This window comes from Magnolia sinica, chromosome 18 (assembly GCF_029962835.1).
Source record: "Magnolia sinica isolate HGM2019 chromosome 18, MsV1, whole genome shotgun sequence".
NCBI lineage: Eukaryota > Viridiplantae > Streptophyta > Magnoliopsida > Magnoliales > Magnoliaceae > Magnolia > Magnolia sinica.
The window spans coordinates 29,069,533-29,141,621 of NC_080590.1; the positions used below are offsets into that span (position 1 = coordinate 29,069,533).

The following is a 72,089-nucleotide window of genomic DNA, read 5'->3' on the forward strand; positions in this document are numbered from 1 at the left end:
TACAAGCAACTCTTTCCTCTAGCTAGGAAAAAACTGCGGTTTACTCTTTTTCTTTTTCTTTTTTTCCCTAAGAATTCATTCTAAGAAACAGTATCCCAAATATATTGGCTAATGAATACCAGATGAAAGTGACCTTAAAAAAGAAAATACAAGATGAAGGGTGGAATCATGCAAAACAATTGCGGAGACAAATGGATGCCCTTTTTTCTTTTTTGAAGGGTGACAAATAAAAATCAATCAAAATATTGCAGCTAAATCCATATATTCACAGAATACGGAGTTAGAAAGCTACCAACTCCATTAAAACCGGGCTTTGATGATTTTATCCTCTTCAGACAACATGAAGTAAACAAAATCCTTATAACCCATCTTCCCTTCAACCTTACTAGTGAACTTTCTCGAGACCTGTGATAACAGTAAAACATCACAATATCAGAGGAATATGAAAATGAGGCTGTTTCTCAGGATCCGAACTCTAGCCACTCTACACTTGTGAAATCCGGTCATCAGAAGTTTGATCGGATCAATGGCTCGCTGTTTTTGAAGGGAGAGGGAGAGGGAGAGGGAGAGAGGGAAATAGAGAGAGTGAGAGAGAAAGAGAGAAGGGAGTGAAAGAGAGAGTGAGAGAGATAGAGACGGATGGAGATCATCCGTGAGGGAGCAGGAGACAGATGGGGAGAGGGATTGAGAGGGAGGGAGGGACGAAGTGAGGGAGTGGGAGAGAGATCGGGAGTGAGGAGTGGGGAGCGGGAGAGAGGGAGGTGAGATTGGGAGATTGGGAATGAGGGAGTGAGGGAGGGAGGTTAGGGTTGGATTAGGGAACTATTCGTGTTTGGTTCTGGAACAGTTTAAAACAATTCCATATTTAGAACGGTTTAAAACGGTTCCAGAACAAAAAACTTACCCGTTCCAAATAAGCAATTTTGGTGTAGTGTAGGTGATGCACTTAAGCTAACCAACTAGTATTGACTATTTTAGCTAAGGTTCTATTTTTTTCCTTTTATTTCACCATCCTGCTGAAGTGTATAATGAGAAGTAATTTGATGATTAATTCCTTCATTAAAAAAAAATAAAAATCTTTAATTCAGTTTCTGTATATTTTTCTCATTTGTTTGTTCCAAGGGTACTCTTAATTTTGGTTTTATGGATGTTTTCTACTTTAACCTTAAATGCCTTGAATTTCTCATAAGCTTCATCTTTAATTCTAAGTAAATAAATATAATTGTATCCATAAACATCACTTATAAAGGTGATGAAATGACATTTTTTCCTTCTAGACTAAGTATTAGTTATTGTACATATTCAAGAATCTTTTTAAGTTCTTGCTACTCTTTTACATGAGGTTCTTGTTATACGACATTTACTGCAAGCAATATATATATATATTTTTCAAAAAATTATATCTTTGATCATCACAAAAAACCTTTACAACTGGGAAGCTCCTTTACATAAAACAGGAGCCCCAACCTGAAATCAGACAAAATAATTACAAAAAAACACCCATTGTGGATCAGACCATTGTGATTGCACCTAAACCCACTTTGTCTAGAAAAATGTTACCTCGAACCTGATGAGGAAGATCTAAAAGATTCTCGAAAGAAACCTGAGACTGAGAAGCACTACCAAAATGAGCCAAAAAATCTGCGGCAAGTTCCCTTCTCGATGGACATGCACCACAGTAACCGAACCCCGCCGCCTCAACTGCCTTAATCTAAACATTTACTGCAAGCAATATATTTCTCAATGTGATCAGCGTTCTTGGTTGTGATCATTTGTAATATTGAGTTTAAACATTCCATTCATGGCATAAATTTTTTCTAATAGAACACCATTTCTATAAAGTATAAACTTGTTCAATTAAAAAATTAGTTTAAAAACATGCTTGCTCAATAGTGTGCCCAAAACGGGATTCTTCCTGATATCATGAACATGCAATATTTCTTGAAGAGATCAATTTTTTTTTTCCAAAGATGAATTTCAGCTCATCAAAGCCTTTTCCGACTACCTTTTTTTTCCAAAAAAGAATTTTATTACCATAGAAGAAAGGAAGCTAAACACGCTGGAATGAGGATGAATTACCCATAAATATGTTCATACCATCTCCCACTAACACGTAGAGGTGAACATATTTTTGTCACTACATATGTAATAGATGGCTCTTGTGTCGATCCATCATTCTACATCCCCTCCAACCATGTTGACTTCTATGATTACTATCACAATATTTTCATCCTTTTCATATTTCCAATTTTTAGTATTCTTTTTTAGCTTTTCGGTGTTAGCATTGGTGATCAAGGCAACTCCCTAGCATCCCAAGGCTCCTTCAATTTTATTGAAGCCACAGACAAAGCTAACCTCATTGATGTTGGTTTTTCAGGTAATATGTTCACTTGGTGCAACAACAGAAAAGGCCTAAACTGCAAATGGGCTATACTAGACAGAGCTCTACGCTCCCCTGATTGGCTGCATCTATTTCCGCGATTCTAAGTCCAGCATTTGCCTCGCATCAACTCAGACTAGTCCCCTATGATCCTCTCATTTCCCCCAGCTCCTCCTCCTTCTCCTCGCCCCTTCCGCTTCCAGAGAATATGGACTAGTCATGAGGATTTTCAGAAGGTTGTATCTCAAGCTTGGACTTTTGCTCAGTTCGTCAACCCGATGATCTCCCTCCTCTATAAGTTGAAGAACACCAAAAAGGCCCTCAAGAGTTGGAACATTGAGGTCTTTGGCAACATATTTTCCCAAATCAAGAATACAGAAGAAGCTGTTAATCACTTGGAAGAATTGGTTAGCCACAACCCAGATCCTTATCACTTGATTAACCTCAACAAGGTTAAGGATAATCTGGTTCGCCTGGAACACCTTGAAGAGATTTTTTGGAAGGAAAAATCTCGCAACACCTGGCTCCAAGATGGAGATAGAAACACCAAATTCTTCCACTTTGTGGTGAAGGATCGCATTAGAAAATCTCACATCAGCAACATTGAGCTGCAAGATGGCTTGTTAACAAACAATCATCTTCAGATGAAAGCTGAAGTAGACTGCTTCTTTGCCAAATTATATTCAGCTGAACCCACTGCAGAAATTGGCGAGTTCCTCAACCAGTTCCCTCCATCTGTCTCCTAAGAAGATAACGATCTTCTTTTAGTTGTCCCAACCCTGGAGGAAATCAAGAAAGCTGTCACAATATCCTCGCTGATGGAGCTCCTGGCCCTGACGGATTTTTGGACGCATTTTTTGCTTCTTGCTGGGATATAGTGGGCCATGACCTTCTCCAGGCTGCAAAATATCTCTTCCATGGTGGCAAGATCTCCCGAGCTTTCTCAGCCACCCTATTATGCCTCATCCCGAAAAAAATCCTCTCTTAGGAATTTCTCAAATTTTCGCCCCATTAGCCTTTGCAACTGTGTTTACAAGGTGCTCTCTAAGGTTATTGCAACCATGCTAAACACCATCATGCCCAAGCTGATCTCTAAAGAAAAGATGGCCTTCGTCCAAGGGAGATTTTGTAACGCCCTGGAAATTAGGGGTCGTGCATACACTTGACTCCCAAGTTCCCAGGTATTACTTATAACTAATTTTACTGTTTTGCGTTTAATCAGGTTAAATGAGCAATATGGAATTACTTGAAACATGAATCACAATCACAGCTAGTCTAATAAAATGGAAGTGGCTAAATGTATACAAGTCCAAAATAATATCAATGGGGTAGTACAAGGCGTCGCCCAGCAAAAATTCAAAAGAATGATATGTCCAAAAGAATAGTGTGCTGAGTCCACCACTCAGCGATCCAAAATAGGCTGCTAATCTATGACAAGCCGCCCATCAGATGGAAGTAGGACAGCTCATCCTCCTCGTCAATGCTAGCGCCGCTCGGCTCCTCGAACTCATCACCACCTGCAGCTACTGAAGAGTTTGGTTGGTGTTTTAAAACACCGTCCTAGAGTAGGAGTGAGTGATCAACTCAGTGAGTGCTATTAGTCTTAAGTTACAACAAGTATCATTTTCATGATGAATTTAATGAAAGACAAATATTTATAAATACCTAACTACTCTTGTTAACGCATGTGCATGAGAAATGATATGATGCATGACCTCACAACAACACTCCCTCGAGCGACTCCATCTAACGATCGCGTATGACCAACACTCCCTCATTGCGACCTCAACTGCCGAGTCGCCAACCTAACTAGTGCGATACAATTGTGATCGTGTGAGCCGGATTTTTAATTAAGTCTATTCAAACAGCAGATTGGAAAAACTAGTACACCCCACAATATTAATGCCCTCAATTGGTTATGAGGCTAAGACCCCTCAACGTATAAGGCCAAGATCCTGCGATCCTTGATCCCGTTGGGTTTTCCCATCCCCGACTTCAAGCACACGGGAAGTGCTAAGATGTGAGATCACTCGCGGTCACTATGGAGAGGCTTGTTACCCCAGTGTAGGCCGACAACTTGGACACAGTGTCCCATTCCGCCATGCCTGGCTCTCGAGTCAGTGGATTGGTTTCGACTGGTTATCAATGGGCTCCAATGGTTGAAGGGTGTTCCATGTTCCATACAAGTATGGGCAGACAGGGTTAACAAACATGGTTGGTCAGTACGTGGACTAGACCTTGTGAGTCCGGGCGTGTACAAGACATACGACATCGGGTACAAATGACCCATGTAGTCCAACTACTGTCGCCTATCCGCACTCGCCCAAATCCACCGGCCTAACCTTAAGGCAATCCTACCAATGGGACCACCTTCTCTCACCTCAATTTCCTGACCAACCTAGGGATTTGAGGGTATCCATTAGCTCTTCAACGAATCAGAATTTATCATCTAACATAAGAGATGTCATGCACTCACACATCGAACATATAAAATTAGATTTCTCTATGAATGCAACTATTAGCAATTTTTTGAAATAATGTGTATGTGTGTGGTGTGGGTTAGTGAGGAGGCCAAGAATTTCATATATCTCATGGCACAAATTTCACAAGGGTTAATGTATCATACTTGCTATACGGAAACATTGTACATGAACTAGATAATAAATGAACATGCAATCACCAAATTCGTCATACATGCTATAAGAAAACATTGTGCAAAAATCAAATAAGAAATTTACATGCAATCACCAAATCCATGCCCAATAATGTTGAGGAACAACAACCTTCCATAATCATTCCATGTTAATTGGGAGGATCTAAGATGTAAAGTCTTGCCTAGGTTTTCTCTAGATTATCCAAATATATCACCCAATCAAACATAATCATTAGCTTCATACTAAAATTAGTGCTAGGCCACCTAAGAATAATAGTCTGCACCTATGGAACGTTGAGATCTTAGGAAATGACCTAGGATTGCCAACTTGCAGGTGGATTCGTAGAGATTCAGAGTCAAAGGAACTTGCATGTTAGGATTACATATAACATCTAGCTCAAAACAAAGGATCACAAAAAGAGCGTTTTATTTCCTAGGTTTTGGCTAAATGGCCTTAAGTTCTGACATTATTCCTACAATGACCCTCTAGGACCCCTTTTTGTCTTTGGGGTTGATCTATCACCCTTCAAGCTATCAAATTGGATGTATAGGTGCCTAATGACCTGATGAGGAGCTGTGCAAAATTTGGGGACGAACGGGCGCAGGGTTTTGTTGCACGGTTTCGATCTTTAAGTGGCCTTGTGGGGTCCATTCTGACCATTGGGGCGGTTCTGATGGCCCCCTAGATATGAAATTTATAGGATAGGTGTTCCATGTCCCGATGAAGGGCCGTGCAAAATTTGAAGGCAAACGAATGCGGGATTTTACCGTACGGGTCTGATTTGCGATCAACGGTCACCGTTTCACGAACGGGTTCTAGATTTTGTGGACAAGCATAGAAAAATATTTTAGGCCTTTACCGTAAATATAGAAGAGATTCGACGACTGTAAGACTTATATCTCCATTTTATTTAAGAGTGCCAGATTTCAATTCTAGCCTTTGGGTCAAGGCTGGGGTGAGTTGCGTTTGGCAAGTGCCACTGGAACGGTGTAGATAATTAATTTCTAGGTGTCTACTGAGTTTGTGGTTTACGATGGACCACAAGCCCAGTGGGATCTGCGGTTTCCCCAATTTTTAAATTTTTGAGACCTTCCTTGGCCGTTGCACAGCCCGCATAGGCTGTTACCATGCATAAATAGGTTATCTGGCTTGACGGCCCGCACACGGTCCGATCATAACCAGACTGGTCCACCCTAATGGGTTAACCAGGGTTAATTTGTTGGTGGTACCCCATACATGAGCGGTTTAAGTGAACGGTCTTGCGGCAAATCCTACGTGGATGCCTCAGGACACTGTTCTGGTTGGACTGGGCATTACAGATCTATTGCAGATAGTATTGCTTTAGCCCAAGTGCTTATTCGTGATATTAACAAGAAGGTTCGAGGTAGAAATATCATATTGAAGATCGACCTTGAGAAAGCCTATGACAGGGTCAACCGGGACTTCCTCAAGGTTTTACTTCTCCATCTTGACTTCAGCCAACACCGGGCCCTTTTGGTAGAAAAATGCTAGTCGGGTACCTGGTTCTCGGTCCTCTTCAATGGACATGCGAGAGGGTTTTTTCCAAGTTAGGAGGGGCCTTCATTAAGGAGACCCTTTGTCGTTGAGTGTCATGGAGGCTCTCAACTGCGGCCTCAAATCCCTTTTCCAGTCTAACATTTGTATGCCCTTCAAAACTTCCAGGGGCAGCTCTTCATCAGCCACCTCCTCTTTGCCGACGACACCATAATCTTCTCTAATGGCAGCCGCAAATCCCTCTCTGCCCTGTTGATCTTCCTAAATAGATTCCTTGCAATCTTCGGCCTCAAAATCAACAAAAGGAAAAGTAATATCCTTTTCCCTTCCAACATGCTAGAAATTCGCATCCGCCAGGTGGAAAACATATCAGGTATATCGAGAGCTTCTACGCCCTTCACCTACCTCGGGGTTCCCATCGTAAAAGGAAAAATCAGATCGTCCTTTTTCCAGCCTATGGTTGATAAAATCCTAGCTCGGGTTACAGGCTAAAAGGGTTGTTTCCTCAATTAGGCGGGGAGAGCCACTCTTATCCAACATGTCCTTTCCAGCATGCCGATTCACACGCTTGCGGCAGCTAAGGTGCTGCATCAAACTCTCGCCAAGTTGGAGAAAATATTTGCTAATTTCTTTTGGAGTTGGTCTGAAGGTAAAAAGAACCTCCACTGGATCAGCTGGAAGCGCATTTCCCTTTGGAAAACTGAGGGTGGTTTGGGCATTAACCCACTGAGAGAAGTTCTGGAAGCAATGAGACTCAAGAGAACCTAAACTCTCTGCCACGATTACAAGGCTAGCCTATGGGCTTCCTTCATGCGTTCTAAGCACGACATCACAGACCAAATGCCTGATAATCTTCCCCTCCAAGCCTCCAGCTCTCTTGTCTGGAAGAAAGACTCTCGGCTATTCCACCTAGTTGAGGAAAACTCTCGGCTGCTTTTGGGAGATGTGATCAGGGTCAAATATTGCATATCAGACCCCAGTAATTGCCTAAATTGACGTACATGATGAGGCTTAATGGAGTGTTTTACTCGTGTTTTTATTACAGGATGAAATCAGGAGTGTGTATTGAAAATTGATGTTAAAGGCATGGATTTTATGATCCAAAGTCTCCAGAGCATGGGATGGACTCCAGAAAACCAATAGTGAAGATTTTATACGCCTGGGATCTGAGGAAAGCACGATAAAGAGGCTCGAAAAGGGTTCAGAATGCAAGATCACATGTTTCCCGCCATCCGATCAACTCGAAACTTCATACACGTGATAGGGACCATAAATTAACCGTACATATTAAATTTCAGCCATTGACGATCTCGGGAAGTGGTCTAACGGCCAGATAAGCCCCTTAATTCATTAAGTGGGGCCCGCTGGATATCTGGATATACATCAATTTTGGTCCTGACGGTGGAAATAATATGAGAAAAAGGATGGACGGTGCAGATTTCTCAAAAACATTACAGTGGGCCCTGTGTATGCAGAGTGTGCATCGTGCACACTTGCACCGGCTGCGCACCGCACCGCTGGGACGGTCAGCGAGAGCGCTGACCCGTCTCTCTCTCTCGCCGCTGCAGCGTCCGCGGAACCCGACCCACAGTCGTCGGTTGTGGGGCCCACCTAGTGTCCAAATGGACAATCCAAACCGTCCATCCACTTCCTGGGGCGGCCATTAGCATTGCCTAGGTGGCGAAAACTTCAAATGATAGCATAGATCGGTTTTAACCGTACAAACGCAGGATGGACGGCAAGACAGAAAGCCACGTGGGCAGCACCGAATCCACCCCAAAACCAGTCAATTCCTACTGATTTTTCAAGCTAAAACCAATGGACGGGGTAGATTTTCCAGAAAATGCCTCTGTGGGGCCCACCGATCACGGCTGTGAAAAATTACACTTCGAGTCCTTCTACGACTCTGCCACCGACCCCAGCCATCCAGCAGCTATAGAAGGGGAGTTTTGGACGTGGGAAAGTGATTGAGAACCAGGGGATTCCAGATCTGGAGCAAGGAAGAGAAGAAAGAGAAGAAAGAGAAGAAAGAAGAGAGAGATCGATTGGTTTGGTGTTTAATTTTTATGAATTTTATTTAATATTTTTCATGAATTTTATGGGTCACTAATCTTTCAGCTAGGGCTGAGATGAAGCCCCTAATTTGATTAGCTCTTGTATTGGTTGATTTACTTTGAATTTCAATTAATTTGTTTCTTTCTTCAAGTGGGCTTTATGGGTTTAAATTCTATACTTCTCCATCTATGAACTTGATTAAAGTATATATATGGATGTTGTTTGGATGCTTATTATAGGTACTTGTGTCTGATCAAGAACAAGTTTCCTATAGAGGAAGAAACAGGGTGCTTTAATGAATGTACATTCCATGTACCCGACCAAGGATATGGGATATGTCATTCATGGCATTGCTTAAAGGAATTAGACAGTTTGTATGCCCGATTAAGGACACAGATTGTGCTTTCTCTATTTAAGTGGTATCAATCTAGATCAAGGTGAATCAACAGACAAAACAAGGGTTAGGATAATTAGGGGTGGATTCGAAAGTCCTAGTGCCCTCTCTCTGATTGAATTTTCTTCCCTGTTCTTAATTAATTGTTTTTCATAAAATTATGCTTAGTAATTCATTCCATTATTTGTTGGATTAGTTAAGGAGAATCATAGATTTGAATTGTGACGACCAGTCCTCGTGGGAACGATCTCGTAATACGTACCGTATCTACATCTGATTCGTATACTTGCGATTTTAAAAATCATTTAAATCATGTTGGTTTAAATAAAACATCAAGTTTTTGGCGCCGTTGCCGGGGACTGTTTCGGTCCAATTGGATTTAAGATTCTCTCTTATCATAATTCATATAGGTTCTTACTACCTTTAGGTTAAATTTTTTTTTTTAGAAACTAACCTATTTCCTGTTTTGTAGGGACCTGACATACACTACTAATTTGGTAATCTCTTTCCAAATTTTCTATTTTTTTTTCTTTCTAATTTCTATTTTTAGAATTAAGGTTTTATTTTTTTAGAAGTTTCTATTTCTAGGCTATTTTATTTTATTTTTAGAAATTTCCTATTTTCTAATTCTAGATTCTGATTCTTCTTTCAAGTAACTTTCTATTTTCTAGTTTTAGAAATTTTTCCCTTTTTAGAAACTAACTTAGTTTTTATTTCTAAAATTACAAACTTTCTTTTTAGAAATTAACCGTTGCTTAGGATTTTTTTTCCTAGCATTATTTTAGGAATTTAATTTATTTTTATTTTCTTTTTGTTTACAGGAATTGAGGAAGGAAGCTGCTAAATAACATTGTCTTCAAAAGGAGGAGCTCCCTATTCTTCATACATCAATCATCTCCTTTTCCGGGTTCTTTCTTCCCATTCTTATTTACATAGTTTTAACTTGTTTTAGAATCTCTTAGTTTCTAGGTCTAGTTTTATTTCTCTTAGGTTGCTTCTTAGTTTAGTTTTCTTTCTTACATTGCAATAACATAGTTTATGCTAGGACGTAGATCTCTGAATATAGAACTAGCACCGTTTGATCCTGAGATTGAAAGAACAATTCGTGAAAGATTGAGAAATAATCCTGTTGAAATGGCGAATGAGACTGAAGTTAAAGCTCTCAAAGATTATTCAGCTCCTGTCCAATTTAATGCGCCTTCATGCATAGTGTTGCCAACCACTACGGTAGCACACTTTGAACTTAAACCTGGAGTCATACAATTGTTGCCATCCTTTTATGGATTGGATAAGGAGGACCCATATCATCATGTGAAAGAATTCTTAAACATTTGCTCCACCTTTAAGTTCCAAAACTTCTCAGACGATTCGATCCGCCTACGCCTGTTTCCTTTTTCTTTGAAGGATAAGGCGAAAGCATGGTTGAATTCTCTAGAAGTTGGATCTATCACTACATGGGACCAACTGTCTAAGAAGTTCTTAAACAAGTTCTTCCCCGTTCACAAAACCAATGCCCTCCGTAGAGAAATTACTAACTTCACACAAAAAGAGGGCGAGCACTTTCATGAATGTTGGGAAAGATGGAAGGACTTGCTTCTTAAATATCCTCACCATGGTTTTGAGAAGTGGCAACAAGTTCAGTACTTCTATGACGGTTTGACACCACAGAACCGTCGCATGGTTGATGCCACCAGTGGAGGGTCATTCATGACCAAAAGTGATGTCGAAGCATGGAACTTCTTTGAAACCTTGTGCGAAAATTCCCAGCAATGGGATTATTCAAATAGAGGTGACAGAAGTCCCCAACCACAAAAGAGAGGTGGTATATATGAGATAGGAGTCATACCAGAGCTGAGCGCCAAGCTTGATAACCTGACAAAGAAAGTTGATGCTCTGGTATTAAATAGTGGACCACCACAAACAGCTCAAGTCGAGGCATATGCCACATGTTCTAGTCCGTCCCATCCTATGCGGTCTTGTCCATCTGGTGCAGCATTCCCAGAACTTCTCTCTGAACAAGTTCATGCTATGAACACTTTTCAAAAATCTGGGAATGATCCTTACTCGAACACATACAACCCAGGGTGGGCTAGACATCCAAATTTCTCTTGGGCAAAAGGACCACAACAAGGAGGACCATCTGGAAATCCTCTCATGCAACCGCACCTCCAAGTTGGCAGTCAACAACCTCAACAGTTTCCACAATATCAACAACTGCCTACACAATCAAGGAAACCATCTCTTGAGGATACACTCCATCTTTTCATGCAGAGTTCTCTCCAATTCCAAAAAGACACCCAACAAACCTTACTGGCCAACCAGCAAAGCTTACATGCAAATGCACAATCCATTGCCAAGCTGGAAGTACAAATGGGTCAACTAGCTGCCACATTGAGTGAGAGAGAGAAGGGCAAGTTCCCTAGCCAACCTGAGGCTAATCCAAAGGGACAGTATGAGATTGACTCTAATTCCAACCAAGGGCAATATCATGAACAGGCCAAATCGATCACTACCCTTAGGACAGGCAAGCAGATTGATAACAGAATAGAGATGCCTGGGGATAACTCAAATTCTAAAACAGAAGATCAAGATGAAGCAGAGAGTCATACCAATGCATCCAAAGTCCAAAAGCTCTCTGACTCTCCAAGAGCCACTAACGTGCCACCTTATGTGCCCAAAGCACCCTTTCCTCAACGTCTGGCACCAATAAAGAAAAGAAATAACTTTGATGAAATCTTGGATGTGTTTCAAAAAGTGCAAGTCAACATCCCGTTGCTTGACGCTATCAAGCAAGTCCCTGCTTACGCTAAGTTTCTTAAAGATTTATGCACTCAAAAGCGTAAGCAGAATGTTCATAAGAAAGTCTTCCTTGCAGAGCAGCTCAGCTCCATGATTCAACATAACACCCCTCCTAAATTTAGGGATCTAGGAGCTCCCACCATTTCTTGCGGCATAGGAGATCATAAGATCGGGAAGGCATTACTTGATTTAGGGGCGAGTGTCAATTTGTTACCATATTCGGTGTATGAGCAGCTAGGACTTGGTGAGTTGAAACCGACTAAGGTAACATTACAACTAGCTGATAGATCTGTCAAGGTGCCCCGGGGTGTTATTGAAGATGTGTTAATCCAGGTTGATAAATTTTATTTTTCAGTGGATTTCATAGTTATAGATACTCAGCCTGTCCAGAATCTTCATAGTTAGATTCCAGTCATTTTGGGTCGTCCATTTTTGGCCACATCTAATGCTATTATCAATTGCAGGAATGGAGTTATGAAATTGTACTTTGGTAAAATGAATATTAAAATCAATGTTTTTAATGCAGGACAAAACCCTCAGATTTGGATGACATATTTGAAGTGGACATGATCGAGAGCCTTGTGCAGGACTCCTTCCGTACATCTTTTGAAGATCCTCTGGAGACCTGCTTAGCACAATCGGGCATGGATTTTGACATTGATAGTCCCATCCATGAAGTCAATGCATTGCTCGACTCTACTCCTATATTGGAGACTGAAAAATGGAGAGCGAAAGTGGAACCTCTTCATCCCTCTGAGACTCTTCCTGACAGCACAGTTTGTAACTCTGAGAAGACAAAGGCGAGCAGGCTGCTTAATGTTCTTAGAGCATATAAGGCAGCAATTGAACGGAAGATAGAAAATATCCAGGGAGTATGCCCCACTGTATGGATGGATCATGCTGTGGTAATATCGCATAACATGCAAAGGAAGCGTGATCCTAACATAGAAGAAGTCGTTCGAGCAGAAGTCCTTAAATTATTTGACGACAGTGTCAGTTGCCTTATTTCAGATAGCACAGTTCATGGGAACTCACATCACTTGTCTGGGATTGGTTAATGAAAGTGTTGAGGTAATTTCTTTGGCGGACCCTGGTTATAAAGATTATTTCATTCATGGTCCGTTCTTGTCTGGCTGAAGACGTTAAACTTAGCGCTCATGGGAGGCAACCCAGCCTTTTGCTTTATTGTATTGTTTTTTTATTTCATTCATTTTCATTTTTCTTAGTTAGTTACTTCAATGTTTGTGGGTAACATTACTGCAAACCCTCACGAGACTACAACTCGTCCACTAGGGGTAACCTAGGGGTTTAAAGGCTTGTTGCATGCGCTAAATGCAATCGAGAGCACCTGCGAAAGTGGTATAGGTAGGATCTTCTTTTGTTTTTGTTTTTGTTATTTTTGCTTATGTTGATTTCTTTCTTGTGCTAACTCGCTTTTACGTTGAAATTTTTCACAAATTTTGAGAAAGCTTCTTGATTCTCCATCCAGGTATTATCTTTTCATCACTCCTCTTTTATTCTCGTTGTCCCATGTGCATTGCTTGTTTATTTCTTTTACATTGAGGACAATGTAGATTTTAGGTTGGGGGTGGGCGATTAGGGCACCTAATCAGTATTTTCTTGGTCTTGAGCAAAAATTTGTGAAAATTTTAAAATTTTTTTTGAAATTTCTATTGAATTCAAAGTGATTTTGAAGGATAGTGTGATTTTAACATTATAAGATTTGTGATGTTGTTAACTTATGACTCTTGGATTCGGCCATCTGCATGATTTCACAGTCAATTTTGAATTGTTAACCCATGATTAGAAGTTGTAAAACATTGATTGAGCCATGATTTCACATATCACATCTCGCTTACACATTAGGTTTTGGTTCGATAACTGAATGATTAACTTGGTAAAAAGAAGAATTAAAAGGCTAACTCTTCACCATAGGTTTGCTCCCTATAGGTGTAGATTTGATTTTCCATAGTTGACATATAAATAAATAAAAATAAAAAAATGAATGAAAAGTAAGGCGATGGGTTTTCACCATAGGTTTGCTCCCTATAGATGAGGATTTGATTCCCTTCCTTGGCGTACTGTTCATAAAGAAAATCAAAAATATGAAGGCTGAAAGGTTAAGCTACAATGCTAGTGTTGGTTGTCAGGAATTCTGTTGTTAATTACCAATTTTAGCATTGGAACTCTTAATGATTGTAAGCTGAGATTATACTATACACCTGTGGAACTCAATGTTTAGGAATGTTCTAATTAATGGATTAATATGTTGAACTTGATTATGAAGTTTACTGTGAGCTTGATTTCAGGAGAAAATTCTACTTACCATTCATGAATCTTAGAATTTTCACATCTCAGCTATCTGTTCACAAGTCACTTGAGTTTACAGGAATCGTCTTTTATTTCTAAAATTATTTTTCGCATGTTTTGCTCGGGACTAGCAAAATGCTGGTTGGGGGTTGTGATCAGGGTCAAATATTGCATATCAGACCCCAGTAATTGCCTAAATTGACGTACATGATGAGGCTTAATGGAGTGTTTTACTCGTGTTTTTATTACAGGATGAAATCAGGAGTGTGTATTGAAAATTGATGTTAAAGGCATGGATTTTATGATCCAAAGTCTCCAGAGCATGGGATGGACTCCAGAAAACCAATAGTGAAGATTTTATACGCATGGGATCTGAGGAAAGCACGATAAAGAGGCTCGAAAAGGGTTCAGAATGCAAGATCACATGTTTCCCGCCATCCGATCAACTCGAAACTTCATACACGTGATAGGGACCATAAATTAACCGTACATATTAAATTTCAGCCATTGACGATCTCGGGAAGTGGTCTAACGGCCAGATCAGCCCCTTAATTCATTAAGTGGGGCCCGCTGGATATCTGGATATACATCAATTTTGGTCCTGACGGTGGAAATAATATGAGAAAAAGGATGGACGGTGCGAATTTCTCGAAATCATCACAGTGGACCTATATCTATAGCGTGTGTACACAGTGCACATGTGCACTGCCTGAGCACCGAACGAACTAAAGTCCAGAGCCGTCCAGCGTCTCCGCAACCCGACCGCGGTCGTCGGTTGTGGGGCCCACCTAGTGTCCAAATGGACAATCCAAACCGTCCATCCACTTCCTGGGGCGGCCATTAGCATTGCCTAGGTGGCGAAAACTTCAAATGATAGCATAGATCGGTTTTAACCGTACAAACGCAGGATGGACGGCAAGACAGAAAGCCACGTGGGCAGCACCGAATCCACCCCAAAACCAGTCAATTCTTACTGATTTTTCGAGCTGAAACCAATGGACGGGGTAGATTTTCCAGAAAATGCCTCTGTGGGGCCCACCGATCACGGCTGCGAAAAATTGCACTTCGAGTCCTTCTACGACTCTGCCACCTACCAGCAGCTATAGAAGGGGAGTTTTGGACGTGGGAAAGTGATTGAGAACCAGGGGATTCCAGATCTAGAGCAAGGAAGAGAAGAAAGAGAAGAAAGAGAAGAAAGAAGAGAGAGATCGATTGGTTTGGTGTTTAATTTTTATGAATTTTATTTAATATTTTTCATGAATTTTATGGGTCACTAATCTTTCAGCTAGGGCTGAGATGAAGCCCCTAATTTGATTAGCTCTTGTATTGGTTGATTTACTTTGAATTTCAATTAATTTGTTTCTTTCTTTAAGTGGGCTTTATGGGTTTAAATTCTATACTTCTCCATCTATGAACTTGATTAAAGTATATATATGGATGTTGTTTGGATGCTTATTATAGGTACTTGTGTCTGATCAAGAACAAGTTTCCTATAGAGGAAGAAACAGGGTGCTTTAATGAATGTACATTCCATGTACCCGACCAAGGATATGGGATATGTCATTCATGGCATTGCTTAAAGGAATTAGACAGTTTGTATGCCCGATTAAGGATACAGATTGTGCTTTCTCTATTTAAGTGGTATCAATCTAGATCAAGGTGAATCAACAGACAAAACAAGGGTTAGGATAATTAGGGGTGGATTCGAAAGTCCTAGTGCCCTCTCTCTGATTGAATTTTCTTCCCTGTTCTTAATTAATTGTTTTTCATAAAATTATGCTTAGTAATTCATTCCATTATTTGTTGGATTAGTTAAGGAGAATCATAGATTTGAATTATGACGACCAGTCCTCGTGGGAACGATCTCGTAATACGTACCGTATCTACATCTGATTCGTATACTTGCGAGTTTAAAAATCATTTAAATCATGTTGGTTTAAATAAAACATCAAGATGGTAGCTGTAGCTTTTGGCGGTCTAACTGGACGGGCTTGTGCCCCCTTCGAGATTGGTCCACATCCCAAATTCCCCCAAACCAGATTAACCAGAGGGTCAACGACATCCTAGGCCCAACCAGTATTCTGCCCAACACCATTTTCCCCACCTCTCACCTCCCTTCCTCAGTTCATCCTCGACCACATCCTAGCAGAACATCTCCACTCAACAAGGGCCTGACTTGGTGGTTTGGATTAGAACCTCGTCGGGTAAATTCAGCCTCAAATTTGCTAGAGACCTGCTTCGTCAGCAGGGCCATCTCCTAAGCTAGACCAAATGGACTTGACAACCCTCTCTCCCCCCAAAAATCTCGATGCTCATGTGAAGAATCCTCAACAAAGCTATCCCGGTTGACTGTAACGTTAAGTCGAAGGGTGCCTCCCTGGCTTCCTCCTACATTTGCTGTGAGCCAGGCTCTTTCCGCCAAGAAGAGCGCCTCAACCACCTATTCACTAGAGGCCAACTCGCCAACAAGGTGTGGCGCCACTTCTCTACTCTCCTCTCCATCTCCTTCTTAGATGGCCAAACTGCTGTGGGCCACGCAGCACAATGGTGGTCAGCGGCCAACCTCAGCTCTACCGCTGGAACTATTCGTGGGCTGGCCTCGTCACTAATCTGCTAGGAAATCTGGAGGGCCAGAAATGCCAAAAAATTTGAAGAAATCTCCTTTAATCCAGCTTCCATCATCCGTAACATCTGCACATGGCTCATTAGTATCGGGCACAACAAGTTAATCCCCCACCCCCTGACCAGCGTTCCTCTGCTACTTTCAGTTTCTTAGGGCTTTCGCCAAGTTGCTACCCAAAACCTCCGATTTCCATTGTCAAATGGCACAGGCCTAATCCTGGATGGATTAAACTCAATGTGGAGAACTCCTCCAAGGGGAACCCGGGGGGCCTTTCAGGTAGTGGGGGAGTCGCTAGGGACGTCAGGGGCGATCTGATTTTTGCCTTTTCCAAAGCCTATGGTATTGGATCTAATTTCCTGGTCGAAACCAAAGCAGTGATTGACAGCTAGGGGTGTACATCGAGTCGAACCGAGTCAAGCTGGCCTCAGCTCGACCACTAGCTGACCTCAGCTCGAACTCGGCTTAGCTCGGTCCTCGAGCCTGACTGGCTAGCTCGGCTCGGTTTGGTCAGCATCTTGGGCCACTTCGAGCCGAGATCGATCCGAGTTCCCCTATGCAGCATTTCCACAAACACCTAGAATGCATCTTCAAAATCCCACTATATGTAAAATAGAAGCAATGGTTTTACAGGTATTTTATCAAACACCTTCTAAGCAACATAAAAACCAAGAAAAAAATGGTATTTGTTTCATGTACATACCTTCCTTGCCACCAGCCACACTTCATTGAGTCATTTTATCAAACACTTGGTAAGCAACATCAATAGCAAAGTAACCGAGTCACCGAACTAGTTCGATCCAAGTTCGATTCCAACTGGATTCGATCCGACTCGAGTCGAATTGGGGCCAACTTGAACTCGGCTCAAACTCAATTTTGAGTTCAAAAAATCAGCTCGACTCGGCTTGAACTCAGCTTTGATCCGAGTTGAATTGAGCTTTTTTGAGTAGAGTTGAGCGAGCTAACCGAGCTAGCTCAGTTCGTGTACACCTTTATTGATGGCCTCTATCTTTGCTTAGAAAAAGGCTTCAATAGGATTGAAGTTGAGAGCGATTCTAGTGTAGTGGTGGAATTGCCCCCCCGGGATTATCCACTATTGGAAATTCAATCTCGATCATAACATGTATTTGACCTCCGTCTCTTTGAAGCACATCCCTAGACAAGCTAACAAAGCGGCTAATATTTTGGCTCGTTTGGGCAGCGCCTCCCAGTCGAATAGGATCTTCACATCTCCAGCAGACCTCCCTCTCCTTTCCAAAGGAGAGATGGTTTTGGACCGGATAGGTCTTGGTTCAATTAGGGAATCCTAAGGAGCCTTTTTCCTGTTTTAACCTTGTGTAGGAACGACATATGATAGGCGCAACCCGGTTCATTTTTGTCGGGGCCACCCAAATGATTGTACACTCCAATTTCTCATTAATGAAAATCTGGTGGATCTTTCCACCTTTCTTTTTTTAAAAAAAGGTTCTTTTCATTCTTATCATTTTTCTATGTTTCTTAAAAATCTTTCTTCCTTGATGCCATTTTTTTATTAGGTTTAATACAATCACGTGAGCCTTCACCATTGGCTCTTCCTCCTCATGATTGTGGGATTCCTCTTCAATGATGAAGAAGCTCTTTAAGAGGTAAGTTTTCTTTTTTTATGTATGAGTTTAGTTTGGTAATCATTTATGAAAGGTTCAACTTAGAAATTATAACACTTACATGATTTTTTTTTAAAGTCATCCTAGTTGATGAGATAAAATTAAAAAAAATAAAATTGCTATATATAGTTCCTAAACTTGATTTAAGATTAATTTTCCATCAATTGGCCATCTTATATTCAATGTAGTTTGCGACTTGCAACTTTTTTTTTTCCTGATTCTTCATCCATATAGACTGTTTTCAAAGTTTCCCATAGTTCCATAGCAGATTTCCATTTCTTTGAGTACTGTTCATATAGCTTGTCAGAAAGAAAGTTGAAAATATTGTTCTGACATATATAATCATTATCAATCCATTTTTGTACGTTACCATTTGCAACAAGAATTTCCTCATTCGAGGCACATGGAACATCGGGACAATAAAATAGTCCTAAAAAAGAACATAAAGTAATTTTGAGTTGTTTAAACAAAAACTCTATCTTTTGTCAGAGAATAATGAACTTTCATTTGATGTAAATTTTCCTCCTCAGTCCGAGCTACTCGACCGGTCGAGGACCCTGCTTGACTAGTCGAGGTTATGCAGATTCTGTCCAGATTTGGTACGGACTACGTAAATTTGAGGTGGTTTCGCAAGAAGTGCGAAAGGGAGTTGCCTAAACTATAAATAGGGATCCCTAGGGCTATTCTAGGGAATGCAAGGGTGTTTCCTAAAGCTATACAAATGATTTTTAAAGGGTTTTAGTGATATCAAAAGGTGAGAGAAAGAGAAAAGAGAGAGAGAAAGCTTGTGCAATGGAGAATTTTGCTTGTAGAAGTGATTTACTTCGCAGTCGACGTCTTAACGCTTCTACGTCCTCCTGATTGGTGAGATCTCTCCATTTTCTTTTTTCTCTTATTGTTTATCCACTCCTGCATGAGTGAAGAGGGTTTGATCCAAGCGGTGTGTGCTTGGAATCGGTTGTAACGTTCTACTTCATAGTGGATTGTTGCTTTAGACGAGGTCCGGTGATTTTTACCTCTTTGAGGGTTTTCCACGTAGAAATCTCTTGTGTCATGTGGTTTGTGCTTTGATTTATTTCATTGCTTTATTATCCCATAATTCTGGTTTTTTGGTAGGCTAGATCCTAAGGTTTTGTGTAATTATCTCAAATAAAGTGGTATCAGAGCGTTCAGGTTGGTTGAACAGAGTGGGATCAGTTTTGAATTATGGAAGGTGGCTCATCAAGGATGATCAGTCTCAATGGTTCTAACTAGACTATATGGAAGGCTAAGATGGAGGACTTATTTTATTACAAGGACTTGTATTCTCTAATTCAAGGCATATCAACAAAGTCAAAGGATTGTCAGATGATGATTTGAAGAAGATGGACCAGAAGGCGGTGGGGTTTATTAGACAATGGATGGACGATTCCGTATTCCACCATGTGTTTACGGATACCTCAGCCGCTAGCCTATGACTAAAATTGCAAGGATTGTATGAGAGGAAGACAGCCGACAATAAAATTTTTCTAATAAGACAACTTATGAATCTCAAGTTCAAAGATGGTGGTTCTGTGGCTGAGCACATGAATGAGGTTAACAATATATTGAACCAGCTCACCACTATGAAGATGGTCCTGGATGATGAATTACAGGGTTTGTTATTGCTTAACTCATTGCCAGATAGTTGGGAGACATTGGTGATGTCTCAGAGTAATTCCGCGCCAGACGGAAAGGTGTCCATGGAACATGTAATTAGTTGTCTCTTCAATGAGGAGACAAGGAGGAAGTCTCAGGGGTCTACTCAGCAAGAGGCCCTTTTGACACAAGAACGAGGGAGAGGAAAGAACAGAAAGGCTGGAAAAGCCCGAGATAAATCAAGATGCAAGTCGAGTACCAGAAAGGATGTTGAATGCTGAAATTGTGGCAAGAAGGGCCACTACAAGCATGAAGTCATAAGAAGAAGAATGACAAGAAATGAGAAGGAAACCAGAAGGAAGATGAATCAGACTCCACTGCGGTCGCTTTGAATGGCGACGTTGTAATTATTCTTTCAATAGATCATGATATTTTTTTCATGGCTACGAGTCAGGACATCGACTAGGTGATAGAGTCGAGAGCCTCGTTTCATGCGACTCCACGCAGAGATTTCTTCACAAACTAAAAGTTAGGTGACTTTGGGACAGTGAAGATGGGTAATTTTGACATATCGAAGATTGTAGGGGTTGGTGATATTTGTGTGAAGATTGATGTGGCCTGCACATTGGTTCTCAGAGATGTGAGGCACATTCCAGACCTTCGCCTTAACTTGATGTCGACGAGAAAGTTGGATGATGATGGCTATGAAAGCCAATTTGTTAGTGGGCATTAAAAGCTCATCAAGGGTTCGTTGATCACAGCCAGAGGAAAGAAGTGTTACACCCTTTACAAGACAAGTGTCAGTATGTGCAAAGGTGGGTTGAACGCAGTGGAAGATTCAGCTATTGACATGTGGCACAAACATCTAGGCCACATGAGTGAAAAAAGACTTCAGCTACTAGTAAATAAGCGATTCCTTCTAGATGTGACAGGTATACCTCTCAAAACCTATATTGATTATTTATCAGGAAAACAATATAGAGTTTCATTTGTTAAATCTACTTCTCATGTTAATAAATTACATGCATTAGATTTGGTTTTTTATGATGTTTTTGGTCCTATGAGGACAAAAACCTTAGGTGGGGCATTGTATTTTGTTACTTTTATAGATGATGCATCTAGGAGGGTTTAAGTTTATTTTTTGATATTCAAAGATAAGGTCTTTGGTGTGTTTAAATTGTTTCATGCTATGGTCGAGAGAAAGAGACAAGCAGATCATTAAAGTGCATTCGTACTGACAATGGTAGTGAATACATTGGTGACTTCCATGAGTATTGGAAGTTCTTGGATATACGGCATGAACAGACGGTTCTCAAGACCCCCAAGCATAATAGTGTGGCTGATTGAATGAATCGCACCATTGTAGAGAGAATCAGATACATGTTATCCCATGCAAAGTTGCTCAAGATGTTCTGGGGAGAAGCAATGCACACGACAGTGTATTTGATAAATAAGTTTCCATCAGCCCCGTTGAATGGAGAAGTACCCGAGAAGGTGTGGACTAGACAAAATCTATCGTACAGTTATCTTAGGGTGTTTGGATGCAAGGCATCTATTCACATACCAAAGGACGAGATGTCCAAGCTCGATATGAAGATCAGATAATGTGTATTCTTGGGGTATGGTGAGGAAAAGTTCAGCTATAGATTATGGGATTCGACTGAGAAGAAGCTTGTCAAGAGTAGAGATATGATTTTTAAAAAAAATTAATGTATCAAAGACATTTGTAAGCCAGAAAAGACGAGGCCTAGTTCAGGAGAGCTAGAGGATCTGGATTCGGTTATTCCTCCCGTAGTGCCTGATGACAAAGGAGTATAATAAGGTGTAGAGGACGAGGAAGTTCCTATAGAAGATGGATCGGAGGAGCAGCCCCCACTTAATCTACCTGTTGAGCCACAGGTGAGGAGGTCATTTAGGGACAGACGACTTTCCAAGAGGTACTCACCACATGAGTACATTATGCTCACTGATGGGGGAGAGCCAGAAAATTATTCTGGGCCCTAGCTGACGAGCATAAGGGGGAGTGGTTGAAAGCTATGCAAGAGGAGATGAAATCCTTGCATAAGAACCACACCTATGATATGGTAAAATTGCCTAAGGGCAAGAAAGCTCTGAGCAACAAGTGAATGTTCAGAAAGAAGATTGAGCAGAAGAATTCACAAACGAGGTTTAAGGCTAGACTTGTAGTGAAAGGATTCGATTAGAGGAAAGGTATAGACTTCGAGGAAATATTCTTACCAGTGGTGAAGATGACATCTATACGGGTGTTGCTTGGGTTGGCGGCTAGCATGGATGTGCAGATAGAGCAGTTAGATGTTAAAACTGCCTTTTTCCATGGTAACCTAGAAGAAAATATCTACATGCACCAACCAAAGGGGTTCGAATTCAAGGGCAAAGAACATATAGTGTGTAGGTTGAGAAAGAGCTTGTATGGGCTGAAACAAGCTCCAAAACAATGATACAAGAAGTTCGACTCGTTCATGTTATAACATGGGTATGACAGAACGGAGTCGGACCACTGTGTATTCACGCGCAAGTTCTTAGATAGTGATTTTTTAGTTCTGCTGTTATACGTTGATGACATGTTCATCATGGGAAATGACATCAACAAGATTGACAGGCTGAAACAAGAGTTAGGCAAGTCATTCGTGATGAAAGACTTGGGCCCAGCTAAGCAGATCCTAGGAATAGAGATAACCCGTGACAGAAGTAGCAGGAAGCTTTAACTGTCACAAGAGCAATATATTGAGAAAGTCGTAGAGTGGTTCAATATGAATGTAGCGAAGCCAGTCAGTACTCCACTAGATGGTCACTTCAGATTGAGTGACAAGTAGTGTCTCAAGACGAAGGTAGAGGTAGATAAGATGAGGAAGATACTCTACGCGTCAGCGGTAGGAAGTTTGATGTATGCTATGGTGTGTACGTGTCCAAACATAGCATATGCGGTTGGTGTTGTTACCTGGTATCTTGCCAATCCTGGCAAAGAGCATTGGGCAGTGGTGAAATGGATACTGCGGTATCTAAGAGGCTCATCCAGGTTGAGCCTATGCTATAGTGACAGAAAACCTGTGTTAGAGGGCTACATAGATGCAAATATGGCAGGTGACATAGACTCTAGGAAGTCTATATCAGAGTTCATGTGTTTGCAGGAGGAGCTATCTCTTAGCAGAGCAAGCTACAGAAGGTCGTAACATTGTCGAAGACAGAGGTCGTGTACATTGCAATCACAGAGGCATGTAAAGAGATGCTTTAGATGAAGAGGTTCCTACAGGAACTTAGCCTAAAGTAGGAGCAGCACGTGGTCTATTGCGGTAGTCAAAGTGCTATACACTTGAGCAAGAATCCAAGTCAGCACTCCAAGTCGAAGCCCATAAAGATTCGGTATCACTGGATCAAGGATACTTTGGAACAGAAGGTGTTATAGCTTGAGAAGGTCCACACGGACGATAATGGGTCAGACATGATGACCAAGGCATTGCTCAAGGGCAAGTTTAAGGTTTGTAGAAACCTGACTGGCTTGAAGAAGGTGAACTCCTCCTAAGTCGGAAAAGGGGAGATTTGATAGGATTTTTCCTCCTCAGTCCGAGCTGCTCGACTGGTCGAGTGAGTTGCTCGACTGGTCGAGTGGTGCTCGACTCAAAGTCTAGCGAGTTTTGGTTTTGAAATCCCATGATGCTCGACCGATCGAGTGGGCCACTCGACCGGTCGAGGACCCTGCTCGACTGGTCGAGGTTACGTAGATTCAGTCCGGATTTAGTGCGGACTGCGTAAATTTGAGGCGGTTTCGCAAGAGGTGTGAAAGAGAGTTGCCTAAACTATAAATAGGGGTCTCTAGGGCTATTCTAGGGAATGCAAGGGTGTTTCCTAGAGTTATACAAAGGGTTTCTAAAGGATTTTAGGGATATCAAAAGGTGAGAGAAAGAGAAAAGAAAGAGAGGAAGCTTGTGGAAGGTAGAATTCTGCTCTTAGAGGTGATCTACTTCGTAGTCGACGTCTCAGCGCTTCTATGTCCTCATGAGTGGTGAGATCTCTCCATTTTCTTTATTATCTTATTGTTTATCCATTCCTGTGTGAGTGAAGAAGGTTTGATCCAAGCGGTATGTGCTTGGGATCGGTTGTAACGTTCTACTTCATAGTGGATTGTTGCTCTGGACGAGATCCCGTAGTTTTTACCTCTCTGAAAGTTTTCCACATAAAAAACTCGTGTCATGTGGTTTGTGCTTTGATTTATTTCATTGCTTTATTATCTCATAATTTTGGTGTTTTTGGGAGGCTAGATCCTAAGGTTTTGTGCAACGGCCTCCAACATCATTTACCTCTTTAAGCATGAGGACCAACACATAGGTCCATGTGGAAAAGAGTTGGGTGATGATGGACTCACCGCAACATGCCAAGTGCCACAATGCACCAAAGCAGCCCTGCAACCTATTTTGGTTGCACGTGCATATATGCTCAATGCTTTGCAGCTACCTAAACCATCATTTCATAGTGAAATCATAAGTAATAGCTATGTATGAAATATCCTGTATAAATCACTTTTCAACTTTACTTTTATTATGGGACTTTATATAGAAAATAAGTTTTCAAGCAATTCTTATATAATTTTTTAAAAAACTAAGTGAACATAAATGACAAATGAGCATGAAGTAATTCCATATACATGTGATAAGTTCACATACTTTACTGGAATATAATCATTGAACACTAATTAATACCAGGATTGGCAATGGGCCAGCGAGGTAGGGCAGGTCCTAGTCTGCACTGCGCTTAAAACCTGATGTGAAATCTAGCTACCAACCCAATCTGGCTTGGCCCAAAAATCAACAAAATCCTTATTTTATACATAAATATTCCTTTTATCCACTAATCAAGTGGGCCAAAAAAGCACAAAGAGATCGACATTCCAGTGGAATGAAACCAACTGTCTATGTTCAAGATGGATGGATTTCATAAATCAAGCTTGGAATGGCATTTTTATTTATTTATTTATTTATTTTTGTGGAAGTTACGGACAAGATTTTCAGGTAGGCCTACCAAGAAAAGAAAAGGAGGCAGGCCCACCTATCGTAAAAGGAAAAGGAAAACAGAAAAGTGGACTTAAATTTCCTGAAGTGAGTCTAATCCCACTCTATCTAGGAATATAAGCCCACGAATGGAGCTCACCCAGTGATAGATACCGCCGATTACCTTGACCAGTACTCTCCTGCCGGGCAAGCCCATCCGCAACTGAGTTAGTCTCTCTGAAAATGTGGACAAGGTGGACCTCCATTCTGCTCTTGAGGAATTTGATTCTAGCCACCTAATACCAGATTGACTGGGTGCACAATGCTTGTTTGGAATGGCCACTACAAGAAATATGGTTTTTACCAACGAAACTTTTACCGACGAAAATAATTTTCGTAAGTAAAGATGACTTTTACCGACGAAAATTATTTTCTTAGGTAAAAGTAACTATCTCACTCCCTTAGTGGAGGGATGGAAGTTCTCTAAAGGATCTAAGGGATTGATGGTTTTTCTAAATATGGGTTAGTTTCTTGAAATGAAAGAGGAGGGGGCTATTTATAGCTGCCTGGCCAAATTTTTTGATAATTCCTAAAAAAGTTAAGAGTAAAAAAGGCTCAACGGACTGGATTTGAGATTGTCACGTGGCGATATCTCAATGGCTAAATGGGGTGCTAAGATGTTAAATTTGGCTCAAAAGAGGGACAACGGAGTCATTTCACTCTTTCACACGACTGTAGCTCAGTTCGAAGCAAAATTGCATGCTTTGCACCCTCTCCTACCAAGGCAGGAAAGTTGTCAGCTCTTAGGCGGCGCCCTAAGTGCCGCTGGCCACGTGCCAAACTCCCTGCTTTGGGGTTACTCTACTTTGAATGTAGCAATTGAAAATCTTATATGTGTAACTTATGGTGGAGATGGGGGAAGAAATGATACCTGTGAAAGGGAGTGACGTGATGTGAATTTGTGGGAGAATATAAATTGATAAGTGTGGTGTGGAGTGCCACATTGAAAATAGAATTGTGTGGATTGGATTCTCATATTAACGATTGGATGAGAGATAAAACACATGAATGAAAACTAGTATTGGAAATGTGAGTTTAAATGGTTATAGACATATATATTGGAATTATACCTTAAACTAGTGGCATCTCTTATGTGGAAACTGTGTGTGTGTGTGTGTGTTTTGTAAAAGTCATCTTTACCTACGAAAATTAAATTTCCATGGTTTGCATTACATCCAAATCATTCAATTCCTTAGGTTGAGTATGTGTATGGAAATTGTCATACACTTTTCTACTACTACAATTCCCAAATGAAAAATGCTTAAGGAAAACCAATTGATCTGATTTGCACCACATGGCACATTACTAGATGGGCGGATAGTGGCTGTGCAACAATTCTCAGTAACATCTCACCAAGGAAAGAGTTAGTTTGTAGCGGAGATTGCTACTATATCTGCTGTCCAACAATGAAACCTTGTGAAGTTGCACAGATGCTGCATCGAGGGAGCACATCGGCTACATGTTTATGAGTATCTGCAAAACAAGAGCCTCGATCAAGCTCTCTTTGGTACGTTACTGTCCTCTCCTTTCTTAATGAAGTTATATACTGGATTATGCAATCAGTGATGTTTTTGTATTGTAACCTCATCAATTTTTTTCCAAACTTAAATGGACAGTTCAGATCGACTGATTAGACCATCCAAGTGAATAGATGTAACTAAGAGCACTATAACTTGAAAGTGCTTTGAGAGCACTGGAGCATTTCTCTGTATGAATTATGAGTTATCAAGATATTTTTTTAATCCTTACCACTGAAGGAATGGCCTGGACCTTGCACCCACATGCCAGCAGTGGCGCATGGGACGGAGAGTACAATTCAAAAGCCTACTGTAACAGGTAGATGTAGGAGAGCTTTATTGTACTATATTTCAATGCTAATGGCTGTCATTTCCTTGCAAGAGAGAGTAAATTGCATCTGGATTGGCATACCCGCTTCTAGATATGTTTGGGGACAACAAGAGGTCTCGCATTGTTCACAGGGATGTCAAAGCCAGTAATATTCTGCTCGATGCAAATCTCAATCCAAAGATATCAGATTTTGGTTTGGCTAAGCTCTATGATGACAAGATGACCCACATCAGTACAGGCGTCGCGGGGACAATGTAAGCATTGATGACACTTCCCATTAGCCTTCCTCTCTTAAGGGCACGTTTGGATGCTTGATTGAACTAAATTTCAAGAACCCAACTCAATGTAGAGTGAAAGACCAAGGCAGAAGTCGTTCCATTTCATATTTTCGATGTTGGGGTTGGTTTGTCATTATGAATGCAGTAGACTTTTACAGTTTGGTAATTTTCACTTTCATTTGAATTATTGCAATGCAAGTCAATTGAACATCCAAACACAACCTTTCTTATTACGCGACGTTTGTTATGTGATGTAGTTCATGTTTGGATGGATTTACGTACTTTGGGTTTAAATGGATGTGAATATGAATGTGATGAAATATATTACATAATAGGTGCATATCAGGAAAAATATGATGAAATATATTGTAACAGGTGTATATTAGGAAGAATATTATGAAAAAAATACACTTTTATCTACAAAAATTTTCGCAGGTAAAAGTCTCAACCACGTTTTTTACTTACGAATATTTTCGTAGGTAAAAATCTCATTCATGTTCTTACCAATGAAGATATTCGTAGGTAAAAGTCTTGTAAATATCTTTAGGTACAAAAATATATGTAGGTAAAAGTTTTGTAAGTAATTTTAGCTACGAAAATATAGTCTTGTAAATACTTTTAGCTACGAAATAGTTCGTAGGTAAAAGTTTTATAACCAATGCAAGTATTCATAGGTATGAGTCTTGTAAATGCTTTTCCCTGGGAAAATATGTGTAGGTAAAATGTTTTCACAGAACTTTTAGCTACAAAAAAAGTTGTAGGTAAAAGGTTTTACCAACGAAAACAATTCGTAGGTAAAAGTAAACCTGTTTGATGAATTTACCGACGAAAAGTTTCGTTGGTAAAAGTGTTTGCCTTTCGCAGTGTAGGTTTTAACATCTACATGTATAATTGGTTCCAGCCAGGCCAGGCTAGTCAGTTCAGGCTAATTAAAATAACTTTAACAATTGAAAATTAATTGTAAGCCATGCATGCATGCCCAACGAGCCAAGCTAGTAGGTCCAAGGCCAGGCCACAGCAGGGTCAGGCTTGTCTAGTCAGGCCCGTTAGTCAGCTGGTTGCAACTATTAATTATAACAAAAACTTTATTAAGCCCATATATATATATATATATATATATATATATATATATATATATATATATATATATATATATATATATATATGCATGTGCAATAAAGCTCATAAACATATCAAAGTGGCATACAATTAAAAAATCTAACCGATCCATCAATGTTTATTCGACTTTGTATATGTTTTTTTTAGAAAATAAAGACCAACATGCGGGCCCAATATTTGAAACAGGGCGATTGGTTGGAGAACTGCTTTAAAGTGTTCGGAGTCAGCATTTTATCATATACTGTGGCCTACCTGACAATGGGATCAACTTGATTTTTGAGCTATGGAATCAATATAGTTGTGACGTTCTGATGGATGGATTGGACCTTGGAACTATATTGCCATGCTGGAATATGTGTGGATTGTATGTGAGCAAATGCCATTGCCCAAGGAACAAACTAAAGAAACATAATGAAGCCATGTCATCGATATCAAATCATCCACGTGACATTCACGTGGGAGACAAAACAGATTTGATTCAGAAGACCCATTAGGTAACTTTCGTACCACAATTCGAATTGTGACCTTCTCGGACAAACCATAAGTGGGTCGCTTTCTTTCGGTGATCGGACTCGTTCTTGGGATGGGCTCTATCATGGATGGTATCTTGAGCTGGCACATAATGAATGGTCTACCAGAGAAAAATAGTATTGATCTGATAATCCTGACCTTAGATTGGTAGCAAGAACAAACCAACAGTTAAAAATGTTGTGTGTGAGGAGGTGAGTGAGACGTTCGTTATTATTTATTTAAGAAATACTTTACTCAAAAGTACTAATTTTTGTATTTTCATGCAAATATGTCAGTTTGCTAGAACTGTGATGGTAGGTGGGTCCCTGCTTATGGCCCAGTAGTAGACTGACGCAGAGATGAACATAATCAGGTTGATCACCTTCTTTCTCAAGGATAACTACTCCGAATTCATGGATCTTATCTGGACTCCTCACGGAGACTTTTCGAATCTACAAAGAAAAAGTAAGAAAAATAAAAATAAAAATAAATTCTATAAAATTTGTAATTTGATTGATTAATAAAATAAACGAGTTCACAGCCCTTTAAATATAGATACTAAGTAATGAGAGAGATTTCAAAATTAAACTACAATTACAACTCTTAGAATTCGCAGCTTACTACTTACTATAAATAGTAAGCTTACTATTTATAGATGGTTATGATGTCTACTAGTGCGCAGGATTTTCAGCCAAAAATAGTAAGTGTCCTATTAGGCTTCACCATGATATTCTCCTAATTATTCTAAGTACTTTTTGGGTTAAGCGTAACTCCTAAAGCCACGGAATTAAAATAGGAAAATGACTGTGTCAATCTGGTGGTATTTTCAAATCCGGTGTGCGCAACTCAGAACAACAGATTGGGTGGCTAAAGTAACTTGTTCTACCTCAAAATCAAATATTTTACGTCCAATAACTCATTCCAGATTACGAGATACGCCCGATGTAAGGTCTGACGGTCTGGATCACTTCTGTTGTCAACCAGCCTTTTCTGATCCATCTTGGCCATGAAACCATCCGCGATCTGCTCTACATCACATACTACGTGAGTTTAAACGCTGAGGTCATGGTTCAAGGTTGTAGCTTTGCTAAATCCACGGGCTTGTACAATATAATACATGCTGGTCCATTCATAAAAAAACACTAACACTATATTGATGCCCTGGCTCAAGAATCAAATTGATCCATCCATCAAAACACCAACTCTATATTCATGCCCTAGCCCAAGAATTATTTTGGTCCACTCCTCAGGTGGACCATATTTTGCAAAATAAATGTACGGCTCTGAAAAACTTGGCTGAAGTTTTCTAACCTATCAACTTGCTTCTAACATTGGGCACACATGTGGAGTGGACCGGATCTTTTTTTTTTTGAAAATACATATAGAAGGTCGAACCAAACTGATGGATGGATTGGATCGGCCACCTATATATCATGTTGGCACGTCTCTGGTGTGTCCATGAGCTGCATTCCAGACGAATGTAGGCTTAACAAAGCTCATTATTTAAACTGGTAAATACGAGACATCAAAGACAGGTGTGAAGAGAGAGGAAGTGAATTGCCAGGTGGAGTGATCACATACAATTCTAGGAGCCTAATATTAGGTGTGAGTGCCGCCCTTAACCCGTCAATCAGATGCACCTCCTCATGTTAAGGGCCCGTTTGGATATTTAGTTGCTTAAGATAAGTTATTTTTTCCTTTTAAGTAACTTATTTTAGTTTTTACTTATTAAAAAGATAAATATGTTTATATTCAGTTACTTGTCAACTTCTTTCTTTGGTCTCTCCCGATGCCTTTGTTCAGCAACCCATGAAAGTAAAAAAAACTAAAAAAAAGAACTGAAGTGATTATATACTATTAAGTAAGAAAGCTACTTATAATTAATCATGAAATAAGTTACTAATACATTGTTGTAAGTAGAAAAAAAAAACTTATTTGGTATTATCCAAATGGAACCTAAGTTGATCCACCACCAAGGAGAGAAATGGAAAGGTTAACCATAAATTAAGACTTTAGATGGAATGTTGTGTCCACCTTGTCTATTTGCCATCCAACTCCCTCATTAGGAGATATTAACATGATAAGGAATTTTTTATTTTTTATTTTTAATTCGAATGTCATATATTTCATTTTGGACAAAATTACATTTGGGTCTTCTGAGAAAAAAATGACCTACAGAAGACCTATCATAACAAAAACCGGAACAACCGGGCCCGAAAAAACCCTAGAAAGAACTTAAGCCTGCCTCTCCCTAATCGCTTCTAAACCAACGCTGTCTAAGAATAGAAAACCTCTCCCTTGCAGAGGGAGCTCAGCCCTGCTAGAAGTACAAAAACCAGACTGGGACAAGGTCCCCTCACGGGCAAGTGCATCGGCTGTGGCGTTACCTTCCCTGAATACGTGCTTGAACTCTACCTGGCCTTGGAGGCGGAGCCTATCTGTTATGGCTGTCCAACCTTTCTATTTCCAACCAATATTAGCTCCCTCATTAAATGCCTTAATCACCAACTCAGAATCGGATTCCACCATTACTTTGGAAAACCCTTTATCTAGACACAGGAAGAGCCCATCATGTGTCGCGCGAACCTTGGCACCAATGTTCGACATCACCCCATAAGCATAAGAGAAGCCGAAAATGAAATCGCCTCTGTCGTTTCTACAAACGCCGCCACCCCCTGCCAAGCCCGGGTTACCCCTGAAAGACTCATCGACATTCACTTTTACCCATCCAGGAGGGGGTTTCTTCCATGAAATAACCGACTGGCACGTAGGCTTTGAGCCATGAGAGCCTCCATCCAACTGGTTGCCGGAATTCTGAGAAAACATCCCAAACCTCCTACTAATGACGTCGCCTCTGTAGTCGGCCAGCCACCAGGAAACCCTCACGATCACGGAGTGGGCTGCTAGAGTTTTACCATCAAACATCGCCTCATTCCTGGATTTCCATAATTCCCAAAAAATATATGCTGGCACCAAGAGCTGGCTGAACGTATACCCTTTTTGAGCCAAACTGGCCCTTCTCCATTGCACAATTCTAGCTTCCACCGCCGCAGCCTGCATAATAGAAATCCCGAACTTCATGACGAAGTATCCCCATATGGATGTAGCTAATTCACCATCCAAAAACAAGTGTGAAATGGACTCTCCGGCTGGGCCCTGATCGGAGTCGTCCCTGCAACAAACACACCTTGAGGCCTAGGAAATACCCCTAGATTGAATAGCCATCTCGACCGACACTGTGCTATGGAGAAGTCTCCATACAAACAGAGAGATCTTCGATGAAAATTTTCCGTGCCACACCTACCGCGCCTAGCCCTTTCTAGGAGCCATTGGCCTGCAAGCGACCTAAGTTGATTTCACTAAGAAACTACTTGTAGGGGTGAACGGCCAAAGAGGAGTATCCGGGCCATCGGATAAACAGGAGCCATGCTGAAAAATGTTATCTACCACTTCTTGAGGGAGCATGGAGAGAACCACTAATGGCGGGAGAGGGCCATACGGTCCCAAAGCCTGGTTAACTTTCAAGGAAAGGATGTCGGCCAGAATATCAGACATCAACATGTTCTAGAGGGGGCCTAGCCTGGTCCAGTTTGATCTCCAATAGCTGCGTTCTCCTGTTCCAATACTCCACTGAACATTGGTTTCAAGAAACGGTTGGAAACTCATGTTCTTCTTCCAAAACGGCGAGCAACGCCCTGCATTATTACTAGAGACCGACGAATCCTGAATCGTGTCATACTTTGCTACTATGAATGTTGCCCAAATGCTAGACTCCTTATGGAACTTTAAAACCCAGGCCATTTTAATTTGGAACGCTTGCATGACTTCAGATAACTTCCTAATTCCTAGCCCTCCTTCGTCTTTTGGCATTGATATATATATTTCCAACTCCTCCAATGGAGCTTACGCTTTCCATCTGCCCACCCCCAGAAAAAGGAAGCGAAACTTCTCTCGAGCTCCACAAGGACCTGCTTTGGAAGACGAGTTGCTGCCATAGTGTGAATGTGAATACTTCCCAGCACATGCTTAATAAGAGACCAGAACTAAAGTCTTTTGAAAATAAGAGACAAGTTGAAAGCACTTGACCATATAGATTTTAAGTGTGGTCGTGCATTACTGATTTAAGGTTCAATTGGATGCCTGTAACTTTTTAAGTTATAAACAAGTTACAGCTGAAACTGTGAAGTTTAAGAGGGCATTTGGATCATAAGTTATGATAGGCTACACGTGCCTGAAAATGACTTTAACTTTTTTTTTAAAAAATATATATAACAATGAGCTCTTTCATATATATATATATATGTGTGTGTGTGTGTGTGTGTGTGTGTGTGTGTGTGTGTGTGTGTGAAAATGACTTTACAGCTTGGGCTAAACTTCGGGCCACCTCTCAGAAAAAAGGACCGAGAGGGGCCTATCATGAAAAAAACTCTTCAAAAGAAAAGAAGAAAAACTAGGAAAAAAGTACTGACAAAGCTAAGGAGTGGGCGAGTAGCTCTTATCTCTCCAAATAGGATTGCCTAATCAAGCCTAGCCCCACTCTGTCAAGCAGAGCCAGACCTCGAATATGAGGCAGGAGCTCAGAAGGCTTCCTGAAAAAGGAAAGGGCCTGGAATCACTCCCCACACGGGCTAGCCCTTCTGCTATGGAGTTCCCTTCTCTCATAATATGGACGAAAGAAACACGGCCCGAGCTTTTAATCTTCTCTATCCTTGATACCCAATATCTCCAACACCAAGCCACCTGGGGCTTCCCATTCAATAAATCAATGGCCATCTTGGAGTCTGATTCAAACAAAACCTTGCTTAGGCCCCTATTCATGCAAATTGTCAAACTGTCCTAGATCACTCTAAGCTCTACAATATTGTTGGAGCCCAAACCATAGCCCATCGTGAAAGCGAAAAGGAACTGTCCTCTCTCCCCTCTACAGATCCCTCCCCCTCTAGCTGGCCCAGATTGCCTTTGGACGACCCGTCGACATTCAACTTGCTCCAACTTGCTACAGGAGGAATCCATTTAACAAGGTTTGCTACCATTCTTGGAGGGGACGAAGCCTCAATCCCCAGGGCCTGGAATGTGAGATCGGTAACCATTGAATATACCTTGGGCCTAGGAAGGCCTTGCGACAGACTTTTAAGCCACCAGGATGCACGCCGGATGGCCCTGGAACGCCGGACTTCCACCCCATCAAATCTGGCCTCATTCCTGCTCTTCCAGATTTCCCACAGAATGATGTTTGGGGCCAACCCACGCAGGGTCGCAATGCCGCCCCTCGGATTTGGAATGCGCCACCAAGAGCGAAATTTGTCCTCCACTGTAGGATTATCCATAACTGCAATGCCAAATATGGACCCAAAGTGCTGCCAAACTGCCCTTGCCAAGCTATTGAACAGCAAGAGATGGGGGAGGGATTCCTTTGCAGGACATTGATCCCTTGACGCCTTACAACAAACACATTTTGACGCCACGGTGATCCCTCTGGACTGATCCCCTGACGCCTCGCTACACATGCCTTAAGTAGCTAATCTCAGCTTCTACTTAATAAACTGAAGTGATTAAGTAATTTTAAATAAAAAAGCTATTTATAATTGATCATAAACCAAACTTACTTATCTTAAATAAGTTACTTATATAATATTGTAAGTAGAAAAAATAACTTATTTGGTGGTATCCAAATGGGCCCTAAGGGGAAGTTGCTGAAGATAAGTTACTTATTCCACAAGTAGCTAATCTTAGTTTCTACTTATTAAGAAAATAAGTATGTTTGGAAAACAACATACTCAACTTCTTCTCTCTTTCGTCTCTCCTAATGCCTTTCTTCAGCAACTTATGAAAATTAGAAAAGCTAGAAAAATTAACTGAAGTGATCATGTGCTTTTAAGTAAAAAAAAGTTACTTATAACTAATCATAAACTAAACTTACATGTTTGAAATAAGTACATATCTACTGTTCTAAGTAAAAAAATTAAAAGTAACTTATTTGGTGGTATCTAAACGGGTCCTTAGTAACTTAAAAGTGAAAGTACTTATTTTCACTCATGATTACAACTTATAATTCATATACCGGTGAAATTTATTGTCCAAACTCCACTAGTGAGTGAGTTACTTATTAAACCCTTTACTTATTAAGTCTTAGATAAGTTTTAATATTTGGATGTATGGTAAAAATGAAGAGGAGCATGTGGTCGATGGTCTCAATAGGATTCCACCCACACATCACGGGTGGACCTGTGTACAGCTCCAACATGCGGTGGTTACCAAACATTAATCATATCTCCACATGGACATGGGAGATGGGTGGGGAAGCAGGGTTTTTTTTTTTTAAAATAAAAATAAAAATAAAGGAGCATTTCATTGATATGAAGAGGGAATGTACAAAAGACCCCTGTTTTCGGGCAGCCCTTGGTACAAAAAGGAATCAGAGGCGCCTATTGTAAAGCAACGCAAAAGGAAAAGAAAGCAAGGAGATCAGCAGTAGAAGGCTCTACAGATTGCGATGGTCCTTTCTAACATAGCCTATGCCGATCTTGTCGAGGAAGATGAGGCCTCAGGCCTGGGAAGGCATATCCCTCAGATGATCATACTCCAAGTTCCTCTGATTTCTGCTTCCTTCTTTGGCTAATACGTCGGCTGGGCCATTCCCTTCGCGGTGGATATGAGAGATTGTTATAAAATATTAAAAATACATTTACCATTAGTTTAAAACACTTCCTATTTGCAATAAACAAAATTTCAGTATTGAAAATTTTTTCCCCTTTTAATTGGAATTCCTCTTATATGTGAAAAAAGATGTAATTATTGTACTCAGTGTCAGGAGTTGCTGGTTCCAATTGTGCCTTCGCATGTGTCAAAGATATGCTCACCTCAAACGTCCAACTGTTCATTAAGGTATGCTACAAGTGGAGATTGAATGTGGGCCATCCTCAATTTTTTAAAAGGTCCATTATTTCTAGATGTGTAGAAACTTGATTAGTTGTCCACTTTGATTTTTTAGCCAGATCATCCACTTAATGGCCCCCCACCTGATACATGGTTTGGATTTCATGCAAGTGAATTAGGTTTTGGAAAGCTTTGTTATTACCATTAGTCTAAGGGGACAGTCAGGTGCAATTGGCAGGATGAATTATCAATGGAGTTTGTTCATTTATAATTTGCTTATAAAAGATGAGGTACAGCTTTGTAATCAGCCCCCTTTTTGATATGAAATAAAGTAATGAGGTTTTTTTTTTTTTTCAAAAATGCTTATAAAAGATTATTTATTTTTCAAAAACAAAATAGCTGCCATAAAAAAAAAATCCATGACCATTACTTTTCTTTTGACCATTAACTATTTTCTTTTTTTAATCCATTCATTTATTGATTTGTAAAAGATTATTTACTTTTCGAAAACAAAAAACCATAACCATTACTTTTCTTCTGACCATTAACTATTTTCTTTTTTGAACATTGGTTTAATAACCACCTATCAAATGATTAGAAATGTTGAACAAGTGCAATTTTTGTACATATGCAATCCAAGTCAAGACCGAATATGTGAATCCACTGATTGGTGGAAGAACATGCCATTTGCATAAACAATGTCTTTACAGTATCCCAATTCGTAGGAAGCTGACATGAGCTACATATCAAAAGAATCCACTCCGTTCATGAGATTTGCCAGTTGAGTCTATAGCTTGGACCTTAAACAAAGTATGATCCAACTCTCTAGTGGGCCACATAATAGAGAAATGCAAGTGGGGACACACTTTATAGAAGCATTTCAAATGTCTTGTGAAGGAAACCATAGAATACTATCCAACCAGCTTTGTATGTCTTGTAAACTATATGCAGAATTGCAGGGGACTGTGGTAGACTGTGGTATGCATTGATTATGGAGATCAGATAAATTAGATAGCGTACCTTGTTGAGACGCCATCGCTGTAAGCTTGATGACCTAGTCTTCCACACCTTACACCCTTAGAGAAGCACTAAAATGAGAATGAAAACTTCTGTTGTATAGGATTGGAACTCAGCTGTATTTATATAATTTTAGAGGGTTGAGGAGTTTGAAACCCATCAAAACTCTTCTCCCTAAGGTTCCACACAAATTTGGTAATCTCGGTTCAACTAAAATACGGTGTGTATCACAGTTGTCGCGTATCATCCCTTACACGATTTTAGATGTATCACTATTGAGTAGGGTCCACTAGTACTCCCGATCACACTATCCAACCTTAGGACAATCTGGACCATTGATCAATAAGGCCTACCTTATAGAATTCTTACAAGTCTCAGTAGATCAAGAAAAAATCCCAAATTCAGATTGATACATTCCACAAAGCTTGATTTTATACACGGTACCCTGTGGTGGAGCCAGCATAGTTTTTTTTTTTTTTTATCAAGCTGAGTGTTTTGGACGTGTAGTGGAGATAAGGGAAATCATGATGAATGGAGTGGATTTTACATTATAATATGATGGACCCTATATATATATATATATATATATATATAGGAAAAGGTACTGTGCGCTCGACCTCATGATAAGCTCCAGTGAGGTCGAGCTGTGTGGGCCCCACCGTGATGCGTGTCGATCATCAACATCGTGCATTTGATGGGTCCCCTCTAAATTATGGGATATCCCAAAAATTAGCCGTAAATGGAACTCAGGTGGGCCATACCATCTAAAATCATGTGAAGACACCGTTAAAACATATAAAAGCACTTGGTGGGGCCCACCTGAGTTTTGAATGCTGCTGAAACTTGGTCTGAACCCTCATCCAAGTGGGACACACATAATGGATGGGCTGGATTTGCAAACCACATCTCGGTGGGCACAAAAAAGATTATGAATGTTTTAATGGTGCATGGCCCCTCCCCACTTCTATATGTGGTGTGGCCCACACAAGTAACAGATTGACTTGATTTTTGAGATCTAGGCCCACGATGGAATGGTGCATCTGACTGATGGGGTAGTGCTCGAAACGCATCACGGTGGGGCCCACACAGCTCGACCTCATGGGACAGACTTGTGAGGTCGAGCGCATAGTACCTTTTCCCACACACACACACACACACACACACACACACACATATATATATATATATATATATATATATTCAAAAGGTATCATTTCACTAATAGAAAAGGAATACAGCTAAGAAGATTCCTTCGGGCAGCCCCTGGAAAAAAAGGACCAGGGGGGCCTATCGTAACAACAGCTCGAATAGCTGCCAAGGAAAGGAAACGAAACAATGAAGGCAAATACGAAAAACACTTTACAACTTCACATGGGCAAATATGACGGAACCTAAACCAACTTTGTCTAGGAAGATAAGTCCTCGAACGAGGGAACGAAGCTCTATCAAGTGGATAAAATCTATATTCCTGTCTCAAACTACCTTCTCTAGCCATACCATCCGCCAAACCATTGGCTTCACGAAGAATGAGGTGGGTCTTAAAGGACGCTCTCCTCCCCACGTTCGCAATACGCCTAACCCAGGGATGCCATTACCAAGGCGTGACCAGATTCCCAGATAGGAGGTCAGCCACCACCTTGGAGTCGGTTTCTACCTCCACTTTAAACATCCCTCTAAGCAGGCACTGAACAAGACCATCATAGATAACTCGGAGTTCTGCTCTATTGTTCGTGGTCACCCCATATCCTCTCAAGAAAGCGAAAGCGAAACTCCCATCATCTCTTCTACAAATCCCACCCCCGCTAGCCAAACCCGGATTACCTCTTGACGATCCATCCACGTTTAGTTTCACCCAGCCCCTCGCCGGCTTCATCCATTTCACGATGCTCGAGAGAAAATCCCTACATAGCGGTGGTTGTCTTCTCAAGTTCGACTCAGGAATCTCTACAACAAGACCGGATCGCCCTCGAGGATGAGATTAATCCAGCACTTAATGCGCAGAAAACATCTGTTCACGAGCATAGGGATTCAGTCATACCTGGCCCTATTCCTAGCTTTCCAAAGCTCCTAAAAAATCAGGATGGGGATAATTCTTCTGGAGATGGCAGATGCTACACCCGGAGCCGACGCTAGCTTTCATTGCTTCAGTCACCCCTCTATAGAATGATGGGGGATGGGAGAGATCCCGTAGGCTGCAGATGGCCGAGAAGAAGGACTGGATCTGCTTCACCATATGCCCATTAAGGAATAAGTGAGAAATCGATTCTGACTCAGGCCTGCACGGGCTGGTAGGAGAGTAGCAAGGACACGAGGAGGCAAGCTGGACGCCTCTGGACTGAACTCTGTCATCCACAGGGATCGCATCCTGGAGAAGTCTTCAAAGGAATATCGACATTTTCGGCAGGAGGTTCCTGAACCAAATCCAACTCGACCACCATTTAGGAGCTGATGAGGATCTACGCAAATTCCAGGCTGATTTTACCTTGAATGAACAGAAGGGGTCGTTGGGCCAGAAGCTCGTCAGGCTCTCCTCCGAAATTGCAAAGCCACCTTGGAGGATGAAAGAGAAAGCCTCATAAGGGATGATGGAGCAGGCTGAGGATGGGGGAAGAGGGCTAGCAGGCCCGAGGAAATCTCTAACCTGCAATAGCTGAATCGATGACGGAATGGGGCTGGAGATGAGCTGTTGAAGGGGACCTAGACCTATCTAGTTAGAAGTCCACAAATTAAGTTCCCCATTCTTGACATGCCATTGCACGATCCTGGCTAGGCAAGGCAAATAAGACCTGATTTCTTTCCAAAATGGGGACATGTTGCTGGTGGCATTGGACCCACCTTCAGACATCAAGTCATTTTGGAATTTAGCTCGCATAAGGGTCACCCAGGGACCCTCCTTACCCTCATTTTGACTTGTCAGGCTAGCTTCATATGAATCCCAGCAAGCATGTCTTTCAGCCTACGAACCCCCAAACCACCCTCCTCTATTGGTCGCACCACTTTCTTTAATGCTATCCAGTTGCATTTCTTCTTTCCTTCTGACCAACCCCAAAAAAATTGGGTGAAGCAACGTTCAAGATCGGCAATTACCTGGGCAGGGATTTTCATGGCAGCCATAATATGAAGGGGAATACTCCCAAGAACATGCTTGATAAGAGTTAACCTGCCTACCTGGGACAAATGACGGACGTTCTAACCGTTAATTCTCTTACTTATCTTGTCCAAAATAAATTGGTATTTGGCTGCAGCAATTCTGCCAGACATCAGCAGCGCTCCCAGATAGAGGATGTCTATACTTGCCCTGGAGAAGCCTAACACTCTCTCGGTGCTTCTAATGCGATTGGAAGACCATTTCTTAGAGCACAAAAATCTACACTTGCTGAAATTAAACTTCTGTCCTATAGCACCCTGAAAGGCGAAAAGAAACAGCTTGATGGTCGAGAGCGATTCCCTATTGCCGTTTGCAAAAATCAGGGTGTCGTTGACGAACAATAAGTGGGTGATATTTGGGCATCCTCGCTGAAGTTTGAAAGGGTGGCACCACCCTCTTGATACCAATTGTTTGAAATTCCTAGAAAATACTTCCGTCGCAAGGATGAAGAGTGTCAGGGACAACGGGTCACCTTGCCGGAACCCATGAGAAGATCTGAAGAAACCCGCTGCCTCACCATTTATGAGAACCGAGAACCAAACATTTCCCTAACATGTTTCCATAATATCTACCCACTTCTGACTAAATCCGAACCGCAACATAACTTGCTTGAGCACTGACCAGTCGACTCTATTATAGGCCTTCTCTAAGTCCAGTTTTATGATGATCTTACCCCCTTGGGACTTTCTATCAATGTTCCTCATAGCTTCCTGAGCCATCGCGATATTTTCTGTTATCGATCTCCCTTGCATAAACGCCTCTTGTTCCATAGAAATTAGCTTAGGAAGGACTACACCCAGTCTAGCTGCTAGGATCTTGGAAAGAATTTTGTAAACGACATTGCATAAGCTGATCGGGCGGTAATCAACAAAACTGTCAGCAGCTGGGGATTTCGGAATCAAGCATATCAACGAGGACGAGAAAGCTCTTGGTAAAGAGCCTCCATCCAGCAGGAAGCACGTTGTGTTGTGAACGTCTTTACCGACAGTCGGCCAGCATTCCGAGAAGAATGCTACCGAGAACCCGTCCGACCCCGGGGCACCATCTCTTGGGATGGCCTTAGCTGCTTCCCATGTTTCCTCAAGAGAAAGAGGGGCTAGAAGGGAGTCATTATCTTACTAAGAGAGAATCGTGGGAATGGCTGGAAGAAAAGCGTCAAGAGGGGCTAGGGAATCTGCCTTAAATAAGGCTTCGAAGAACTCAACTACAACTGCTTTAATTGGGCCTTAACCTGAGACCCTAATACCGTCTTTATTCTTGATAGAAGCTATGGTTGACTGCCTAATTTTGTCAATGGCTGATGCATGGAAATGTTTTATGTTGCGGTCTCCTTCCTCTAACCAAGAATTTCTGGCTTTTTGCTTCCAAAAAACCTCCTCCATGAGTTGAAGATGGGCCTATTTCGTCCTAGCTGCCAGGCTTTCTTCTAAAAATCTCTCCTCTTCGGAATCCTAGTAGCGCACTTCCGATTGCACTAACTCATTCTCCGCTTCCTTGACCTGACTGAAGATGTTACCGAACACTTCTTTGTTCCAAAGTTTAAGGAGTTGTTAAGTTTTCTTCAGTTTAAGTTGCAGGTTGATCATGGGATGCAAGGAGCATTCTCCCTTTTTTTTTTTAAAAAAAAGAAAAGAAGGAAAGATGAGCCATTGGCCCATCAAATATCATAAAAGAAGAAAATCCATACAACCTAAGGTTTCAGGCAGGCAGCTACACTTAGCTGACTGCCTATCATATGCTATACAGAGGAGTATTTTCTAAGCCTAATAGAACCAAGGCCCGCTTTATCTAAAAGAAAGCGACCTTTAATCAGCCGTGGAAGGTGGGAGACACTGCGAAAGGACATTTGAGATGGGATGAGCTGCCCTCTTTTGCTAGGCCGTCCACTGGCCCGTTAACTTCCCTAGGAATGAGGGAGAAACTAAAATTACCCCTCCTGCTGAGAGTATGGATTCTAGTCACCCAATACCTCCATTTTCAGGAGACAGAAGAGAGACCGTTCACACAATCAACAACTCATTTTGAATTAGATTCAATGATAACCTTATCGAGGCCTGACGCGATACACAACTTTAGCCCGTCATGCACTACCCGAATCTCTGCCGCATTGTTGGTAGCATTTCCGTAGCCGCAATAAAAGGCGAAAACGAGGTTGGCATGGTCATCTCTACAGATTCCACCTCCCCCTGCTAATCCAGGATTTGACAAAGCTGAGCCATCAATATTGAGTTTAAACCACCCGTTTAGGGGCCGAATCCACTTGATCACTTCCATGATCGAGGGGGTAGAAGGGGAAGGGGCACTCCTGCGGCCAGGGGCAGCATGAGGGAAGGAAGAAAAGGCTCGAGAATTGGGCGAAAGAGGGAAGAGTTTAGCAGACCACCACTGAATCTTCCTTATCACTTTCGCCACTGATACATTCATGCCATCGAAACGGGCTCGGTTTCTGCATTTCCATATTTGCCATAGGGCCAAAGCCGAAATCAGATGAAGGCGGATAGGGACTCGCTGAGAGGGGAGGCTCTAAACCACCAACACATAAGCCTTTCGAGGATGGAAAAGTGTGCGGGGAGAGACATACTGAAAGACGAAGCAAGCCACTCCCAAGTCTTGGAAGCCAAATTCTCGGAAAGAAACAAGTGGTCCAACAATTCTGAGCCAGGGGAAGAGTGAGAATCATCGCCACAGCAGACACATTTCGACACCAGCTGGATCCCCTTCCTCTTGATACATTCATCAACTGGGAGAGCCCGTTGAAGAAGCTTCCTAATGAAGAGAGAGATTCTTGGGAGAATTTTTGGGTGCCATACTCGCCTGGCCCAAACTTACTTCATCCCCTGGATCCGAAACTGGTCCCAAGCTGATTTAACAGAGAAATTATCGGCTGCATTGGCCAGCCAGATTGGGATGTCTTGTGATTCCGAAGTACAGAAGCCCTCACGGCTTATGTGTTCCGAGATGGCCACAGGCAGAGCCATGGGAGGAGACGGCAACATCCCATCACTTCCAATAAAATCTGAAATACGCAAGGATCTGTGAACCGCAGGAATATGGATAGCAGGGTTTAAGTCCAAGCAACCTAGACCAGTCCAATTGGAGCTCCACATATTGATGTCGCCCTGACCCACCGCCCATTGGGTAGAGGAGTCCAACACTTGGAAAAGGCACACCATGCGCTTGCAGATAGGCAAAGCACCAGTAGGAGCTGAGAGAGGAGGCCCTGCAGCACGCTAGAAATTGTATTTTGAAGACATAAAATCAGCCTAAAGATTGTCACCACTGCCAAACCTGATCGCCCACGCCATTTTTAGCTAGAAAGCCGCCATCACCTCCTTAAGTTTCCTGATCCCAAGACCACCCTCCTCTTTTGGAAGCGAGATTGCATCCCAATTTTTCTAGTGAATTTTTTTCTGCCTTCCCAACATCCCCAGAAGAAATTAGCTATAGAAGATGCCACCCCAGCTAATACTTTCTTGGGGAGAATCGCTGTCGCCAAGGAGTGAATGGGGATACTACACAGAACCGAGGAGATGAGAGGTAAACGGCTAGCTTGGGAGAGGATTTTTGCTTTCCAACCCTAAATTCTGGAGTAGATTTTATCTAGTAACAGCCCAAATAGGCCGCTTTTGATCCTTCCTTAAGCGATGGGGACGCCTAAGTAGACGAGTCCCGCGATTGATCTCCTGAGACTAAGGGAACGCTCTAAGTAGCAGACCTTAGATGGAGACAGCTTAGGAAAGCAGAAGAAAATGCTTTTCCTCAGGTTTATCTTTTGCCCTGAGATGGTCTGAAACTCAGCGAGGAAAGAGCGAACTGCCTGAATGGAAGTACTAGAGCCATTCAGAAAAAGCAAAGTATCATCGGCATAGAGCAGGTGGGAGACCTGTACACAGCCCTGCTTTAGCTTATACGGGATGCAAAAACCTCTGTCAATCAGCCTCGCGAAGCTGCGGCTGAGGACTTCAACCGCAAGAATAAAAAGAGAAGGAGAGATCGGGTCCCCTAATCGCAGCTTGCGGGATGATTGGAAGAAACCACAGCTTTCCCTATTAATAAGCATCGAGAACCAGTTACAATTCTAGCAAGATTCCACCAACTTTACCCAGGCAGTGCAGAAACCGAACTTGTAGAGGACCTATTTCAGAAATCTCTAGTCGAGTTTGTCATATGCCTTCTCCAAATCAAGCTTAAGGACTAAGTTTTCACCCCTAACCTTCCTCCCTATGTCTCTGAAAACCTCTTGGCAAGTGGCGATGCTTTCCGCAATAGACTGCCCTCTGATGAATGCCCCTTGCTCGATCGAGACCAGCTTGGGGAGAATAGAACTAAGCCTGAATATAATGATTTTTGAGAAAATCTTATAGATGATGTTGCAAAGGTTGATAGGTCTGAAATCGGCGAAAGTTTTTAGCCCCGGAGATTTCGGAATGAGACAAATTAGGGTGGTGGAGAAGGCTCTGGGGAGACGAGAACAGAGAAAAAATGTTTTTACTGCCGAGAAGATATCGTTCCCCGTCGTGCCCCAACAGCCTTTGTAAAAAGCTGTGGAAATCTCATCAGGTCCAGGGGCCTCATCACTGGGAAGAGCAAAAACTACTTCCTTAACCTCCTCAAAGGATGGGACCTTCATGAGATGGGCGTTATCTTCAACCGACACCAATGATGGAACACAGTCCAAAAAACTGCTAGTAGCTTCAGAGGTGGGGGAGTGGGCCGCAGAAAACAAATGTTCCATAAAGTGGACGCTTTCTGCCTTAATTTCGCTGAGGTTTGAGGTAGTCTCACTTGAAGCAAGCTGAATCTGCTGAATTGCATTCCATCTCACTCTCTCGGCAGCCGCAATATGGAAAAATTTTGTGTTTCTATCTCCCTCAGTCAGCCAATTGTTCCACGCTTTCTGCTTCCAAAAAATCTCTTCTGCAAGCTCCAATTTGGCGATCTTCTGTCTGATTACCGCCATGTCTACCTAAGTAGAGGACCCGGTGGGAAATTGAATATGGGACTCAGCAAGGGCCAACTCTTGCTCTGCTACCTTCAAATTATGGAAGATGTTTCCGAAAACATCTCTATTCCAGGATTTCAGCCGCCTCTTCAACAATTTTAACTTAAGGATCGGGTTTAAGTAGGGTTGATCAGACTACAAACTTCCTCCATGAGCTGCATAAAAGACCCATCCAATAACCACATCCGCTGAAAACGAAAAGGCCTAGGGATGGAGTGATTTGAGGAAGGAAAGGACAAAAGGATAGGCGCATGGTCAGAATTGAGCCTGGGAAGATGTTGAATAAGGAAACCATTAAAGATGTTAACCCATTCGGCATTGCATAAGACACGATCTAGCCTGGCCCACACCCTAGTGCCAACCACATGGTTGTTGCACCAGGTGAACCTGTTCCCTTGAAACCCTGCATCCATCAGCCCCGCCTTGTCAACAACCTCCTTGAATTCAGACGAGCTGACCTGATCGAAGCTCCTATTCCCAAGCCTCTCGTTATCCAGAAGGACTACATTGAAATCTCCGCTAACTGCCCACGGCCCATTGGAAGAGGTAGCAAGAGATTCTAAAGAAGCCCACAGAAATCTCCTACTCAACCTGTAACACTTGACATAAACAAAGGAGAGCCGAACAGGGTCCAGATGGTTTGGAATAGAAACAAGAATTGTTATTATTTGGTTAGACATCCCTACAATAGAAATGGGAAGAGAACCTTTGTGAAAACCCATATCTTACCTCCATACTTAGCATTAGATAATGAAGAATGGTATCCAAGTTTTAGACCAATCCCCACTCTTTTCCTATCAGCCGTCATGGGTTCGAGAATAGCAAGAAAGTGGGGTTTATGGTCCTAGATAAACTTGATCATTGTACGGACCGTGGCCGCATTGGCCACTCCACGGGTGTTCCACATGAGGATGATATCACAAGGAGGAGGGAGCATTCTCCCTGCCAAGCTTTCTTAATCACATCTTGGAAGGAATCGTGGAGAGACCACATGCGGAGGAATCAGAAAGGCCTGATGGTAGGCCGAAACTGGGATGGAAAGGATAGGAGGAGGGGAGAGTGGTCGAAGTTAACCCTAGGCAGATGCTCCACTCGGAAGGACGGGAAAGTAGAAGCCCAGCTATCGTTAATGAGGACCCGGTCCAGCCTGGCCCAGACTCTTGAATTGGCTGCCCGATTGTTGCTCCAGGTGTAGGAGTTTCCTGTAATCCGACGTCAATTTACTTGGACTGATAAATGGCTAAAGCAAAATCGACCATACTGGCACTATCGGCTCCTCTAGAGCCTCTTCTCTCGGAGGCAGTTGCCACGGCATTGAAGTCACCTCCCACAGCCCAAGGGCCTGCTATATTTCTACTGGTATACACCATATCTTCCCATAAGGATCTTCTAAGAATCTTGGAGCACCGCGCATACACGATGGATAGCATAATGGGCACCCTAAAATTTTGCAAGCAAATATGAAGCGATAGCATTTGATTTGAAGAAAAATTAATCGATACCTAAAGATGGCTCTGGTAAAAGACCCAGATCTTTCCCCCTATATCCCCATTAGAGAGAGATGAATGGAAGCCTAGCTTCAAACCAGTGGCCACTCGCCTATTCTCACCCAACATCGGCTCCAGAATAACAATTAGAAGAGGGTTGAATTTTTTTATCAGCTTTCTCAATAATCTGATTGTAGGAAGGTTTCCTACCCCACGGGCGTTCCAAATAAGGGCGTTATCCATCAGTAACATATCCTGAGTTAGTGGTCCGGCGTTCCAAATGATGGACCCTATATAGCTCCTTGATAGAAACTATCTTGTAATAAATTTGAGGGAAAAAAAAAAGAAAAAAAAAAGGAGGAAAGATAGAAGGATAGAGCACAAGTTGCCCCCTCCAAATTCCCTAAGCTTACCCTTAAAATTGAGTTCATCTCATCTTAATTAACATTAGTTATTATGTATTGGTGAAAAGTTATGAGCTTACACTTAAAAATGAGTTCATCCCATTTTAATTAACAGTAGTAATCATGTATTGGTGAAAAGTTATGTATTAAAGATAGAGATTTTTTTTAAAAAAATTATCGGTGAAAAGTTATGTATTAAAGATAGAGATTAAGATCTTTAGTATATAATTACTGTTAATTAAAATGAGAGGACTCATTTCTTGGCACCTACCAAACAGGAACTAATATTTTTACTTTTATATATTATTTATAGACAGATTGGATGGACTACAAGATACTTGATTATCCTTCGGTCGGTGGATTGTACTTCGGCAGATATAAACTTAACATCCAACGTACATTTATGTTAATCCAAACCCTCCGTATAGGGGTCCCGCTGCCAGGTATTGATGGGATTGTTTACTGGTCCACAGGTCACCGAGACAAAGTTCTAGTTTGCATGGGTAATTGTAATCTTTCAAAAGCTAGACCCTACCACGAAAGAGGCTAGGGGATAAGTATAGATTATTGCCACAAACAACCGTAGCCCAATATGTAGAAAGCTAAAATCATAAAAGGGTCTACTCAGAGTGGGGCCTACCTCCTTTAAGTGAGCCAATCCACATGCTACAACTGGCCAATTTTGATCATAGTGTGCCGTAACAACCATCGCGGCAGCAATGACCCATATATAATTGTTGTAAAAGTTTCCGGATAATATAGGTTTTCTCGAAAAAAAAGAAATTAGATACCCATTACACCTCATATGGATTAGGTTGTTGCAGCTGTTACAATCACTGTTATTGTTACTGAATACCTTATTTCTGATTTCACTTCAATAGTCCGCGGACTATTTAGCTTTTCCTCCTGACCAATAGCTCATTGGTGAGCAGATCCTTATCTTATAACCCATGAACATTTTCACTTTTGTTTCCTAACCATTCATATGAAGGCTATTGACTGAATGACTAACAACCACCTGATCACTAAAGCTATTCAGACTACAGACCATGTCCAAGTTGGCCCTACGACTGGAACCATCTCGATGGACGTACATGTACAGTAGGTCTGTGATGGTGCCCACCTTTCTCTGACAGGAGTATCCTATGATTTCTGGTATCATTATGATTGTATGGTAGAATAGGTCACATTTGTCAATCACACTCAACCCTTTGAAACTTGATAAATGGTAAATCAGTACTGGCTATCTGAGGCCCACTAAGACATGGACAGGTGGCCACTTACAATAGTATGGCATCAGCCTTAATTCCATCCGGGTCATATCTAAGGAAAAGCTAGATATTTTGTGCAGACACTGGCCTAAAATTGGATTCCATTGGCCTACAAGCTTCCTTCCCACCCAACCCACCTTCCATTCACCCTGGCCCAAATGACCTACTTTTGCAATGAAAGAATGCCAGACATTGGAAGGTTGCATTTGTTGGATGAGTCTATGAAGGCCCTTCATGTCTCCCACAACTAGTGATAATCCTTGTTATGGTGGGCCCCACTTTCCTTATTAAAGTTTCCCATGATCATGATTTGACGTGATGTAATCATCTTTTAGCCCACAGATTGATGTGGGTTAGTGCTAACCCACATAAGCATATTACCTTTTTATTGTTATCTATCAATAGCCCAAACCGCCTCAATTATCATTGACCACTGCCATTTTTGGTAGGTATGGTGTTCGAACTAATTAATTAAAAGTCGTGATGCCCTTACTGCAGGGTAGTACGAGCAACCTTCCAGCTTTATCGGATGCTAATTGGGTTCATTAAATAATAACCAAGTGGGATGAAATTATCTTCAACGGCGATCACGTCGCCGGCAATATGATATCCCTATACCATTATTTTAAGCAATAGTTACAGTTCCTTAGGTATCACCACGATTGGATTGCTAGGATCAACCGGCTCAGGCATAGGGGGCAGTTCCTTTTTCATCATATCTTCAGGGAAGGCAATGGGGCAGCGGATGCAATGGCCCAGTTGAGAAGTAGGGTTCAAACGACCATGATGATGAGCAGCTGAGCGGACCTTCCAGCCCGAGTTAGAGGTCTCCTTTTTCTTGACAAGGTGGGCCTAGGTTCTCTTAGAGAAAATGCTAGGGTGGTGAGGGGTTGAATCTGTTTCCCTTGTTTTTTCTTCTTTTTCCTTTTTTGGGCTCTTTGCACAGTTAGCTTGATTTATGATAATGTATCCCTAGGCTCTTTTATTCCTAGGGGTCTCCCAAATGTAATTGGTTCCTTTTTAGATATATGAGAAGCCCTTGAGGCAAGTTTTCTGAAAAAAAAAAAAAAAAAGGTATCACCACGATTCCTCAGGTGTCGTCGCAGACTGATAGCCCAATGGACCCACTGGATATTGACATCCAACCAACTTTTCCCTTTTGCCAGGAGTTAGTACTGAAGTAATCATTTGCTTGGAGATTATACTTATAACTGGATAGAAGAACATGGTTTTTTTTTAAAAACCAAAATTCTATTCATATATCCAAAAATGCCAATTACATTTTAAGCCACGCCTAGGAATAAAAGACCCTAGGGGCAGCCTATCATGAGCCAATCAAAACTGTGCAAAACCCAAAAGATAAGGAATACCGACAAAGAACCAAGGGAGCCATCAACTCCTAGCCTCCCTATCTCTATTCCTAATCGAACCCAGGCCCACCTTGTCAAGAAACAGAAGACCCTTGACTCGGTCCAGAAGGTCTGCCAAGCTGCTCATATCCGTGAACGATTGCTCCCTACTACCCAACCTAGCCAAGGCGTCCACCACCTCATTACTTTCCCATAAGAAGTGTCAGAAAAGGAACTGTCCCCTACGTCTGAGGTGAATAGTTCTAGCCAGCCAATACCCCCATTTCCAACCAGGGCTAAGAGACCCGTTGAGGAAGTTAATCACGAGTTGAGAATCTAACTCTACTCCCACCGTCAACAAGCCATACTGTAGACATTTCTCGATCCCGTCATGGATGGCCATCAACTCCGCACTGACATTCGATCCAATCCCATAGGCTGATGCAAAAGCAAACAAAAACTCTCCTCTGTCGTCCCGACAAATCCTGCCTCCACCTGAGTTGCCCGGGTTTCCCATTGCCGACCCATCAACATTAATCTTAACCCAACTAGCTGGGGGTTTAACCCATCTAACCACCATTGGGAAGTTGGGAGGAGGAATCCCACGACCGTCGTCCTGATCTCCATTGAACATGGTTACGTTGGTGCTTGTGGCATGTGATGATGGTCCATTAACAAAGAACATGGTTATGTAACCGTCGTCTGTTCCTCATTAACAAAGATTTAGGGGCATGGGCCTTCTTTTGAAAAAAAAAAAGAAAAAAAGAACATGGTTACGTTGGTGCTTGTGGCATGTGATGATGGTCCATTCAGATCTTACAAAGGACCTGTGACAGCGATTTTGGGTGATCTAAGATTAATTACATGCCGTTTTTCAGAACTTTGATGGCAAATTTGGGTGCATGATCTATGATTGAGTAGATGTTTATTTTTAGAACCTATGAAGAGAACTACATTTCATGGCCATCTTTTCCAAGGAAGAGAGATTATTGTAGAAAATTCAAATCTTAAATAGAATTGTCTTTATAATATGTGATGAAATCCATTAATCAAAGGACAAACCCTAAAACCAAGTTTCTATGTTGATTGAAACCATGCTTGAAATGCATAATGTACAAATGTGCACAAATGTATGTCTGTGGAAAAAACTCTCAGACAGCACAGTCAGTGCAAACGAAACAAATCACAGAGAAAAGAGTAAAAGAATAAACAACAGAGATTTACGCGCTTCAGCAATTTGCCTACTTCCATGGCACAACAAACAGAGGTTTGTGCCATCCTTTAAATGTCACAAAAAACCAAAGCACAGCGAGTGTTGGATTTGAACTATGAGTTGTCCAAGTGTATGTGCTAATGTATATATGTGAAGGTTGGGGGGCGCATGTTGACATGCATTCGTCATCATTCCATAATCCATACATACGTACACATGTATATCAATGTGCGTGTGATCGCTACCCATGCGCCGCCCAAGCGCACCACTCACTTTCTTTTCACGCATTGACGAGTTTTCCATTGATATTTTTTCCTTTTTGTTTCTTTCAGCATCCACCATCGCTTGAGCTACTATATATGTCTCTTTCCCAATGTTGTTTGATGCATAATAAACAGCTTCAAAGGGCAGCCATGAGTAGAGGTGGGAGCTATGGTGGTGGGCAGAGTTCATTGGGCTACCTCTTTGGATCAGATGATTCGCCGAGCCCACCTCCGCGCAAGGTTAAAAAGCCTCCGCCCGTTGACGGTAAGGCCAAGGACGGTAAGGCCAAAGAGATGACTCCCATTGTCATTTCACCAAAATCAACAGTCTCCAATAACTACCATAGAGCTGAAGGCCAGAACACAGGCAACTTCATTACTGTAAGTAATCCCAGACACATACATATCAAGCTATGTTGCACCTTCCTTTAGTCTGCGTTTGGATTCATAATAAGGGCCTAACCCCCAAATTGCAATTAGGGTTTTATTTATCACATCTCCCTTGGGTCATAAACTCTATGCTGGACTGAATGAACTGCGATTCAGTTGAATCGAGCATCCAAACGTGTCCCTAACGTCAGATTTAATCCAGCTAACTTCTCTCTCTTTTTTCTTTTTTAGGAACGTCCAACTACAAAGGTGCAATCAGTTCCAGGTGGAGACTCATCGCTGGGCTATTTGTTTGGAGACAAATGACATGGAATGGTATCAATCTAATGGGACTAAAGTACGGTTTGGTTTGGGATTTTATAATGTTATCTTGGGTTTGTGCAAGGCTTCTAAAATAAGGGTTTGCCGGTTCCCATGTTTGTGTGCTGTGTGGGTTTTCAAGTATTTTATTAGTGGTATGATGGAGTTTGGTTTCGTTTAGACATATTGTAAGGGATTACACCTTCAATCCTGTCTAGTTTTAGTTATTATATGGTGTGATGCCCCTTTTCCTGGTGCTATCTAGAAATGGAAATAATTGAGGGTGAATGCTTTCTTCTTTTTCCTTGTTTCTTTACACTCTTTCTAATGAAGGAAAATGGTATCTCAGATTAGGGTTCCAAAAATATCTAAGAATTGGATGCTTCACACCCCCGCCCTATCTACCTATCTCAGACATAGAACCATCTTCTGAAGATTAATCTTCAGCATCAGATCAGTTTGTGGGTTTGTTAAATATCAATTTACTTCAACAAGTCTATTAGATCTGTGAAGGCGGTATTATTCTAATGGTATGCATGAAGCCTTGAATTTCTGTGGCCATATGATTGCAAAGGTCTGCCTTGATTTTCTAAAATAAATCAGTAGTTTCTTATTGCATCTGAGGGTTTTGTGAAGAATGCTCACCCAAAGCCCGTTGCAAGGTAACTTGGCATCCATGAGAGAGATGCTCCCCTACAATCCACTGCATGGTAACTTGGTATGCATGAGAGAGATATCCCCTACAATTCATTGCATGCATGGCCAGTATACTTCGAAATCTAGGCAAATACCTGACCTTGAAATGAACTGGCTCATGCATGCATGGGCTGTAGGGTAGCATCTCTCTCTCTCTCTCATAAGATTTTGAGAGAGAGAGAGAGAGAGAGAGAGAGAGAGAGAGAGAGAGAGAGAGGATTTATAAGATTTTCTATAGAGGGTCACCATGGCTTCCTCTCATGGATGGAATTCATTCCTTAAAATAAAATAAATGTCACGCATAAGACTCTTGGTTTTGGAATCATAGCTCTTATCGACTTTATTAGTGAATTCATCACCATTTCGTTGTGATACAATTCAATTGGTTTCTCCCCCATTATTATTATTATTATTATTATTTTACCACAGGCTTCCTACATCTCCCTTCAATATATATATATATATATATATATATTGAAATCTTTCCATCAATCCTACTTGGAGTAGTATAGTATTGTCATGAGATACAATTTGATGCTTGAGCTATATAGCTTGCACAATTCGGATTCTCAACCTGTACAAGTGTTCCTGTACGAGTGGTACCCATGGATCAGTAATCAAATCAATTGATATAATTGGCCTCACTGTCAATAGCCTGTGTACCAAAAATTTCTTGGATTGGAAGATCGTACTTATATAGTATTTGGCCCTTTTGTTAGTTGAATGCATATCTGTTCTTATTGTCACCAACTTTTATGTCACATTCCTATTGTCCCTTGCAGAGTCTCTGTGTTTAGTTGGAAGGGATGAGGTCTTTGTACTTCCATTTCTCTAAAGCTATGTATAGCTTTAGGCCAGGTGGTTTGTATAGCTGTTAATGGCCAATGTTTAGTCGTTGCGTTATAAATGTTTTCTTTACATCAATGAATTCAGGTGATGTGCTCCAACCTTATAGTTAAAAAGATAACAATGATAAGAAAGAAAAAGATAGAAAAAGATAGGCCCGAAGGCCCCCTTAATAAAGTCTGCTGGGGAAGCGAACCCAAAATGTAAAATAGCTGTAACTGTGACATTTTTATTTTTATTTTGGAAGGAGGTGGATCGTGGCCACCATGCTGTAACTTTGACATGTGAAAGGTCACAGTTCCATTATCTGGATGCAACTTTTATGGAGGTTTTTCGGATTTAGGTCCACCTTGTCTATTCGTAGTTGATTTAGGATTTGGGAACACATATGTAGGGTTTGGTTGCAGTTTTTGAGTTCTATAAAGGTAAAAAATAAAGGGTGATCTTCTACGTAGTAAAAATAACCTTGATCTTCTTCCGCGGAGATGGACACTCTTGTGATGAACCACTTAAATTCTTATGTGTTGTTCTTTTTTAGTTCTTCCTTTTTCATTTTCCTGCAATAATATGCAACCTGAAGCTTTGAAGTCGGTGCAGGTTTTAGTTCACATGAAGGATGAGTCTCCTGAAGGATGAACCATGCCCCAAAACTCTTCCCAATAGGGCAATCTTCATTTTTCAATTGCATGACAACGACAATAACAATTGTTATTAAACAAGCATTTTTCATTACATAATACCAAGTAGATTGACTGTTCCCATAACAGCTGTTACAATGGGTGTGATTACATTTTTCTATCCCTTTGCTTGGACAATTTTGTAGCCAGTCAGCGTAAGGTCGATCCCCATACTCATGTATTAATTTTGGGTGACAAACACGCATCCTAGATGAGTTTTAGAGATTGAGATTGAAGGAATCCATACTCCGACCTCTTCAACACAAGTAATATGCATGGCCCACCATTAGGCGCAATCATCTTCGTCACAACACGTACATCATTCAGTTAGATCTTTGTAAATATATTGTGTAATTAATATATTCCCTAATTTATCTAATGTTCTTCATGAAAATGTGTTGGTTATATGATAATGTACACACGCCATTTTCCGTATTGAGAATCTTTTCTTTTTTTTTTTTTTTTTTTTTTTTTTGCCTTTTAATATAAAAAAATAAGAAAAAAGAGAGAAAACCCTGACAGTGATTGCCCTTTGACAAAGAGTGTACTGTCAAAAGCCATGGATGAAGGCTTTTAGTCATTCATCTTGAATGACATACAAACATTCAGCTATTGATTAAGCCACAGAAGGTTACAAGAACACTACCTGCTTTGCTTCATTAATGATGCCTTTGAACCATGGTTTCTATAACCCTGTTGCTGTGGGTTGAAGCCCAACATTGATGTCTAAGATTTGAGCCCAGATTAACTTCAAAAAACCATTACGTAATATGACTGTCATTATGGTTGCTAACATGCTGAGATATTGCATTAAAGTGGCCATTATATTTCTAATTGTTAACTAATAAATATTAATAAAATAAAATAATATTTACTACTAAAGTAACCTATTTATAATATTACAATGACATTATATATATATATATATATATATATATATATATATATATATATATATATATAAATTTTCTTTCCCGCTATCTTGGTTCACGACACATACATTTATGTACGTGCCCACGCTTGGCGCGCAAGGGAGAGAGAGAGAGAGAGAGAGAGAGAGAGAGAGAGAGAGAGGTGTTATATTTGCCCTTGAAGCCTAGGTCTTTTTAAAAAAAAAAAAATTTAATTCAAGCTTTTTTCCATTCAACCAGAAGGAAAATTTACAAGAAGAGGACATTTGGGCTAGCCTAAGAAAAAAGGACCTGGGCGAAGCCTATCTTAAAGAAGACAAAAAATTAAGGGGAAAATGACCGGTGGATCCACACTAGAGGCCCACTGAAGACGACGCACAGATCGTAAGATCCTGTTGCTAGAGATTTTTCTGGCTGCCCCAAGAACCATTGAGTCCAGGAAGAGGAGATCTCGAACCTGGGTTGGGAGCTCCACAAAATTTCGGATAACCAAGGCTAATTGAGACTCACTACCTAAGAGATCCAACTTATCTGCCATACCATTTCCTTCCCTAAAGGTATGCATAAAATTAACTTCCCCTCTGATCTTCAACCTGTGAATTATGGCCAACTAGAAGGCCCATTTCTAGCTCGAATATCTACCACTAACTAAGAGTCAGACTCCACCATCACTTTGGATAGGCTGAAGGAAAAAGAAATAGCTAAACCGTCATGAAATGCCCTTAACTCCGCTCTGGTGTTGGAGCCGGAACCATATCCTTCGAAGAAGGAGAAGATAAACTGCCCCTTGTCACTTCTGCATACACCCCCACCACCAGATTGCCACGGGTTTCTCCTGGCCGACCCATCCATGTTAACCTTGGACCATCCTGGAGGGGGCAGGACCCATTTCACGATCCTAGAAGAAGTAGGAGAGAGGAGGGAAGAGTGCAGTCCGTGCACCTGCTGGATCGGTCTGGTATTTGGCCCAAGTGGGATGGGGAGCGCTCTGCCAAGCTGGACAGCCACTTGTTAATGGTTGCAATGACTTGGGGAGTTGAGGTGGGCCTGCTATCAAATCTAGCCCTATTTCTCGATTTCCAGATCTCCCAAATAATGAAGCACGGAACTAACATTGTCAGATGGGAGACTTTGCTATGAGACGATGCAGTGGACCACCATTGATTTAATCTAGTGGCAATCGAATCGGCCCCCCTAATAAAAACATTGCAGATCCCCCCAAAATGTTCCTAGGTGGACCTAGCCAGCACCCCGTCGATAAAGACGTGGAGAAGAGATTCACTACAATGGCCCGAGGGAGAAGAGTCCAAGAAACATTCGCATTTGGACGCTAGCTGAATACCACAACCTTGGACCGCCTCATCCATGGGGACAGCTCTCCAGATAACACACCATACAAACAAAGAGATTTTTGGGGGGAGCTTGGGATGCCACACCCATCTAGCCCATTCTCTATGGGGGTGGTTGGCCCTGTAGATATTCCATGTAGAGCTGAGATCGAAAATTCTCTAGAAGAAGTGAATAGCCAGATGCATCTATCTGGACCGTCCAAAAGGCGGAAGCCCGCTTGAAAGATGAAGTTGACTGTGTGTTGGGGGAGAAATGTTAATGCCAAGGTAGGGGGAAGAGGGCCGCACACACCTAGGGCTTGATTCACTTTAAGAGACAACAGGTTGGGAGGAATTGGCTCTTCAACAATCTGCAGCAGCAGACCTAGTCCTGTCCAGTTTGCTGTCCAAAGATTGCAATCACTAAGACCCAACAGCCATTGGGCATTATACTCCACAATAGGCAGCAGCTTCCGAATCTTCTTCCACGTAGGTGAGGCAAAGATAGTAGGGGAACTCAATCAAGCAGGGAAGAGGTCTTGAACATATTTTGCATTCATAAAATTACTCCATAGACTCTCCTTGGCCTTGTCTTTAATCGCCCAAGCCATCTTAAGCCTAAGAGCCGTCATGAATTCTGAATGCTTTTTGGTGCCCAACCCTCCATCTTCTTTGGTCTATGATTTTGTGTTCCAATTTCTCTAATGTAGTTTCCTCTTACCATCATCCCAACCCCAAAGGAAATTCACAAAACTGATTTCCAAAGAAGAAAGAACCTAAGTTGGGATGTGGGTTGTTGCCATAGAGTGGACTGGAATACTTCCAAGTATGTGATGCACCAATACAGATCTGCCTGCCTGAGAGAGGAATCGTGCCTGCCACCCCTTAATTCGGCCCTCCACTTTATCCGCTAGAGGTTGGGAAGCACCACTATTTAGCTTGCCAAAGGCCAAAGGGATGCCCAGGTACGTTAGCCCAGAGGCAGCTTTGGAAATTCCCAAGAGTCTCTCAATAGACCTGACCCTAGAAGTAGGTAGCTTGCTTGAACAAAAAAAGGCGCTCTTACGGAGGTTAATTTTTTGGCCCGACGCAGCTTAATAGGAGTCAAGGAAGTTTTTCGTAGCACGAATCGATGTTAGGCTCCTGTTGAGGAATAAAAGGGTATCATCCACATAAAGTAGGTGGGATATTGGCGGGCATCCCCTCCTATTCTTGAACGGCTAACAAAGACCTTGATGAATCAGATTTTGGAGTCCTCTGCTAAGAACTTCAGCAGCCAAGATGAAGAAGCTCGGAGAAAGAGGGTCGCCTTGGTGGATATCTCTTGAAGACTTGAAAAAGCCTGCAGCCTCACCGTTAATTAGAAACGAAAACTAGCATTGCTCCAACACTTTTCCACCAACTCTACCCAGGAGGGGCTGAAACCGAAATTTTAGAAGGACCTGTTTGAGAAACGTCCAATCCAACCTATCATAAGTCTTTTCCATATCCAATTTTAAAATAATATTACCCCCACGTATTTTCATGTTCAGCTCTCTCTTGGGTGAGGGCAATGCTTTCCGCCATGGAATGGCCCTAGATAAACACGCCTTGCTCGGGGAGATTAGCGAAGGCAGCACTTGAAGCCTAGGCCTAGTTGGATAAACGCGCTGGATAATCGCGCGTTGAAGCCTAAGCCTAGGTTTAGCGAACGGCCCTGGATAAACGCGCCTTGAAGCCTAGGTCTAGCTGCAAAAGTAAATTGGATTGCAAACACTAAGTTAAGGTGCATTTGGCGGCACCAAGTATCATGTAATTTCGTGATATTTTCTTTCAAGTCCAACTCCAAAGTTTGGAGCCCTGAGCCTTGATAGAATGCTAACGAATGAAATTGTAATTTACGGATATGACTTCATGCCAAACCTCTTTGTCACCTCTCTATATTAAAATAAGGCTTATGTCACATCTAATCTCTCCGATGATACCTGACCCCTCAATGGATTTGACTAGACAGGCTGAAGATGGCCTGAGATCAAATGGAGGATAATCAAGAAGATTCGGATTGGGACCATGGGGGTTGACTAAGGTGAATTGAGTACACAAATATATAATAGTATGGTTAGTTCTTTGAATTAGCCAAACTAGACAATCATATCATGTTTATAGAAGTCAGTCCGAGACCAGATGTAATGTTCTTCTTGTATGGATCTAAGAAATCAAATTAGAGTTTTCTTCATTATGTATCTTGTCATGAATCACAGATCCCATGTGTTGGTTTGTTCTTAATCTGGACTCACGATGCACCCGATCAATAAGTGTAGAGATCCCATATCATTTTCTATCAAACAAGCGTGAAGATTACTTTATGTTTAATAGCAAGCAATTGGGATCCACACAATCAATTCAATGGTTATAGTTACTTGTAAGAGTAGTCCTTGTGATGGATCTTTGTATTTTTTCATATCAAAGAATAATTGGACAATGAAGATCGTTTAGTCGTTCTCTTATGAGAGGGTAGATATATATAGGATCCCAGCGGCTCTATTTCACATCCTAAGGCTGCGTTTGGATGCACGAGTAACTTGAATTGCAGTCGAGATAAAAATGACAAAATTAACTATGTTGGTGATTATCAAAGTGCGAAATTGCAGTTACATTTCTTTCATCCAATTTCAAAGAATCACAATCTGGAGCCCAACTCCTCAATCTGGCTGCCAAGGAAGAACATTACAATTTGCTTATTCTCACTCCTTCGATTAATAATTGCAACTTAATGCGATATCCATACAAAACACGCCATAAGCTTATTAGGGCATGTTTGGGTGCTACTTAAAAATGAGTTCATCTCATTTTAGTTAACATCAATTGCATATTAAAGATAATTTATATATTTTGTTGGTTATATTTTTAATCTTATAAAAACAATCTTTAATACATAATTAAGATTAAACTAATGAGATGAACTTGTTTTAAGCGGCACCTAAACATGCCCTTAGACCATTTTCTTTGACATTGATAATCTTTGTGTGAGATCCACTCGAGGAATGAAAGAGTGGTGCTAGGGGAACTCCCTCGTGGCAATGGCATGTACCTTAACATCAAACCACCCAAATAGTGGGATTCACTGTACCAGTCGGCAAAATCAGATTGATTTGACAATCCAAGCCTCTCTGAATAATGGGCATGGTTTGTTGAATTTTGGAACGCTTAATACTTCTCGTTTTTACTATCTATAGAAATGACCCTTTTAAGTCAACGTGAACGTGGATCGAGCTTTTGTTAGAGCCACGGGTGGAACTTTCATGAGATCCACCACGTCCATCAGATATGCTGCCTCATTTTAAGCATTGAACCCAAAAATCATAATGATCCAAAACTCAGGTAAGCCACACCATAGGAAATAGTTGGAATGGAATGTCTACCATCAGTTCTGTGTAAGACCCACCATGGTGTTTATTTGCCATCCAATTCCTTCATCTGATGTACCTCATCAGACGAAAGAACTACCCAAAAAGCAAAGTATTCGAATACTCGCTCAGGCCATGCCATGTGAATTTAGAGGTTTGAAGTATGAACATTTTTTAGTGGCCCATTTCAGTGCTGAATCATCCTTATTTTTTGGATAGAGAACCTGAAAAGGGTTCGTGTACATGATGGTCGGCGTGGATTTCATGAACAATATATGTTGGTTTTCCCACATTACTGAAAGTAACCCAAGTATTTTCCTTTCTTATATATATATATATATATATATATATATATATATATATATATATATATATATATATATATAAAGAGCTGTTTGGATATACTAAAAGATGAGAATGATCCAGAATGCGGCCGGACCTACTGAATCTTGCCGTGCATCAGATGAATGGGATTCTGCACTCTGTTCTACAAATTCCTACTGCATTTTGTTTGCGAAGGTTTCGTTTGAAAACTCAAAGTGCTTTGAATTTTATTAATGCAACATAGAAAAATTGAAAAGGAAAAACCCATTGTTTGTTGAGTTCTTGGGTGCTCAAACATACAAAATAATAATAATAATAATAAATCAATCACTTGTGAGATTGATAGTGGGCTCATTTACAATTTCCAAACTATAAGAGACTGCGTTGTGAAAACTGTAATTTGTATTTCATTGACAATAACTAAATATATAGAAGAGGTGAGGGATATGTAGACTCTAAAAGATCTCAATAGATGTACTTCTTAAAAAATATAGAAATTTCCTAATATAAGTAGATTATACCAGTTTATCCTTTTTTTTTTAAAATGAAAGAGAAGGAAACATCAAGTTGGGATGTTGCTATAGAGATTACAACATATGAGCTAGCTATGATAGATTGTTGTAGTGGAGCATTTTGGTTGTTTCCTCCCTTTTAGAATTCATCAAAGGCAATAACGGTCAAGTCTGCATGTTCACCCCATTTTAGGTGATAGTTGTAACATCTTGTCATAAAATGCATGTTGTGGAGGCCTGATGTGTGTTGTGGGTTGATTGTCACACAACATATCACAATAGGTCTTGTGTCGCCGGGTTTGACACCGGGTTTGGTGTGTCGCTACATGTGTTGAAATACTCTCTTTTGTGCTTATTTTCTTTATTTCACTTAATCACCTGGCATGCAGACCTTGGTGTACCATTGAACCTTCGGATCAGCCTCCTGTACTGCAGAATAAAGGATATGAGAGCCAGTTTTGTGTGTAGAGGCTGGCTAGCTAGAGATCCGGCTCTCAAGGCCACTTCTAGTACTTGGTATCTTCATCTAATCTTAAGCTTGAGAGTGTTGTGAACCTTAGAATACGGTTGAAGTACTGTTGAATTGACCATCTGAACAGTGAAAAGTTTGAGTAATCGATCGCGGCCGCTAAAGCTTGATCTACTATTATGGAATAACCACATGTAACTTGAGATGATCCAGACACTAAGTGTGGTCTAGATCATTGATCTGATATCTTGGCCATCACCATTTGCGGCCACTACATAAGATCAAGAATGGAAAAAGAAAAAAAAAGAAACCTGGTGTCTAATGCTTAAATCAATCAATGGGCCATTCCCTCGTCTGTGCCATCACATCCAGTACCTAGGAACTACACTGTTGGTGACTTTTTCGCTGTCACAACGTTCCAAACAAGACCCTAAAGCAGTAGGGTTTCAACCTTTCTTATCGTCTCTGCACAAAGTAAGAAAACAATAGTACAGAAAAAAGCTTGTAACCCACGTGCCTATATATGCCTGGTGGGCCATATGTAGTGTGAGCTTAAAGATGAACGGTCTGGATCATAAAGCAGGACGGCAGAGTTGGCAAGAGAAACTCGAGCAGGCCTTAGTGTCAGCGGTTTAAAGATCCATCAAAGAATTTTATATGAAAGATCAGAAATAAAACAGTACATTTTCAAGGTACACTTAGTCCAAAGAACAAATGGTAGGGTCTGCTAGCGGATCAGAGAATAATTTCATTGCATTCATGGTGTTGGCCCATCAAATCAATGGTCACTGAACCATGGACGCCGCATGCACGGTATCTTACGTGTAAACTTGTGAAACCTTTTAATTTCTCCACCAGAAAAGCATGTTGAAGTTGTAGGGCTGCGTCCTGTTTTAGTGTCAGCGGAACATGGTCTTGTGGGATGATATGGTCGAGAATTTAAACCAGCTCATTGTACCCGGCAGGTGTGACGCTTTTGTGACATTTCCACTTGCCTTCGTGTTTGGATGTGACTGCAAGTGGCCCGTAACACGACAATACTTTTGGTGACTGGTCATTAGATAGGACATTGGTTCAATCTTGTTCGTGGTATTTTCGATGGGGTTACCACGTATTCCATCCACGTTAAAATTAGATTTGTTCTTCTGTGGATAATCTGTTGGGTTTTGTGTCACAGAATCACATAGATCTAAATCTAGGATATCAATCCAAGAACACTGAGCAATCACAAGAAAAACAAAGATTTAATATGGAAAATCCTTGTGGGAAAAAACCACAGTACAAAGTGACAGATCTCCACTATGAAAATAGAAATTACAAAGAGAGGGCTTACCCGATTCGAACAACCTCGAATCTCACCCTTACTATACCCTTTAGAAACCCTAAAACCCTTTAGGAACCCTTGGAAAACTTTTAGAAAGCCTTAGAATCCCTTAGAATAGCCCTAGGGATCTCTATTTATAGTTTAGGAAACTCCACTTACACACTTCTTTTGGCAAAGTCTGGAAACCGCCTCAAATTTACACAGTCCGCGCATCGGCTGTGTAACCCTCGACTAGTCGAGCTAGGTCCTCGACTAGTCGAAGGGCACCCTCGACTGGTCGAGCCTAACCCTCGACTAGTCGAACATTCCGGACACCCAAAACATGTGCTCGATGACTTGGAGTCGAGCAGGACTCAACTAGTCGAGCAGCTCCCTCGATCGGTCGAGCACCCAGATTTAAAACATTAATTTTCAACAATCTCCGCCATGTCTTCAATCTTCAACTGTGTAGCTTCTTGACCTCTTCTCTTATTTCTTCATCACATCATAGCTTCTCGTGCACACTCCGTCCTTCTTTTCCGCCATCGCCAAGCCCAGAGAAGTTGCACAAAACTTGAACTTCTCTTTAGGAACAATCTAGGTGAGCATGTCTACCGGATCAGAATCCATGTGCTCAACCATCTTTGATCCTGTCTTCTCAAAAGGAAAGACGTAGTCTTCTTACCATCTCACCGCTACCCAATATTACTTGTCACGGTATTTGCTCACAACATTAATAACTTGTGAAATAACTAGTCTAATTCAGACCATGGCATACACTGCTAACCGCATTCGAATAAGGCTCATGAGATATCCTGTTTTTCTTCATCTTTTTTGGGACATGTCCTGAAGAAAACTTGAGGAGAGAAGCATAGGGAACACTATCTGGATTTACATGGTTCATCACTTCCTTGATCAATACCTACCCAAGGTATTTGGTCTGAGATAACCAAAGTCTACTCCTCTTTCAGTCTCAATGTCAAGAACCATCTTTGCAGACCCCCGATCCTTCATACTGAATGTCTCACATAACCGAGTCTTCATTACATTGATTTTAGACATGTCATAATTGGTGATCTACATGTCATCAACATACAATACCCGACCCACCATAAAGGAATCAAACTTTTTCCTAGGCGACAGGTCGTACCACGACCTCCTACAAACTCTTCTTCTCAGCCACTTTAACTTCGAACCGCTCTGGTTGCTTCATGTAGATCTTCTCTTCCAATTTCCATTACAAAAGTGAAGACTTCACATCCATCCTTCTAGATCAAGATCACATTGGCCAACCAGCGCCAATTACGGATCTAATAGACACTTGCTATACCATCGGCATGAATATCTCCGAGAAGTCGATACCTTCTCTCTAAGCATAACTCATCGCCACCAACTTCGCTCTTTATCTATGTTGTATCCTCCTGAAGATCCACCTACATTCAACCACTTCTCGGCCCACTGGAAGCTCCGCCAGCTCCCACGTGTCGATCTGATATAAAGAGTTTATCACATCGCCCATAGTCTCCTTCCATTTCTTAGCACTAGGCTCACCTAGAGCTGTCTGAATAGAAGATGAATCCCTTGAGATATTGGAGTTGTCCATGTACCTCGCCAATATCATGCGATTTTGCCGTATGATTCTTCTTACAGGTGGCTACTCCACCTGCTTTATATCCCTGTCCGAGCATCTCAGCCTTCCTCCCTTGCCTGCTCATATGGCCATGTCCAACATGCCACACATGTGCAGAAGTGGAATCCGTTAGATCCACTGCAGCTCCACCTTTTGAAGTGCTCTCAATCAACATGTACATGTTACCGAGTCACTGCGCTTTCATGATAACTCATGCCCCCTTAGATACCTTAAGAGCACCATCAATATATGTGAACTTGTAGCCCATTGCCTCAAGTACACTAAGAGAAATCAGATTCTTCTTCAAATCAGGAACGTGTCTGACATCAGTCAAGGTACGCTCCACCCTGTAAGACCCGTGTCTTAGTCCATGCCATTCCATAGGCTTCCGCGGTCTTCCCAGTTGAATTTCGGCAACCTTCGACCTTTTTCTGAAGTTTGCGCATGATCCGAAGCTGAATCCTGTCAATCAGAGTCGACTCAACCCGAGACTTGTATCTAGCGACTGCGCCATTGTCGCGGTTCCAATGTCTCGTCTCGTGTGCCGAGGCGATACCCTGGCCAGGAGATGTGGGCCCTCGTTCAGTTCAAAGAAACGCCGCGCGTTGCAAAACCTAAGAGAATCTCTACCGAATGTCACATCCATCAATCCATCAATCCTATCAAGGGTCAAGTACATGTCAAGTACACATCACCTTACACCCATCCCCAAGTAACCCCAAAAGTCAAAAAGTTCTTACACACCCCATACTTTTCTTACACCATCTACCCCTAAAGTCAAAAGTTTCTTACACACCCATCACTCACCACATCCATCACCCATCTCTCTCTCTCTCTATCTCTCTCTCTCTCTATAACCCTCTCTCTCATTTTTTCAAACTCATTTTCAAGCAAGAAAAATATCACACGTCCAAGCATTTCTAGCCTCTAAGAGAGCTTTGTGTGTGGCCCACTTCTTACCCTCTCATCTCCCATCTCAACCATCCAAACTCCATCTCCTCCCTTAGGATCGAAGCTAAGAGCAAAGGAAGCCAATGGAGCAAGAAAAAGACGGTGAGTAATCTTGGATCTCCATTTCTTTATTCTTTTGTAATGTAAGGGCCCACTTATGGTGGGACCCACCTTGATGTAGGTTTTGTATCAAAGAGGGCCCCATAATGGTGGAGCCCCTCCATCCTCACCGATGTCTCTCTCTCTCTCTCTCATGTATTGTGGGCCCCACTATGATGTATGATCCATGTCGTCCCTTCCATAGGGCCCACCTTGTTGACCATCTTTGGGTGGGCCTGGATGTAGGAGAAACACATATATCAGATTTATTTAAATCTGGTGGGCCACGTCCAAGTGGGACTCACCATGATGCTTGTGTTATGTGCACACTGTCCAGCGTCCAGGGACATTGGACGTGCACTGACAAGTGAAGTGTGGACTGACATGTGGTGCACTAACAGTGAAGTGTGGACTGACAGTAGGTGTGGCTAACAGTAAAGTGTGGGCTGACCGTGGGGTCCATAGGACCCATCCACGCCCTCCATCCGTCCAAATGGCCACACCATAGTGTATGTGTTGTATCCAAACTGTCCACCACCCTTGGACGGTGGGACCCACATCCATTTGGGGCCCTCCTTGACAGGGTTATCCACACCTAGATCCATAGCTCCAGTGGTAGGCTGAGTAAAAGATACCTCGTTTCTACGTGGGACCTAGACCCATAGCCCCAGTGGTAGGCTGAGTGAAAGATACCTCCTTTCCACGCTGAAGTCTTGGCATTGATTGCTTGTACGTGGGCTAGCAGGGAGGTGTGTGCTGACGGTGGGGTCCATGGGACCCACCCACGTCGTCCATCCAGTTTGGTGGGCCACACTACAGTGTATGTGTTTGATCCAAACAGTCCACCGTCCCCGGACGGTGGGACCCACCCCACGTGTGGGCTACCTTGATGTATGTCACGCCCAAACCCTGAAATCGGATTCACAGGAATCCCGATTGCCGAATCCGGTGCTGACAGCCTCCGTAGTACCCCATTCTCGGCTCCTAGGGTCCATACGCCAGATTCCGATCCTGGGATCCTACAAGGAGGTTTTTTATTATTATTATATACATTTAACTCGTAATAAGCATAACCACAAGATTACCCAATTCACAAAGGCAACATCATCGTCGCATATCCACTAATATAATCATTTGGGTATAATGCTGAAAGGAAATACATAATTAAAAACCAAGCTCCAGAAGACCGCCGCACGCTCCAAGCTCAACACTGCTGCAACCTAACATCACCTGCACGCATCTATCGTGCATAAGCTTATAGAAAGCTTAGAGGGTGGTATAAGTGTGTACAAGGTAAGTGCCAAGTATTCAACATAATGACATCATCATATAAGACCAGAAATACCGGTAATCCATAAATCATACAATATCGGAATAAGCAGAAATATTGATAAGATCATGAATTACCAGAGTAAGCGAAAATACAGACAAGTCCATGAGTCAATCAATGTCAGAATACGCAATATAGAACCACTATGCAAATGAGGAATCATAGATAGCTCAATATCAGATGCAGAGGATACAATACAATATACATTCCTGATGAGTAACACGAATAGCGTCAGTCGTACCTAAACCATATAAATGCAGAGACACAATAGTCTAAAAGGCCATATGCCGCGAATGTTCTGCAATATGCGGTGCGAATGGAACGACCATACTGGAGTGTGAAGTCGGGATGATGGTACGTAGTATCGCAGGCTATGGGGTCTATCACAAGGGACTTCTATCCAAACCAGTCCCATACCTAAATTTGGATAGTTAAACTCAATGTGGTAAACTCCTGATCTCAGGTTAGTCGCGCGCCCCAACCGAAATCCTGGCCATTGCGAAAGCACTCGTAACAAATAGTTGCGCACCACCAACCCGAGTGGAAAGTGAATGAATGAATGCATGAATGAGTATGCAACTCCTACTCACTAAATCCACATATCAGTACAGTTCATCTCTAGGATCATCACCGGGGTTTAGTACACTCCAAATGGCACTGCAGCTCTCCCAGCCGCACAGTCCAAGTGAGCATAAGAAACCTCACTATCCGCCTTACCAATAGTCTGTCAATATCTATCCGGCACGTCGATAGCGGACCCATTCACGAGCTGATCAAAATCAGCCTAGTATTGCCCCCTACCCTCGGGCGAGTAAGGCCACACCCCCTCCTAACCGACCACGACACAGTGGGAGACGCGGCCTCCTGGTATTCGGCACTCGGGCGCTCATGTATCCACTCGGTCTCGATGTTGGGGCGTCTCCTGGCCACGGAGGTTTAGGAATTTTCACCCAGGGACATCTATAGCGCCCGTATACTAGAACTAAACATTTCCGGTGTCCTATTTGGCCATCCACAATATGCTTGTGGAGGCTACGACCCTGATGTCGTTAGGGCGTATAGTAATCATAATGCGAGATGCATGAGTCATACAATCCAGTCATGCATCAGTCCTGCACATACCGTGTGCTCATGTGAGATAACCTCCACCTATCAGGGAGTCTCATAACAACATGCTCAATGACATATGCAATGATCAACCACCTCTCATAACAAACATGCAGATGATGCGTATGGGCATGTATAATGATGCTATGCTATCACATACTCATAACCGGTATCCACAACCAGTATCGATAATCGACCTCGACCATGTGGACACTTAACCAACATTGCCCCCAAGGAATGACCTACATAGAGTCAAACATATAATGGGCCCACGGCCTCACACAAGGGCCTAATATACAACACAATGGGTCTTACTCAAGGGCCACATATGCACAACAGGTGGATCCTGCTCATGGGTCTAATACATATCGCAATGGGCCTTGCCCATGGGCCTCAAATACAGGACATGTGGGCCCTACACATGGGTCTTGAATACATCAAATGGACCATGCATCATAGGCTTAATACATATCACAATGGCCCTTAACTACGGGTCACATATACATCATATAGGTCTCGACAATTGGCCTTGGCTATCGAATTCGATACTCAGAATCGGCCTCGACAATCGGAACCGGCCAATACAATCGACCTCGACAAATCGACACCGATAATTAGCATTGACAATCAGCATCGATAATCAACACCGACGACCGGTCACATAGACAAGACTGGGTCCATAGATGAATATCTGATCAACCATAATATAAAGATCAGCCCTTGACCGTGGTTATATCAAATCTAGTAGCATGGAGCCATCCGTCCATGGTAAATGGGGCCCACTTATTTGGATTAACCCACGAAGAGAATGAGCCTAACAAGGCCTAAGGAAAGGTCACAATGTGGACATCTAACCGTCATTGCCCAACAATGTGGACATCTAACCAACATTGCTCCGAACGAGTGACCCACATAAGGCCAAACATATAATGGGCCCACGACCTCACACAATGAACTCATAACTCAAGCAGGTCGCATCACATGGGCTGGAAATACATCTCAATGGTCCTCATCATATGAGCAAGAATATATCACAATGGCCTCACTAAATGGGTCGGAAACACATCACAATGGGCCACAATGTATGGGGTCAAGTATACATCTCAATGGGCCATGACTCATAGGCCCCATTACATCATAATGGGCCGCAACCCGTTGGCCTCAAATACAGCAAGTGGACCACATCAATGGGCCTCATACACATCAAGTGGGTTGCATTATATGTGCTGCACTAATGGGCCTCGTCATTGGCCTCGGATATATCACAGTGGGCCACATCTCATGGACCTAACAAGACAAACAGATGGCCCGCACATAAGCCAAACACATCATAGTGTGCTACATGCGTCACAATGGGCCACACTAATACATCAAGGTGGGCCTCATTTTTTGGGCCGCACCAAAAAATCATTTCAATAGTTGTAGGTATAACATGTGTATTATTACACCCATGGCCCACGTATGATGATCAGCACTGTCCAACATATCCATGTAAATCGGCGCCAATCAAACATTGTCCAACACTATCCCAACATTATGGACGGTGTGGATACAAAATACGTATATCTAGGCGGGCCGCACAAGTGGACGGTATGGTGAAGTACACACAGCATGGTGGGCCTGTACAGTGTAGGCAGGCCCAGCACATGCAGCAAGCGGGCCCTGCGCCATGAAGACGAGTAGACAGTGCGGATATAAAATACATACATCAGGGGGAGAGTCCCACCATCCAGCGGGCTAAATGGTACGGATATACAATACATTTATCATGGCGGAATCACACATTGAAATGGGCCTTATATACATCATATTGGGCCTCGACCCATGGGCCCCAAATACATCTAATGGCCAACATCATAGGGACCTCATATATAATAGGGTGGGCCTTAATAATGGGTCATAAACATGGTAAGTGGGCCACACCACATAGGCCACATGTATATCAAATGAGCCACACTCAAATATAAGTGGTGATAATGATCTCCACTACTAAAATTCCCAAGGCCCGCCATAACATTTATTTCTCATCCAATCTAATCATAAGATCTCAAGAATTTCAAAGGTAGCTGTTCAATCCTCACCGTGCACTATGGTCCACTTGATAAATAAATCTGCCTTATTTCGTCCCAAACCTTAAAATCATTTTCCAAAAATGGTTGGATGGTTGGATGAAACACATGCATCATGGTGGGATCACACTACAATGGGCCTTATGTACGTCCCATTGGGCCTTAACCCATGGGCCTCCAGTACATCAAATAGGCCTCACACATGGGTCTCGTATATATATATATATATCAAGGTGGGCCTCAACGACGGGCCACAAATGCATCAAGATGGGCCTAGTCACATGGGCTTTGCATACATCACAATGGACCCCATAATATGGGCCTTATACAAATCAAAGTAGGCCTCAACAAGGACCACCAATACATCAAGGTGGGCCTCAACAGACTGCCCACAAACACACCAAGATGGGCCTTATCACACGGCCTTAAAATATTTTCTAAAATGATTGACGGTTGGATAAAACATATGCATCATGGTAGGACCCACACTAATAGAGGGTGTAGATCACAATATATACTTAAGTGGGTCCCAAGTGGGGCCTACGATAATGTTTATTTTCCACCCGACCTGAGCCCAATGTAATGTTTACTTGTCATCCAATCATTCATAAGGTCACGTGGACCATAGGAGGATAGGGCCCACAGTGATGTTTGTTGCCACCCAAACGGACAGGGGTCATGTGGACCATGGGCCCACGGTGATGTTTATTTGCCACTCATCTGTTCTTAAGGTCACGTGTACCACGGTCCACCATAACGTTTATTTACATCCACGCTAGAATGTTTACTTGCCATCTAGACCGTTCATGGGTCATGGTTTGGGGGCCCACTGTGATGTGATCCACTGATCCAGCCCGCCCATTATGCGGGTCCCACTTGGCTGACCGTTCAAACCAAGTTTCAACTGCATCCAAATTTCAGGTAAGCCCCACCAACTGATTTTATATGTTCTAGCATGTCTTCACATGATTTTAAATGGTATGGCCCACCTGAGTTCCGTATACAGCTAATTTTTGGGATGGACGGCTGGATCATGGGGACCCATCAAATGCACGGTTTCGATGTTCAAAACGCATCACGTGGGGCCCACGGCTGGAGCCGTGAGATCCAGCCAGGCCGTCCACCCGCCCATGCAGCCGCAGGCACTGCCTGCGTCTTCTGACAGCACCAGCGCTGCTGCCTCTTGATTTTGTGTTTTTTTTTTCTAAATCCGTTTTTCTAGGAAATTTCTTAGGTGAGGCCCTCATCAGGAAAATCTATCCTGACCATTGCATCTCACGGCTCAATATTGACCAAACAAGACTAATATTGAGTATTTTTCAGCATGTAGAATCGTCGGGTGAGTTTTCAACTGTAAAAATTACCATTTCCTATGGTATGGCCCGCTTGATTGTCAGATCAGCCTCATCTTTTGGCTCAACGCCTAAAATGAGATGAGAAGTGAAATGGGCGGCGTGGATTTTATACATACATCAAGGTGGGGCCTGCATGAGCAGCCCACCTCCAAACACTATTCTTCTTCCTCTCCTTTGCTTATTAGTACACCACCATGTCAGTGCACACACACCACTTTAGCCACTCCCTGTCCAACGTCCCCTGGATGTTGGACGGCATAGATATAACACAATCATCATGGTGGGTCCTACGTGTAGGTGGCCCACGTGTCACCAAGGTGGGTCCCACATGACGTCGCCCACCATATTTAAATCAACTTGATATTTGTATGTTTCCACCACTATAAAGTAGGGTCCACATGACTTGTACGGTTGGGATAAAACATACCTCAAGATGGGATTCATCCAAGTGGGCCACACATCACAAAAAAAAATGAGAGGAAAAGAAAGGAGCACCCACCTTTAATCTGCTTGGACCTCTTCTTCCATCAATGCATCTTAGAGCTCCAAAGGGTGCATTTGAACGGTGGAGATTGATTTTGGAGAGTGGGATTAGGTGGTAGAGAGTGGGCTACACCAAGCTCCCCCATGGAAGCCATGGACGTTGGAGCTCTTGGGGTTGTTTGGAGAATGAGAGAGATGAGAGAGAGAGGAGTGAGAAAGAGATGGGTGATGGGAGAGAGGGATGGTGCATGTTGACTTTTGGGTGAAAAAGGAATGGGTGCCATGCCTTGTTGGTGGAAAGGGAATGGCTAAGTAAGGTTGTGTACTTAGACTTGATTAATGGATTGATGTGACATTTAGGCTAGAGATTCTCTTGGAAATCACAACGCGCGGTGTTTTCTTGAACCGAACGCGGGCCCACATTTCCTGGCCTGAGTATCGCCTCGGCGAGCGAGACGCGGCGTCGGAATCGCAGCGACTGCGCGATCGCAAGGGTATAGGTGTAACGACCTTGGAATTTCTGTGCTAATCTTTCCTTAAGTAGTTGTTTTGGGGTAATTAGCGCTTTACTCGATTGCTTGTGAAATTCGCATCAATCACTTTAAATTGTATCTGCATGGCTCTAAACGTGTAGATTAGTGAGCGCTACGTTACTCTGAAATCTGGGATCCATCGCCAAATCCAGTTGTTCTGAAGAATTTTTGGAAGATCTGGATCGGACCTGGATCGCGCGTCGAAAGTCCGATGGCGATGATCTTAGGCTGTTGCGGTCACCGAGTTGGGCTTGACTATCTCCTCGAAAATCAAGTCCATGTGATGTTGTGTGTCGATTTGTTTGAGCTCGGAGTGAAGAGTGTGAGAACGGTTGGAATTTATTAAGTTTTTTATGAAATCTGAGTCGTGTCGCTTGCACGACGATTTTAAGCTATCTGACCGTTGGATTCTGACCCAATTTCACCCTCTGATCAGGATAGTTGGCCCAGGCATATCCTAGTGCTTGTGGACCTGATCGAGTTTCCGTGACCGTTGAATTGTGTGTGGTCCGCCACGGCTGATCTGAAGAGCCGGTCGGTATGAAAACTCAGCTT

The 72,089-nt window shown here is 42.0% G+C and overlaps 1 protein-coding gene and 1 non-coding gene across 2 annotated transcripts; one reads left to right on the forward strand and one right to left on the reverse strand.

The window, feature by feature from the left end:
• Positions 1 to 10,510: 10,510 nt before the first annotated feature.
• Positions 10,511 to 10,617, reverse strand: LOC131234077 (small nucleolar RNA R71). Its single transcript, XR_009165490.1, has one exon. It is a non-coding gene; the product is annotated as a small nucleolar RNA R71 (small nucleolar RNA).
• Positions 10,618 to 50,852: 40,235 nt separating this feature from the next.
• On the forward strand, positions 50,853 to 51,823 carry LOC131232701 (protein SPIRAL1-like 5). Its single transcript, XM_058229124.1, has 2 exons — positions 50,853 to 51,216; positions 51,457 to 51,823. The coding sequence occupies exons 1-2, from the start codon at positions 50,932 to 50,934 to the stop codon at positions 51,529 to 51,531; spliced, it is 360 nt and encodes a 119-aa protein (XP_058085107.1). The 5' UTR covers positions 50,853 to 50,931; the 3' UTR covers positions 51,532 to 51,823.
• The last annotated feature ends 20,266 nt before the right edge of the window (positions 51,824 to 72,089 follow it).

Excerpts from the sequence above, each read along its gene's own strand:
- LOC131232701 (XM_058229124.1), top strand. The coding sequence starts at position 50,932 with ATGTCTCTTTCCCAATGTTGTTTGATGCATAATAAACAGCTTCAAAGG. Across the intron at positions 51,217-51,456 it reads ACACAGGCAACTTCATTACT|GAACGTCCAACTACAAAGGT; the intron begins GTAAGTAATCCC and ends TTTCTTTTTTAG.